At 47.5% G+C, this 60948-nt stretch overlaps 3 protein-coding genes across 4 annotated transcripts; all 3 read left to right on the top strand.

Moving 5' to 3' along the window:
• The first annotated feature begins 855 nt into the window (after nt 1-855).
• Nucleotides 856-12115, top strand: LOC144123294 (uncharacterized). Of its 2 annotated transcripts, none has more exons than XM_077656147.1 (4): nt 856-1364; nt 6060-6220; nt 9788-10121; nt 11650-12115. In XM_077656147.1, exons 1-4 carry the CDS (start codon nt 1174-1176, stop codon nt 12032-12034), a joined length of 1071 nt encoding a protein of 356 aa, XP_077512273.1. In that variant the 5' UTR covers nt 856-1173; the 3' UTR covers nt 12035-12115. The 2 variants fall into 2 exon arrangements, with proteins under 2 accessions (XP_077512273.1, XP_077512274.1); XM_077656148.1 differs by having other exon boundaries at nt 857-1364; nt 6063-6220.
• Nucleotides 12116-13852: 1737 nt separating this feature from the next.
• LOC144124111 (uncharacterized) lies at nt 13853-21348 on the top strand. Its single transcript, XM_077656773.1, has 4 exons — nt 13853-13856; nt 16064-16274; nt 18872-19094; nt 20982-21348. The coding sequence occupies exons 1-4, from the start codon at nt 13853-13855 to the stop codon at nt 21264-21266; spliced, it is 723 nt and encodes a 240-aa protein (XP_077512899.1). The 3' UTR covers nt 21267-21348.
• Nucleotides 21349-58478: 37130 nt separating this feature from the next.
• LOC144123293 (uncharacterized) lies at nt 58479-59533 on the top strand. Its single transcript, XM_077656146.1, has one exon. It carries the CDS (start codon nt 58520-58522, stop codon nt 59423-59425), a length of 906 nt encoding a protein of 301 aa, XP_077512272.1. The 5' UTR covers nt 58479-58519; the 3' UTR covers nt 59426-59533.
• The last annotated feature ends 1415 nt before the right edge of the window (nt 59534-60948 follow it).

The following is a 60948-nucleotide window of genomic DNA, read 5'->3' as shown; positions in this document are numbered from 1 at the left end:
ACGCGAGAGTGCAACACCCGCAGGAGTAGCAGGCCGTAGATGATGATGATGATGATGATGATGATGATGATGATGATGATGTCCCCAGGCTTGATGGCACATACCCGCGGCGGGGGATTGGCCAGGGTGCGTTGCTGATACAAACGCACTCCTGGGCAAGGAGTGGAGTAATTGGATAGTTTTGTGTTTTTGACGCAAAGCATGCCCCGCTTGGCAGACGTGACCGACCTCTTTCTCATTTTTTCTGTATTAGAACCCTTTTCTCGCCAAGTTTACCGTGACACATGAAGTCATCTATATGACTAACGGCAGTAACTACCCTTCCTGTTTCGTCATGTGGATATCTTTTATTATTTTATATTTTGGCTTTAACGCGGGCCGTGGAAATTTCACTGCTATTCTGTGCGCTCTCGCGATCAAGACCGACATTCCTTGAAACTGGGAGTAAGGTAAAGCAGTTCTGTTCTCAAACCAACAATGACTGCAGCTCCCTCTAGGTGGCTCCTAGCAGATGGTGGTGGTGATGATGATATCGTGGCTGTATACCCTGTGCAGCGCCCTGTGTAGCAAGCAGGAAGATAAAGAGAGCGTTAGATCAGCTTAAACGCATCTGACCATTCTCGACACAGCGGGAGATGAAGTTATTTACCAGGCGTTGGTTTGGTATAGCTTAAAGTCTTAGCAAACAGGTCCGTAAGGTCGTTTTCTGTGATACATTGTTTCTAGGTGTGTGTTTCTTGTTCCTCTTTATCATTTTTATGTGATATGAGAAAGCTGTATGCTTTTAGCTCACTTTCTTTGCCAGTGGCTTGTGAATGGTACGCTTTAAATAAGAGTGGAGGAAGACAAGGAAGAAACAGGAGGGTGAAAAGCAAAAAGCTTTGCTGCCATCGCGGGCGCCGCGCGAGCTGCCCCTTGCCGGACACGGCGCCGTAACAGACTATTTTTCGCGTCCCCTCCAAAATCGTCCGAACGGTGCTGGGGCCTTCCACCGATGCGGGCTGTCCGTAGCTACAGCCTCCTTGCACTCGTGATACCCTGAGTGATCAGGTTCGGCACGTTGTCCTCCCTGTCCCGCCCACCGGACACTTTCGCAGATACTCGGCGGCGACGTAGACTCCTGCTGTTCAGCGCCAACAAAGCGCAACGCTCTTCCCCATCTGTCCTGTCCGAATGAGCCAGTTCCAGGAGCCTGTAGACATGTTCGACTGCTGCTATCGCGGAGTGAAGGACAAGGAGTCCTCGGACAATGTCACCGCCAGGAGGACCTTCCTAATGAGGGGCACCGGCTCTCAGCCGTCTATCGGGCAGCTCACCGCAGCCAGGGTCGAGCAGGCGGCGGCGCAGGAAGAGTCCGAGGAGAAGTGAGTGGCCGCCAATTTTGATTGGCTTCGTTAATCGCGTATAGGGTACAGCTGCTGCTACTGTTCCCTGTCGACGCGTCTGCCTAAAGCAGAGCTCCGCGTCTAGTAAGCTTCAATGACAATGAGCATCTTGGCACACAAGCAGTTTTATTGTTGCCGATCAGCCTTCTTGTCAGGCAGCCACCTCTTAGCTCTCCTCCCGTGTACTCGATTGACCAGCAATATTACAAACAGCGGCTTCACTAATTGTAGTGAACCTGCAGCGCTAAGCAGCGGCGTTCAAAACGTTGTTCGTTTATAGAAACATATGCGCTATGTAGACACATTTACTACGTCGTTAGCCGACGAGGCTTCCTTTTCTTGTCAGGCTCAAAAAATTAACTCTTTACGAACATAATAGCTAAGTTACAGACACCCTTACGTATGCGATCAAGGAAATAACGAACATAATAGCGGTTGGATCGCGAAATACGAATAAAAGCTAGAGAAATCAAACTATCTACTGCACGGCCTCCACGCTGAAGAAAATGGGCTCAAAATAGAGATTTTAAGCCACAAGCTCTCAATGACACCATTCTTGGAAATACACGCGTCCCGACAGCAAATTGGTAAAAAAATCTTGGAGGCTGTCACTAGATTTTCGAATTTCATTGTAATCAGCGTAGTGGCCCTTTTAGCGTTTTCCGTGAAGGAGCTTTAAACGTTTGCTGCCTGTGTTTTTTTATTTGCCCTCTTGGTTAAGCTCGTTTGATTTCGCATTTCATGCTAGCACGCTAGTCTTCTACGAAGGCTAGCCATCCACGTTCTTCTACGTAGAACGCGGGTGGCTGTGGACAAAATTAGCGGCGTACTGCATCGCTTACTTTCTCGTCAGATGCAATGCGCGTACAGTTAGAATGTTTCTTCATCTTGGCAAAACAACCAGAAGTCCGACGATGTCCACTCCGGGCTGTAACATTAGTTAGACGGGAAAGCTGTCCTTAATATTATACAATGGCATGAAACTACCGCACCAACAGAGAAAGGGAATCACTGTTGGTAGAAACTATACCGAAGAGTATCACATCTGTGAAAAATAGCATTCTAAAACTTCATGCGAACGCAGCCTGTTTTGATGCTGTGGCACAATAAAACTGCCTGGAAGGCGTTAAACGAGAGCACTCCTCGCCTGAAGTAAGATCACAATTAAGAGGAAACATGCACGCAAAGAAGCTCCATTGCATGCGTTTCGGGAGCGCGCCACAATATGCACCGCTTCTTTTCACTTATCTTCGCAGGAGCACTGGTATGGTGTTTCATTGCGTTAGCATTAGAAATCCTACCATGAAGAAAAAATGTCCGGCGTCCGTCGGAGTAGTATTCTGCACACTTGCCCGTCTGCCTCTTGGCACATTTGGTACACGGAAGAACCACCTGGAACCTGCCATGATTGGCAGGCTCCAGGTGCAAAGTGCAGAGATAGAAATTTCCGCTCCACTTGTAGGGGAAAGAAGGAAGAGCCAGGAGGTGGGATAACTCGTACTGACCAGGAACGACTCAGCAAAGATGAAAGCGAATCAGCAAAAAGTACAGCGAAGTTGTCCAGCAGTTTTCTCGGGAAGGTTGGGCAAAGAACATTTAATGAGCAAAAAAATACATGTCAACGCAAATAAAATCTGAAGAGAAGATAAATACAAGAAAATGAATTGAAAGCAAGGCGGAGAGCTATTGCAAACGCGCTGTCATGGCATACTGGTAATTAGCCTCTCTCTCCCCCCCCCCCCCCTTCCCGCGCATTTTTTTTTGCTCGTGCTTTCCTCCTCCTTTTCGTGGCAACCATACCAGCAAAAACTAGAATGATGGTTACAAGAATCTGATGGTTTCCCAAAGAATTTTATAATGAGATATTCAGCAGTGGTGCCACATTTACGTTTTTAAGCCGCCTTGGTGGCTGAGTGGTTACGGCGCTCAGCTCCTGGCCCAAAAGACGCGGGTTCGATTCCGGCCGCGGCGGTCGAATTTCGATGGAGGCGAAATTCTAGAGGCCCGTGTACTGTACGATGTCAGTGCACGTTAAAGGACCCCAGGTGATCGAAATTCCCGGAGCCCTTCACTACGGCGTCTCCCATAGCCTGAGTCGCTTTGGGACGTTAAACCGCTATAAACTAAACTAAACATTTACGTTATTGAAGCGTGATTACCACTGAAACGAAGCACCCTGTCTCAGCAAAAAAAAAAAAGAAATGATTGCCCCTATATTTGGTTTCTTTCTTGCTTGACTGCCAGTTTTCTCCGCGGCGTGATGAAATTTACTCTAATCGTTTCATTTTCCTGCATTTCATTACCATTTCTTTTTTTTTTTGCTGAGACAGGGTGCTTCGTTTCAGTTGTAATCACGCTTCAATAACGTAAATGTGGCACCACTGCTGAATATCTCATTATAAACATTCTTTGGGAAACCATCAGATTCTTGTAACCATCATTCTAGTTTTTGCTGATATGGTTAATGTCATATCTCCCGATGTGAAAATTAGGCTTTTTGCCGATGATTGTGTCCTGTATAACGAAATAACCTGTCCACATGACCAGACTGTCCTTGAAATAGACTTAAACAGGATACTCAATTGGTGCAATGGATGGGGGATGCTTCTCAACGCTGAAAAATCAGTACGTCTTGGTGACACGCGTAAAAAAAAACACTTATTTTTTCATATACATTAGGTTCTTCTCCACTACGTGAAGCTATCAACTACAAATATTTGGGTGTTAACTTGACACCAACTTTGTCGTGGAACACACATATTAATAATACTTGTTCTTCTGCTTTCCGCAAACTGTGCTTTTTGAGGCACAGACTAAAAAACGCCCCTACTAATTTGAAATTACTCTGTTACTTTTCATTTGTTCGACCAAAGCTCGAGTATGCATGTGTTTCATGGGATCCTCACACTAAGTCAAATATCAGTCACCTTGAAAGATGATACTAAGAAAGGCAGTTAGGTTTATATTTAATAAATTCGCACGGCTTCACTCGCCCTCTAAAATTATGGCAGTCAATTGTATACCCACTCTGGAATCACATCAAAAGCAGTAAGACTTGAATTCCTTTCCCTTCTTCGTAACAACAAACTTCAAATGAATAATTCACCTTATATAACGCCTGCATTAACGCGCCTCACAAGACAACATCATCCTGACTCGCTCACACCCTATTATGCTCGAACTGATAGTTTAAATTTTCCTTACAGTATCGGACTGGAACACGGTTTGCTGACTGCAGTGTGACTAAAATTGTATAAATGTGTACTTGTTTGTTTCTGCTTTGTTCATTATTATCTGTATATATACTAATGCCCCTCTGCTTGGACCCAAGGGTCTGCAGTATGTAATAAATAAATAAATAAATAAATAGATAAATAAATAAATAAATAAATAAATAAATAAATAAATAAATAAATAAATAAATAAATAAATAAATAAATAAATTAGGAATCGCAGTACTTTCGCATCTGCTCTAGTGCTATTAGAAAGTAAAGCTTTTCTTCATTCGTATTCGCGTCAAAGAAAATTATCTGTACTATTATCCCACACCCTTAAAGCACATTGTGTTCCTTATCTCTTCTGGCTAACCAAAAAAAGAAAACAAACTCGGCGCGCATTTTACGAGGTATGCCGTTTTATATAAGTACCTTCCCTCGCGTAGACGTCGCAAGTCTATGTTTGTGGGAGCAGTTTGTGTCATTTCACGCAACACTTTTTCAGATAATACTACAGCCTTCGAGACGCACGCAGGGCTGATTTAATTGCTTTTGGCACACAGTGCGAAATTGAGTGTCGAAGCCTGCACTCTGGAACGAAGATTACTTTTTTTTATTCGTTCTGGTCTTTTTCTTTTTGTGTAACGAGAGCACATGAAACGTCAAATTATGCCGACTTTGATCATTGGACCGCGGGTACTCACCTGAGCGCATCTTCGTCATTAATTAACCTTCCTCCCCGAATATCTCGTTCTTCAATTTAAAACTACCAGAGGCTTTATTTTGTGAAGATTATTTCCGGTTATATTCTTTCCCTAATCCGCTCTTTTGTCAATTTGCCACTGGTCAGCACTGCGTTTGATATTAATTCGCTGACGTAGCTAGCTGGCGTCAGCAGCCAACAAACAGGCGAAAGTATGAATAGGGCATTGGATCGGTTACAAGATCTTGCCCGAGAGTGGGGTGAATGTGGATAGTCGCACACAAGTGGAAAACGGTAGCTTTATTTATGGTTGTTCATCACATAAACTTCGACGTAGATGTTTTTCTGGTGCCAACACAGTTATAGTTCTTATATTTAAGGTTTTTTTCATTGACAGTTATTTTCTTTTGATTATGTATTATTATAACCTAGGTAACTAGATGATTTCGGCGATAAAGGAGGCACAGAGATGCCTGAGCCAATGAAAGGGGATGGAAAATTAAATGGACGAACTATAAAACAACCCTGGCCTAGAGACTTTCCATCCTAGCCTTCAATGACTTACATGCTAACTCGGCTTTGGCCAGCGCATCAACTGCCCAATGCGCTCTACACGCGCGTGCATATGGAGATTCCTCTGTAATTATCAATTTATTGCTAATTTCGGCTCTCGACAAACATCACGCATTGTTTAGTTCTCACTTGCCGCTAGTTGTAACCGTCAAATGTCGTGCACATATCGGCTATTCCGTGAAGCAGGTTCCAGCGGCCCTACGTGATCCGGGCAATGCGGCCGGAGGAGCTGGAAGAGGCCTACAAGATTCGCCTCCAGACTAATTACGTCTTCTCCAAGAACACCATCCACACGTCATGGAAGATGCAGCCGGACAGCTTCCTGGTCGCTGTCAGTGACGACGGTAAGCATTTCAAATTGCACCCAAACGCTTTCCATCAGCTACGCCAAGGTAGTCTTCGGGCATCAGTGCGCCGCATGGCGAGTGTGGCTCTCAGCAAGTCTGTAAAACATAATCACACCTTTTCAGCACATGGATTCTGTTGCAATTCGGCCGTCCGAATCTCGATCAGTTTTGTGTTGAAACAACCAAACTTCGGAAGTATTAATGAAGAAACAAAACTTGCCAAGTGCATTCTGTCGCTAAAGTACTGCAGAAAATCATCATCATCACCGGCCTAACTACATCCACTACAAGACAAAACTTCTCCTGTATTCTTTCAATTAACCTTGTCGTATGCCAGCTGCGGCCAAATTATTCCCCAAGACTTAGTGATCTCATCCGCCCACCTGACCCTGCTACGCCCTTCTACGCTTTCCTCTCTAGGAATCCGGCCCTTTCAATTGCGCTAAAGGGCTATCGGTCATCTTGCCTTCCCGCTGCATGCAGGTCCATACCCATATATTCTTCTTGATTTGAGCTAAGATATCATTAACACACGTCTTTTTCCTGACACATTCTGCTCTCTCCCGGTCACTTATCGTTAAAACTGTAATCTTATTTCCATTAGCTCGCTACGCTGTCTCCAGTTGAAGTGCAGAACTTTTTGTTACGTTCCAAGTTTTCACCCTGTGAGTGAGTACTGGAAACATACAACTGTGTACTTTCCAATTCAGAGATATCGGCAAGCTTTTAGTCATGATCTAAGAGTAGGAAAATGCACTTCACGTAGTTATTACTCTTCTAGTGTAGAGTGTTCACTATTTGCTTGCCCTCAGTAGTTGTATTCACTTGCCATTTCGAATGCTTGGCTGCCTATCGGAAACTGCGGTACTCTTCCGATCCGAGGCTCTTGAACATGAATTTAGTTTTCATGTTAATCTTTAAGTCCACCATTATGCTTTGCTTTTTTTGGCGCTCGGTCATGTTCTGTGATTAGTCCCCTGGGTTATTTAGAAAGAAAATTTCATCAGCAAATACGAGATTACTAACGTATTGTTCATTCACTTTTATCCCCAACAGTTCTGAATTTAGTTCTCATATTACCTCCTGTAAAGGCGCGGATAATAGCAATGGAAAGATCGGGTCTCCCTTCCTGACGCCAGCCCTTGCTGGGATTGATCACTTTCCATGTGAAGACTATGGCGGCTGTGCAATTGTTCTGCAATATTCCCAGTACCTTTACATATACCTCTTCTACACCCTGTTTCCGCAATGCTTGCCTGACTGCTAAGGTTTCGACTGAGTCAAATGCTATCTCTTAGTCAACGAAGGCTATATATAAGTTCGGCGCATTTCTTTATCCCCTTCCTGATGGTGTGAATATGATCTATTGACGAGTAGCTTCTCCGAAAGCCAGCATAGCCCTTTCGTTGACTTAAGTCTAAGGTTGCTCTAAATCTTTTAACGATTGCCTTATTAAATAATTTGTGATGAACGGACAGTAAACTTATTAGTGCGTAACCTATCAAGTCCTTCCTACCGCCTTGCTTATATATTGAGAGAATGTTAGCGTTCTTATAAGATTCCAGTGCGCTCGAGGCTGTGAGGCATTGCATGTGCAGGGTGGCAAATTTTCCTAGCAGAACGTCCCCACCGTCGTTAATGAATCTGTACTTACTAAACGTCATCAGCCGCTTTTTCCTGTTGGAATTGCTTGTAAAGCTTTAATTACATCCTCTTTTGAGATCGGCGGAATGCTCAGTTCATCCACACCATTGCGTTCGTCATCAGCGTCATGATTGTCCCGGCTAATGTCTAAATCTGCGTAAAAATACTAGGCTACTTCAACTATCATATCCATACAGCTGATGGCATTGCCCTTTTTTTCACTTAGTACGTGCGGCTAATTTTTGTCCATGTATAATTTTCAGGCTGCCGCGTTTTGGCTATCTCCGTTATTCAGAGCATGCTCGATGATGTAAATATATCGTTTTCCTTAGGCTCGTTGACTAACTTTGACAGTGTTGTTAGTTTATTATATCTGAGGAATCAGAGGCTTTTATGACGTGGCGTTTCTTAATCCGATCTTTCGTCTCCCGAAGAAGCTTGTTAGTATACTGTCTAGCTACCCTCACCCCTTCTTCTGTTTTGCTCTCCGTAATGAAATTGTAAGATTATTGTTTATCGCTTGCACACCAAGGTTGCCGCACATGGTTAAAGCGGAATACTCGTTCTCGGGTAAGATTCTTAATTCCTTTACTGCCTTCTCATCGCTAACTCGTTTATGGGCTTCTTCCTTACTATTTCCCTCCGTTCTCTATTCAAATGCAGGTTAGTTCTTACACCTCAGCATTGTATGCTGCCCACCCTGCCTAGCACATCCACATCCCCCATGGTGTATGAATGAGCACACAATGTGAAGCCTATTTTAACATTATAGCATTATGGAGCTCGTGTCGCAGAAAATCCGGCGTTGGCATCATTGACCGTGGGCTAAAAATTCACGAAAAATAAGAAAAGCAACCTAGGCGGCAGGTGCGCCGCCTAGGTCTCGTAACCCTGGGGCGTCATCACAACCTGACGGTCGGATTGTGAGAAAACGGCACACCGTGGCAAGTGGCAGTTAAATTATTGATTGGTCGCTAGTGGTCGCTCGGCGAGAGCAACCTGGTTCGCATAAAACTCACCTGTGGCAGCGCCTATCACCGCAAGGCAGTAGGGCATCGCTTAACCGCTGCACTACTGCGTCAGGAGAGGTATGAGGACTCCCAGGGATCTATGAATTTTAAGTAGAGAATGGCCAATTCTGCATATATAGATATTAACTCATTAACCTATCATGTCATATTCTTAGGGCATAGTTTAAGCGTCCCCTCCCATTTTTTTTACTTTTATGCTCGCTATTTAGACTCTCCGAAATCATCCAGTTCTCCCGCTTTCGGATAAAAATATTCATCATTCATGTTCCATAATCTCCACTGTATTCATAATTTGGCATATCGGGAGTTAAAACAACGCATGCAGTAAGCTGCTGTGGTCCTCATGTTCTTAAAATCCAACAGTAAAAACGTATTCAGACTCACAAAAAAGAAGAGCAACCCTTAGTCGAATGTATACAGGGATTGTAATGACGATAAGAGAGTTCTTCTCTTAAGATCCACATTCACGTGAGAGAGGGTTTTTGATTATCGGCTTCCTCTTAAAAGTGATGATTCTCACTGTTTGCACGTGACCACCCTTTGTTGTTGAACTTGCTCTTTTGATTTTTGTACAGCAAACGAAAATACCTGAAAAGTTCAATCAGTTATGCGTACTTGAACCAGGAATGAATAGCGCGAAAGGTGTTCTCTCGAAGCGGCTGCAAACTATGTGATCCTGCATGGCTGTGCCACTCGGGTATTTTCTCGATCAGTTTGCGTGCTTCCATCACGCATGAGCCATTAATTAATGTAGCGGTGATTGGCGTTCGATCCATTGCTAAATACCGCTTATCCACTAGTAGCGATAACCTGCAGAAAGAGCGGGAGGCCCAAAGCGCTCCAAAGTGAGCGCCACCAAAATTATCAACGCATCGGGCCACCCACACAGGCCAGGTGTACGGCACCATCTCGATGGTGACGTACAGTACGGACGTGGTGTTCCTGGGCCTGCTGGTGGTTAGGGAGGAGCTGCGCAACAGGCACATCGGCACGGAGCTGCTCAGGGCGGGCCTCGAAAAAGCCGGCAAGAAGAACAAGTTCATGCGCTGCATCCTCTCGCTCGAGCCGCTCTTCAACCGCATGAACCTGTTCATGTCCCGTTCCCCCGTGCTGCTGGGACGCAACGAACCCGTCAAAGTGGACGCGCTCAAGCTTCTCGTCGGGGACGTGTCCGGAATGGTCGTCAAACCGTTCGAAGAAGCCGTTTGGGACAGGCTTCGCAAGTAAGCGAGCTTTTCGGCCAAAGCTTCATAGGGCGGGTCCGGACTGTTTTGTTTAAGTCGAGGTCCGCAGGCTACCTATTGAGTTAGTTTTCAGTTATGATCGAGTGACGTAATTCCTTGTTAAGCTTATTCTTTTACGCTTGAAGATCCCAGCAAACAAGTTTTTGCGTATTTTCTCTTTAAAGTTTGATTTCTGTGAAATTTTTCGGCGTTGGATTGAATATCGGGCGCTATATTGGAGCGCCCAGCGAAGGTAATCACCACTGTTCGAGCGCAACTCATTGTGATTTAGCTCAAGAATATCAATGTTTTAAAAACGTGGATACGTTGAGAGTTATTCCGTGCTGCGATATGGCAGTCTATCACCGTCAGAGGTCCTTCGAGCTCTAACATATAACGCTAATTAAGGTATATGTTGTTGGCTAGGCGAAAATTGATCGATTGATTATGATCAAATGAATGCAAAGAGCAGTTCACTTGATTATAGATCATAGCGCTTAAAAGAAACAGTGTAATGAGAACTGAAGCAGGTATGAAACTTAATAACGCCGGTTAGGAATGCAATGCGATGCCATGTGCGTCATTGAAAAGACAAGAGTATCCGTACAGAAGGCGTAAAAGATAAATATGCACCCAGGGCTGATGTATTGTGTAATTCATAGTTTATCAATTTTATTAAACCGGCCATAAAGATATGCTCGGTCCACTGCGTTCTTCTCACTCATGGGCCAGCAGAATATGTCATCAACGCATTCCGATCGGACTTCTTTTCTGCCATTTCACTTTATCATCCTGTTCGTACGGCATCCCATAGCTCGAAGGTATCTATCGTCTCTTGTCACATTCTTCCCAGCCAACAAATATTACAACCGCTGCTATGTTGATGGCATCACGGCAAACGCAGTCGATGTAATTGACGATGACTTTTATTTCATCGGTTTGAAGCGAGTGAAATTCCTTGTCAGTCATCATGAAGGCTACCTAGCGAGAGAAGACATGCACAAAAGAAAGAAGTTTACCAGGCATCCTGTGGGGATATCTGCCACGCATGCGCCAACTTGTCTTATATATGGAAGCGTAAACTCATAACTAAACCAGTTGTTAGTTGCGCTCGTACTGCCGTCTTGTCTTCTATGTGTAATCCTTTCGCGCAAGAAACTTTCATGGCGTTCCAAGTGTCAGACCAACCAGCCCGACAACAACTCTTTGCTGAAGGACCAAGAGACGGAACACAATGCTGTCTAGCAACAAGACGTTAGTTTTTAGCGGTGTGTCCATGCCGTATTTCTTCGTGTGCCTCATCTCGTTTAATTGTCACTGGAATGGTTATACCCGCTGCTCTGCTGAAGGTTCGACATGTACGTCGACGCGTTGGCTGGCGGTGATAAGAGAGCAGCTGCAACTGGTTGAGGGACCTGGTGTATCACGCCCTCTCGACACGATGCTGCCAGAACATCTTAACGCATTGTTAAGCGCGATGTTAAGGGGTCGCCCCTTTTTAACCCTAACCCGCACGCTGTGGGCGCAGGTACGACGCCGACATAATGACAGTTGACCGGTCGCAGCTGCTCCGGGCCTTCATCAACGAGGAAGGCACGACGACGGAGGTGGCTGTGAGAGAGGACGGCTCCGTAGCCGGCTACAGCGTAGTGCAGCTCATGACCGATGGCTCCTGGTACTTCTACGTGCTGGCAGCCGACACGCCGGACGTGGCACGTCTGTTGATCAGCAACTTCGTGCGCGGCTGCCCCACGGCGAACGACGTGGGCGTAGTGCTAGTCAGTCCTCTGTGGCCCTCCGAAGAAGAGTCCTTCGTGGTGCGCTCGCTGGGCTGGAACATCATCAAGCGCTCTGTCTGCCGTTTCAGCGACTACGAGCTCAAGTTCGACTACAGCAAGATTTACTCCATGTAGAGCCTCCAGGAAGGCCTGCGCTGCACAGAATTTGCATACATCAGAAGGGGAAGAAATAAATTCAAGGATGCTCTGCGGGTCTGACGCGTGCATACGAATCGACAGCGCTGTCAACACCTGTTCAGCGCTGCTCAGCCTTGAGGAGATCGATTTATGTCAAGACCTACGCACCGCACTTAATGCGGTACGCGATTCGCATTGCTGAAATTGGAGATGGCTACATGCTTTGTTGTAATCCTACCCGAATAATAATTCGGAATGTTCACGAAGCACCTTTCGCAGCACCATGGCTGGGAAATTGTGGCGCTTTGGTTTTGGACACGGTTACAAAAATGGCGGCATCTGTGGCTTCCTTGCAGCCCTGTCATTTATAATTTTAGTGGCTTTGCGCATAGCTTGCAGCTACTTCGAGCCTGAACAACAGTATTTTCCTTAAGGTAATCTCTCTGTGGCAAATGTGAAGCTCACCATTGGAGCGTCCTGCTCTTTAGTACTTCCCTCTTTAGCTTCCCGACTAATTGTGGACGTGTACACATTTGGTGGAAATGTTCTGCCACGACTTCCTCAGAAAACTGAACGAGCACTTGTTTTCTCAAGGCAATTTGGCTTGTACACATACGGTTACATAGCTCAGCGACAAGTTGAAGGATTGGTTTCAGTGCCATGACATCCGTAGCGACCCATGAAGTTGAATTGCTGACAGTGGTTTGTGTTCGAGAGTAACTGCATACTTTCCAGACCATACTGGGTCAGTGGAGGCCTAAGATAACATCGAACACCTCTAAGTGGCCCTTGGCACATTAGAGAAGTATCGTGCGATGCGCTCGATATTGGCTACACTGTCTCATATGATGCATGCGACGCTGTGAAAGCTAGTACACCTTTACACCTGTAGTACTCCATGGCTGCGAAGCACAGAACATCGGTTGGATCAGTACAAATTCGTGGGTGGCTTAAATTAATCCAAAGCCCTCCAGTACGAGAGACTCTTTAATGAAGAAATAGAGAATTTAGCCGGCGTTTCAATATCGCTGGCATCCTCCAGTACGACGCCCCTTGTAGCCCATGTATCGCTTTTAGGCTTTAAACCCTACCTATCAGTAACATAATTCAAATTCCAAGCAAATATCTTCGGTACACCTTACCATGTTCTCGTACTCGTACTGAACCTACGAGGATAGGAGTGAAAGACGGAGGAGTCATATGCTTTCGTCTGTAGACTTAACGCCTAACTTACACACTACGCCAAACGCGAATCTGACCATAGCGTCGTACACTCATTCGTTCAGGAATTTTAACGTGATAGCGTCAATGGCTCCGTTACCCAGAAAATCCGGCGTCGGCGTTATTTGCACTGTGAGCGAACAATCATGAGAATCACTAGCAGGTGGTGCCCAGAGAGCAATCAAGGAGGCAGGTGGGCCCCCTAGCTAGTCACGTGACCTTGCGGCCTCATCACAGCCTGCCCAATGTATAGTGAGCAAACTGCCCACCGTGGCAGGTGGCAGTTAAATTAATGATTGGTCGGTCGGGAAGAGCAACCTTGGCCGCACAAGGCCCACCGCAGGGAGCACCTGCCATCATGGGGCAATGACGCATCGCTTAAATGCTGCACCACTGTGCCAGGAGAGGAATCAGGACTCCCAGGGATCTACGAATGTAATGTAGAGAATGGCCTTCCGCATATACGGCAATTAACACATAACGTTATGGCGTCATACCCTAAGCCGGAGCTTAAGTATCTCCACCAATTTATCTATCTCTGCAAATGGCACTGTATTGATGCCAACAGCAAGATTACGCAAGAATAGCTTAGGCATGGGTCTGAGTGGCCACGCGGCACACCGGTCGCATGCTTCCCGCTGGCCCTATAGACTCCAACCTTTCTCCAGGAAGCGCCTCGTGCCGCTAATATGGTGGTTTGTTCTGCGTCCGCATTGCACCTGTTTTTCTTTGTTCGATTTTTGCCGGTTACTGTCTTGTCAGTAGCTCGACATGCTTTCTGTGCAAGCCTAGCTTTAGTACTCTAGGTCTGAGGCTGAATTTGAACTTCCCTGCTCCCAGGCGGTGGTAGAATTGTAAGTTCTCACAGCCAGCATGAAGAGGGCACTGCATTCTTCCATATTTCCTCCTCTTCACTTTCCTTATATTTCCCTTTGGAAGACAAAAGTCTGCCAGTGCGGCCTGCGTGGTGATATGTATTTGACATTCCTGTACTAAAGTGTGCAATGACAAACACGGCATAGGCTGTTATATCCATAGGGTGACACAGTTTGTTCTGCATCGTAATCGCCTGTCAGTGCCGCGCACTTGAGTTTCAGGTTCTAGCGTTATTCCCGCGTCGTCGACGACCTGTACCACCGCTATATTTGTGCTCTTTTTTTCTTAACACTGAATGCCCTCCGCTCATGCACGTCTTTTTTGCGATATTCTTCGGTCGTGCAAGCGTTATTCTCTGCTGTCAAGACTGCTTCGTCACGAGTGCCATCCTTGTGACCATCATCGATGCCTCCGCCTTCTACAGCTAGCGTTTTAACTTTCTCTGGTCAGTCGCTCCTTTAATGTGTTTTGTGACAATTTTTTTCTTGCCTAGACAATTTCACGTCAGCAGGCCTCTATGTAGACGTACGTCTGCTCCGCGATTACCGGCACGCATTAAAAAAAAGAGCAATTTGAAGCGTTCAAATAGCATCAAACCTGTCTTCCTTTTACATACGGGCAGGGAAGTGAAAGCATGGCTGATGGAACTCTGTCTATGTCAAAGCTGCACAGATTTTAATGGAAACATGTTCACAAGAAGGGATGTTGTAGCCTTGGCTACCAACCACGAAACCATGATGGTGAATTTCTTGATATCTATGCTTCTCTTAATCTACTGCAGATCCCCTTAGTCTGCATAAATTTTCTCTGTCTGCCTCTAAATGTACTTTGTCCGAAGCCACTCATAAAGTTGTTAAGAAGCATCTTATAATTTAATGAAGAACATTTGGTTTGTTGCTTTTGTTTAGAGAGTTATGTCTCGTAGAGGGGCTTTGTGCGCACGTCTTTCAGTTGTACTGAACCCTTCTAATGCACTGAGCACAGCCTGCCCACCGGATAGTGAGCAAACTGCTCATCTTCGTAGGTGGCAGTTAAATTAATGATTGGTTGCTTGGGAAGAACAACCGGGGTCGCACAAGTCCCATCGATGACAGCGACTTCCACCGCAGGGCAGTGGTGCATCTCTTAACCGCTGCACCACTGTACCAGGAGGTGTATGAGGACTCCCAGGGATCTGTGAATGTAGAGTGGTGAATGGCCTTCTGCATATACGGCAATTAACCCATTAGAAGCACCGTTTGAGGGCAGGACTGAGCATATGAAATAAATTCCAACCCTCGCTCTCTACTTTTATCCAACGTAAGGTGCATGGAGAAAAATATTTCATCGTTTCCTTTTTTCTTTTTGTGTATTTAGTTGTTTACAAAGGGAAACAAACGGCACGAATTTATTAATTAAGAGTACCACTGGCACCATTACTGCCTTTTAAGCTTTGGGTGCATGAAGGGTCATTTCCGGAGAGAAAACATTCTGATGAAAGCGTAGAAAGTAAACGCAAACTATTATAGAAGGCGCCGAGAGAAACTAAGTACAGACCAAACGCAAGTTTGGGGATCAATAAATACTGACTGCGCGCTTTCCCTTGCGTCCGCGTTAAGGGAAACAGCTGGAAAATTGGAAAGCTGTGTCGGGGAGCCTTATTCTTAGAATTACGGCATAATTATATCGGTTTTACTCAGCAACAAATTGGAGAGCATTAAATAGTTGCTCCCGCACGCTATCATATTGATGACACCTCTGCCCCGCGTCCTCTGTGTCACGTGTGAAACACTGAGCGTAACTCTCTGAACCTCCCATAAAAGATGTTTAGCAAAAGGCGTTGCTATAGACACATTGCCCATGATTCGTGCTCGGTCAGGATCAGGCCCCCACAGGTTATAACGTTTTCGTGAAAGTGGGGCTGGCATGCGTTCTCGGGACCAACTGCAGACGTGGTGCTGGGCAGTGCATCGTGGTGCCGGTTCGCCAGCGACCTGCTTCTCGTAGACCAGGTGACCGTCGACCATGACCATCACGGCATGGGCATCGGCCCCGAGCTGATGGCCGCCGTGGTCGACACGGTCACCGAGAACCTTATGGTGCGCATACCGGAGCACGCCGAGCGGGCTTTCGTTCGTGAAATGCCGCCGTTTCCGTACAGGTGAGTGAGGAGTTATATCTAATGCTACGAAAAAAGCGAGAATGCCCAAGAGCTATGCGCTTAATGACGAACGCGTCGCGTGATACAATAAAGGCCAGTACAGGAATTACCAGGGCCGGTTGGTATATGACACACAAAATTAGCAGCCCAAAAGACAGGACATAGAAGAAGAATGAAGGTGCGTATCTTTCTTCTTCATGCATGTCCTGTCTTTTTCGTTGCTAACTTTATGTAAAGGCCTGTGTGTGACGAGATATGGCAGCAGTTTCTCAAAGTAGTGAATTGTTGGTTGAAGTTGCACTTGGTTCGCACTTCTCACGTGTGTGCATGTTGATGTAATTTTTTATTATCATCGCCTCTTATTGAGCGCCGTATCTTCATCAGTAGTGCTGCAGTATGAAATTCTGGGTGCTAGTTATACGTTAACAAAAAAAATTGAGCTACGTTCGCAGTTTAAATGCAGAAGACTCTCGTCAATACAGAGGCACCACAAAACGTTGGTTTGACAGCTCACTTACGTTAATATTCGGTTGTTCGCAATGATTGCTGAAACACGCTTAAAATACGGGATGCCTCACTTGCAAGGCGTTTTATGCTTTTTAGCAGCGCAGACGTAATTAGGAGAGTGGCAAATATGCTCCACAATTCTGGACAAAAGCATAATCATGGCGGAAAATCTTCAAGCGCCGACCAATCGTTAAAAAGACGTTTCGGCCCCGGCTTACGGGGGCCTTGTTCACAATGAAGATTTTCCGCCATGAACATACCCGACCAGACGAGTTTCCGTCGAACCCTGGATTTCAAAAGCATAATCAATATATTCGAATGTCGCTCTTCGGCAGGCTTGATTTTTTTTGCTATTAACGTTTTCGCAATCGTCAAAAGCCTTCCTCATTGGTTTAATATGGCAGTCTTAACTCCTCGATGCGACAAATGGAAACTTTATAAAAAAAATGTTACTACACATAGGAAGGGTGTACCATTACATTCAATATTGTTATACCAGTACCTTACACTTTTCCAATTCCAAAAATTTTTTGTCCAAGAATGTTGGACATGCGTTGTACGATGGTGACGTATCCGCATTTACGCACAGTCGTCCACATACCTGTCTAGAGCGCTTGAGTGGTGCACCGGCAAGTACATTTGTGTCATTTACGAGTGGCCTAGGGCTCTAAAATTGACCTTGTCATGCATTCCCAACCCCGTGGATTGTGTTTGACTCCTCATGTCTGTAAAAACGGTACCAGGCACACCAGGCACAGGCCACTGTAATAAATGCAAAAGAGAGCTTGCCCTTCGAGCGCTCTAGAAAAGTGTGTGTATGACTGTAAAAATTTTGAACAGACGTCACCGCGTGAAGATGAAATAAGTTTTTCATCGTCGTTGAATCTATGCTACGCAACTATTCATCGTATTTGACAGATAAGATGTTCCATATAAGATGTCAATAGGACCGGTTATTTTTCATATGGCTCATAACTGTAATCAGAGTTTTAAAAAAGCAGCACCAGGGATGAAGGAGAGCCACCGACAAGGACAGAGAATAAGACATTGAATCGCGACACCAGACGCTGACTATAAACTGCACTAATTATTAACAACGGAAGCACTTTTCTTCCTTCCAGCAACCAAGCACAACAGTTTACTCCTTTCTTAAGAAAAAACTAGAGTGCGATACGAACAGTGTACAAAGCTCAGTCATCATGGAACCAACGCCTGAACGCCAATGAACAAACTGAAGCAACCAAAGAAATCGACTCAGCTTCGAAGCAATGACGTACTACTAAGCAAAAGTCATGACTAAAAAAAGCCAACAAAGAACAGCAGCATCAAAAATTTTAAGCATAGAAAACATGAATCATGCCGCAAAGTGTTAAATAGTTCTCTGAGTGATAACATGGGAATTCGTGCGAACTAGAAACCTGTTTTCTTCGTTCGGCTCTAGTTATCGAAAAACAGCGTTGCCGACACCGCCGTTGATCGCTGCTGTTCACAAGCCTAGCAAATAGCCTCAAAATGTCGAGAAAAAGAAAATTGGCAGTGGCTGAGCTCGGCTATGCCAGGATATACGTAGCGAAAGCTAAGGCATAGCATAGTTAGCCTTGGTTAATCTTGATTGCAAGTCCAGGTTAGTCTGGTTGTCTAGCTATGTTGTTGTCGCATTAAAGACGACACAACTGTGGTTTAGGCGCACACGAGCTCTCTTTTTCAGTCCTCCGACATGTTATCAAGCATGCGATGCAGCTGGCGAAGCGAGCGGAGGTGAGCGCAACGACGAAAAACGCGGTGTGACGTCATACCAAACGGCGGCGGCGGCAAGCCGCGCGGTGTTACGTCATGCCAGATGACGCGGCGAGCGCGCAAAGCACACTAACCGTCTCACATATCTCGGTGAACACCCGAGCCGCGCCGTAAATGAAGGGATAAAGGAGGGAGAGAAAGGGGAGAGAGAGAAATATCAGCGGCGAGGCGCGCGTTGTGACGTCATGTGCCTCCTCGGAGTGCGGCCACGGCGAAATTGCAAGTTCGCGGCCAGTAAAGCTTTCGCATTAATAATCCAAAATTAGACATGTTCCCCTCTCCGCTTCGCGCAGGCACTCGACGCTGCTTCTCAGCACCTGGCCGGCCCCCGTGTCACCCACGCTCTTGCCAGAGGACGCTGCGGGCGTAACTGTAATGCCGTTCAGGAGCGAGCATATGGAGCGCGTACTGCGGTACGACCTGGACGTGTTCCACTGCCAGAGAGAGCCTCTCGTGGAGCGCATTGTTAAAGGAGAGAAGAGCATCTCTGCCCTGGCCTTCAACGAGGAAATGGAGGTGCTCCTCTCTCACAATCTGCGGGCACGCATAAGTTATAGAAAAGCATGCCAAGATGTACAGCGTTATTCTGCCTTATAGTGGAACACCTGGGAGGGCTCTCAATGGTTGCAACGCTCATGCGAATGTGTTTAAAACGTTATACAGAGTCCTCTTCGCGAGGGCACCCTGTTAGCCCTAACTAAACACGACTGCATTTGTTTCAGCTGGGTGCACGCCTTTTTTACAAGGCGGGTGGCGCAGTGAAGATAAACACTCTTTCAGACCTTTTACGCATTGCGCCGTGCCGTGTACTGAAGCTTTAATGTCATTTGTGCATCATGTACTTGTCACCGAAGAAGGCAGAGGAGCAAAGCGCCGCGTTTGCTTTCAAGCGAGGAAAAACTCCACGTTAGATTTTCTTAGTCATTATCTCTCAGGTTCTCAAAAATATGTGCGCGTATTCGTATACATAAGTGTAGGCGGCAATTCGCCATCGCTTTTGCAATGGTCGGTCATGATAACTAGCCAAAGAAAGGGGCAGACAGCGTGGCTGTCCTATGCGTTGTCTACATATGATAGCCAACAAGCTACAGTGCTAACCGGTAACTGACTAGCCCCAACCAGGAGAACGTGCAAGTACCTTTCGTATTATTGTCCCAGCTGATGACGACAGTCGGGTAGCCAAGAAGGCAAATGATGGCTTCCAAAGAAAATGTTTACTTGGGCGAACTTGGGCTCTTGAATTAAAGAAGCTCGGCGGTGGTGATTGCGGTATGGAGGAACCAGAGATGCTTCTTTAGTTCGATTCACGCTTAGAAGGTTTATTGAACTGGTATTTGAGCATTCGTGACAGCTCAGCCTGGACATGACCTATTTCTGCAATACATCTCCACGAAAAGAGGCATGGAGATTTTTTGTTGCTTTTTTAATAAGCAATACAGAGTGAAAACTCGAACGATGAATCAACTAACTCTGGAACGAGTCGTCCGGCATTGCATTTTTTTTTCAGTAAATAAAAATATGAAGTTATGTATATCACAGCTCTGTTTATAATTTATGAGCGTGTAGATATAGCTGTAGTGTTTCAGTTTTGTGATTTTTAAAAGTTAAGTGCCCTAAATTGAATGTTTTCAACTTTATTATCTCTAGAACCTAATGCGTTTCATATTTCGTGTGCTTCTAATGCACTTCAAATTGAATACGTTTTCATCTGAAGTGTTTTGTTCTTTAAAGTGGTAATTTTGGTCAGCGAACTGATGTGAAAATATGAGCCCAGTATAATGTCGTTTCTTGCTTTGTACTAGAGCTACTCCCGAGCAGTTCATAGAGTGGGCCAGGCTTTGTTAAGCCTCAGTATGCGGCTTTTCCCGCCACCCCCTTGTCTCTTTGGGAGACAAATAGTTTGATTTACTTACCTACTTTAGAAAAAAATTAATTTGCTACTTTATGCAACTGCGCGCCCAGTGTGGTGCTATTTTAATGCACCAGTGGTTGATAATGTAAATCCTGTTAATACTGCCGATTATTACACCCGGTTTATCAAGTTCAGCGCACCCTAGTGCACGCTTTCTTGTTTCAAAAGCTTTTACACACGTAATAACGGGTTACCTAAGCATGCTCATAGCTTCGACGCTGTCTCTAGAAAAGAGCGTTGCGGCTGTTGACACATAACTGTTCACTTTTTTTGCGTATACGAGGCGCCTGTGGGAAGTGTCACCTGGGGCACAATCGCATGCAAGCAGCGTGTTTGGTGCGTTCGCAAGGTAGCGACACGACCTTGCTCATAAACTTCTGTATTTAACGTGAGAAGCCTTTTTCCTTCAGCAGATGTAGTTAGCTTGAAGATGATTAATTATTATTTTACGTGATTTCAAATGGTCGGGTGGGGTCGACCCATTCGTGCAGCTTCTTGGCTATGGGGTGATCCAGGAGATGAACAACAACACCGGGGACGTGTCTCTGCTGTTGGCCGACGACAAGGTCATCGCGGGCAACCTGCTCAGGGCTCTGGCCCAGCACAGCTCGGCGCCCAAACTGCTCACTCTCACCTCGCCGGCGCCGCCCGACGATCGTAGCAGCTGCTTTGCGACGCGCATGGGCTTCAGCGTGCGCCAGGCCTACGTGTGTCGCTTCACGCGCAGGGAGCTTTTCGTGAACTACCCGCGGGTATTCTCGTTCGGTGCGATATAGGCGGCGCTCGCACGTTAGGCTCCACCAGGCGAATTTATGCGTTTGGGAATCACGCTTAGTATACAGAGAATCACGCTTAGTATGCGGAGCATTGTAAATACTTGGATGTCAGTTTGTAATAAGTAAGAATAGTGCAAGCAACTTCTGTAGCTTTGTCCGAGATGCAATACCAAGAAATAAAAGTATGGTTGATCCGGAATGCTCAACTCACATGGTTAAAAAATACTCACAGCCGTATAAAAATAGAAAGTTCTTTGAAAGGGTTGTACCAAGGCGTACTTGGAATGAGCAATTGGACAGGAAGTCCCTCAAACAGGCCAGCGTCCTGCCGCGGATGTCTATATCTCCCAGGTCGCGTAACGTTCTGAACTTTCAGGTTGTGTCGTATGCCTTCTTTTTTCTTCTAGTTTCAATGACAAATATTTTCGGAGATAAAATAATCACACTAATAATTTCTCACAGATCGGCACAATTAAGAAAAACAGAGACATTCCCCTATGCTCCTTGTTTGCGGTGGCTGTTGGCTTCCTACATAAGGTCTTCAAATTGAAGACATCAAAGCAGTGCTGTCTGTGTATAAACGCGATTCGGATAGTATTTTTCATGCGGTCGAAATGGCCAGTTGTTGAGCATGCTTTTTAAACCCACTCTGATGTATTTAAATAAGTTCACTGAATTCGAGTACAAACATTACCCTAATATTCATAACGCTTTCAAAGGTTTAGCGAGACACCTCATCAAGGATGTGGGCGTATAGCTACTAGAGAATTTAGGCGACTTTCCAGGTTTCAGTAATCGTACAATAACGACTTTTCCTAATACCCGTATTTTGGTAAAATTTTCCGCAAGGCTTCTACAGCACGCTCATAGAGATGGGCTAGCATTTCGTAAAATATCTCGTCGAAGCCTGGTTACATCTGCTCACCGGCAGACAGTGCTGTATTTATTTCTTGGACTGCAATTAAAATATTAAAAAGCTTGTTACCACTGCTGGTTGTTGGGAGTCTTTGTTTCTTGGCTGTATTTTGCATTTTGAAAAGAATTTTGTGTATAATATGAAGAAGTATAAACTTTGACGAAACGTTCACCTAGTGTATCCTCTTGTTTCCCTATAATTGTTGCATACCATGGGCAATAATACAGGAAACTGCGAAGGGGAAATAACTAATATTAAGTTTATAAAACCTGTTCCCATACTTATTCGACGTGATGTAGCTGTTTATGAACAATTCATAACTATCCATGAAGTTTTTCCACCATTTAGAGGTATATAAGAAGCCTTAGGTCATGCTTTTTTTTAATTTATGAGGTTCTGTACTTTTGGGAATCTACAAAAGACACCCACGGCCTTGTTTTGGTGTTTTTTTTTATTTTAATGCATTCATGTGTCCCTCTACTTTGCAGTTCTGTTGCTGAACTCCGGGAGACCGAAGGGTAGCTAAATGTGCAGCAGCAAGGATTAGAGGCTGTAAACATTTCATTTAGTTCGTGTACACTAAGTTTATATAAAAATATTTTCAATAAATAGGCTTGTGTTTTAAACAGTGCCTAGCCAGCTAAATGAAGCTTGCAAAGGCGCAGTTTCTTGAGATGACTGATGGTGGAGATGACATGCTAATTATCTCACGTACGTGATTACTTCCGCATCGATTATTCAAGACATTGCCGAGAAATTCTGGACAAAAGCATTCTTCAATAAGAAAAAGTTAATGAACGCAATTTTTTTATATATTGCAGTATTTTACTATAATAATCAATATATCCGCAGGTTTACCCCCGGCAGGCTTGAATTTCTTTGCTATTAACGTTCTTGCTATCGTCAAAAATGTTCGCGAATGGTTTTCTGTGGCAGTCTCAACTGCTCGATGCAAGAGATAGAAGAACTTAAAAAAAAGATTTTTGGTACCTACCGGATGAATGGGCCATTACCTGCAGTTTTCCCACAACAGTACCTTGCAATATTCCTATAGTGAAAATTTCTGTCCAAGAATGCTGGACTTAACACCAATAAAAATCGGTAAAAACCGAGGCTGAATTAAAAGATAAGAGCTCATTTTTTTCTGATCTTGGACCGCAGTAGATTTATTTGTCTGTATTTAGCAGGAAGACGTCGTTACCCAAAATATATTCTGAAACACTGCCTCTACTTTTAGTTTGCTTAGTTCCCCAATACGAAGAGTAGGCATTGAAATCTCCAACTACCAGGTACAGCTCCTGTAGCCGTTCTGAAAGTCCTTCTAAGGAATGATCGGTCACTTTTAGTTTTGGCTCGAGATAGACGGAGCATATGGTGATCTTTTAAAATGTAAAATGGTAACTGCAGCGGACGCATATTTGATTTTAATGCGACCTCACGTGCTGCAGGGCCACATTGGATTACAACAGCGACACCTCCATAGAGTCTGCTTGCTTGTTCTCGGTCGTACCTAAAGATTTATCCCTCTTCAACAGGTTCACCTGCTCAGGTCCTAAGCTACTCTCTTGTGAAGAAAGAACTTCAGGGGGAAGTTATTTCAAAATATCCATTATATCGCTATGGTTTTTAAGGAGTTGCCGACAATCGCAATGCACGAGGAACGTCATTTGTACTAGGCTTTTGCTTTGGATATGAGACTCAGCGGAGAATCGTCCGACTGACCGAAAACGCCGCTCGTGTCCAAGGACTCCAGGCCGTCGTCTGGGCCGATGGTCTGAAGCCAATCCCGTGTCTGCAGGCAAATAAATTTACCTACTACTACTACTACTACTACTACTACTACTACTACTACTACTACTACTACTACTACTACTACTACTACTACTGCAACGACGACTTCGACGACGACAACAACAGCAGCAACAACAACAACAACGACGACGACGACGACGACGACAACAACAACAACGACGACGAAGACGACGACGACGACGACGACGACGACGACGACGACAACAACAACAACAACAACAACAACAACAACAACAACAACAACAACAACAACAACAACAACAACAACAACAACAACAACAACAACAACAACAACAACAACAACAACAACAACAACAACAACAACAACAACAACAACAACAACAACAACAACAACAACAACAACAACAACAACAACAACCTATAAGATAAACAGGAAACTAAGCTAGGTTCCGGGTCAGCAGCTGAACGCCATAACCACTGAGCCACCGCGGCGGCAAGATCGGCGAAGGAGCCGCGGGGATACGCTTTTCAGACCTCTCTTGACGTGAAGAGGTCTTTTGGGTAGCTGGCTCAAAGGCCAGCGGGACCTTTTTCCGAGATAACAGGGCAGCGTTCGCTGACCCTGTCTGAGGCGTAGGCGGCCTTGCCGGAGACCCGCCAAACGAGGTATGGGCAAAGGCTGCAAGCTGGTGTGGTGCATCGCCCCGTCTCATGACATCGGTGGAATTTGTTTTGGCTGTGAAGCAGAATGTGCTTTGTACGACTGTGAATCTCCTTCGGGCTTCTTACTCTTTTTTACGGAGTGGGCACCACCTGGAGTATGCGAGGTGGTACCCTTCATAGATTGAGCGGCGTGGCGCAGCGTCACAGTTGTCAGAAGGGTGATCCGTTGAAGCACATTTCGCTCAAATATGGTGGCCGCGCCATTTCTGTGAGCCATGACCATGTCTCTTGCATTTCAAACATGTGCGGTGGTTGAGTATACGTGGACAGACATGCATTCTCATGTATCCCACTGCTATTGAATCAGGGAGTGTGCCATAGTTGAAAGTGAGGACCAGGTATTTGGTAGGTGTTTCCTTCTAGTCTTTCCGCATCTTGAATCTTTGACTACTAATCACTGTCTTATGTAGAAAATAAACTTTAGAGGTTAGGAGATGGATTTTGTTTACGGATCTGTGAGCTGAAATGGAAACAGACAGTTCCCCAATACACGCAGTTTTCACGAGTTTCGAGTGCTGCACGTTAACGCAGAGTTCTAGTAGTAAATCACCACTGGCCATTCTGGTTTACCTGAAGCTTGTTTGCAGCCTGCAACAGACTTAGCCGTGTTCGTTAGGTTAGAAAAGAAAAAAAAACAGAAAAGAGAGGAGGGAGCAGACAGGAAAATTTTTGAGAAAGATAGGAAAGTTAGAGATAGAGAGGTAGACAGAAAAAGGCGACTGTTAACGTTCCCCCGGTCGGGTCGGCCATAAGGTGCAGCTTAAGGGAAACGGCGGCCAAAGTGGTATTTTGCCTTCACCGAGGGGCCTTAAAGGTCCATATACTCGGCGTTGTTTCAGCCACCAGGATCCCCTTTTCAATGGACACAGCCTAACTCTATGTACCGCTAGGCGATAGTATTCTGAGTCCACATGTGCTCGGAAATTCGTGGTGTCTCAGCTCACAATTATGTTACAGATGCCCCTGCGGTGAGCCGAAAGACTAACTTGCCGTCACCGTAGATTGCTCTTGAAAACGGTCGATTGTGGCGACATCTCTGTTTCGGTTTGTGTTCTTTTCTAGCCTGTAAAAGCTCAGTTTTTAGTTCAAGTAACTTGTTTGTCATTAGAACGCCATAATGTTTCAATGCAGGCCAACTTGATTCGATTTGCCCTCGGTGTACCTTTAAAGAAAGAGCAGAAAAGCTGCTACGCGTAGCAGCTACATACGGCTCTATGCTACAAAATTGCCCAATCTCACAGCTGCAATTCAAAGCGTGCAACAGCACAGCAGTGTCGCGCTGGCCGCGCACACTGCACTTCGAGGTGTGCCGCCACGCCTGCAGCTTCACCGCCTTCGGGGGCCGGCTCATCGCTTTCTTCGGCTTTCGGCGATCGGGAAGCCGGGGACCGAGGGACTTTAATAAAGCGCGGGACTTTTCGGCCGGAGATGGAGGGGCGGGGGGGGGGGGGGGGGGGGGGCTCGTTCGTTCCGACAGAGCCGCGGACTGCGCCGGCTAACGAGAGATCCCGGGGACGCAAAGGGAATGCAGGAGTGCAATATTACGGCATCAAGAGGCTCCGTTATACTTTTCATAAATTAAGAGGCGTTGGGCAACGGCCTGCTTCAAAGGGAAGCGGAGCGCTCGGCACTGCATGGCGGCAGAAGGGACGACGTCCCCACTCTCCCGCCTGGTTCGTTTTCTTATGGAGCGCCGCGACTAAGCGCATATTAGTTTTCCCTCCAAAGTTCCCTGCAAAGAGGCAGGCGAGGCGGAGGCAGGGAGCTGTCCCCTGACATCCTACCTACCTCACTGTGCCAGCTAAAGATGGGCGAGAGGCCCTAAAACATTTGCGCAATAAATGCATATACGAAGCTGCTTGGACCGCCGCACCCTCATCTGGTATAAGGGTGATGAGCTTTTTATTACGCAATGGACGAGTGCGCGTTATGCTGCAGGGAAGAAGCACGCTTAGGAGTCGCCGCCATCCTTCAGCGGGCTTTCTTATTATGCAGGGGGATTACATCGACTTATAGGCGTTAATTTGTCAGCGCTGATCACTGAGATCGTCTTGCTCCCTGTGCTTGCTTCTCTCCATTTTGCTCTTTCTGTTTTCTGTCGTTCGCCTCTTTCAAGTTTGATGAGCCTTTTGCGCAAACCGGTGGTTGCATACCGAAGGCATGTGATGGATGAACGCGTCTGTGCTTGCGTCCAAGAGCTTTAAAAGAACTTGTGACATTCCCCTTACCACGACCATGTCACGTATGTGCTCGTGGCAATTTAACGTTCCAAGCATTGCCGCAAAACCGAGAATAAGGAATTTCTGAAAAAAAAAAAACAGCTCTTGTGTACGGGATGAGGCGATTCGTGCCAGTTAAAGAAGAAAAGTATGATCGCAAATAAAACAGGAAATGGGAGGTCGTACAAGTTTGAAATGCTTTTTTGTTCTTCCCCTCACCTGAATCGCGCTGCTATTTTTCAAACAGTCCATTTTGAAAAAAAAAAGCAAAAGCCACATGACCCTTGAGCGACCTTAGGCTTCAGTGTGTGGAAAACCTTTAATTCACGGAATAGATCCAGGTTAGTTAGGTGGTCTCTCATTCCAGGAGCCCATTGGCTTTTGCCGCCACTCTTGCCTGGTCACCAGCCAAAGCTGGTCTTCCAGGTATGACATGGACAGCGGCGCCTCCCAGTCCTTAGTTGCTGGGTCATTGATTATCTCAATATCTGGATCTTTCTGGCATGCCCATGCTATGTGGTATAAGTCAGCCACTTCACCACAGAAGGCGCAATGCGGATCGTACGAATTAGGAAACACATAGCTGAATTTGACTCGGTGGATATAAGTATTTGATTGCAATTTTCTTAGGATGACTCTTTGCTTCCTGTTTGGATTTTTGTCTGGTTTGGCATATACATTCCCTGTTAATCTGAAAGGCTGGAGTAATTCCACTAAAACTTAATAAAGGTTCTGAATAGATGTTCTTGCGAATGTTGGGGGACGCGGGGTAATAGCGCGCGGACAGCGGTGTGAGCGCCTTCGTCTGCAACATCCGCTGAGTGGCCTCGGGTCCATATATCTATGGACTCAAAGTCTTTGCCTTATCTGATGTGGAGTATTCTTCTTGCGTATTTACCAATCCTCCTTCTAGTATAGTTCTGCCATACAGTCAGGGAGCCCGTAATTGCATATCAGAGTTCCGGTAAACCATCACCAATGCAACCACCGCCTCCTCCGTCGCTGTGATTCCCTGTAATCGAATTGATGCCCATTAACTAATTTACCTTCCGCATTCGTGCATGATGTGGTTGTTATCCCGTTGACCGGTCCCGCCGACTTCACGTAAATTGCCTTTTCCATCCCACCTCAGGTTCTCCTAATAGCGTTCGCCTATAGCCTTTCTTCTTTTCCTGAAATTCCGGGTGCATATTTCTCGGAATGGGCCGCAACCCAATTTTGCTACTATGCTGTTCTAAGTCCACCTTGTCCTCCGTAGACCGAATTCATGGGAACCATAGTCTGTACAGTACATACTTTCTCGTCCTGCTTCCTGATAGCCGTATCCGCTGCGAAGATGAATGGCCTTCAATAATTTCGTCTACCGTACTGTGAATAGCGGTGTTTTGTAAGTGATCCTGCTTACAATAAAAGCTTGTATTGATTTGATGGTGTGTTTTCCTCGAAGTCCATGCTTGTGACCTGATACCCTACCAATCCTTCTCGCCACATGCTCAATTGTTGCCTGCAATCTCCTAATCACTTCGCCGTTGTTGCCTTTGCTGTCGTTTAACGTAACTAAAATTTTCGCAGGTGGTACCACTTGAATTTGCGCTCCCCCTGAAAATACCACAAGAGGGTCAGAGTCTGTAATCCTCCGAAATATTAATAACTTTAAATTTTTTGGGTGCGCATTAGAGTTCACACCCAGTTGATCCTCTGGAGGCCCAAATTGTAATGTCGTCAGCATATAACGCTCGCTTGACCCCCTCTATGCTGTCCAGCATATTCAGTAGTCCTATTAGGGCAACGCTGAAGAGCAAAAGGGGACTCCACTACCTCCTGCGATGTGCCCATGCTTCTCAACCTCGTGTACTCTGATTTGTCTTCTTTGACATAGATCCTATAAGTGGTGGGGAATAATAATAATTGGTTTCTGAGGAAAGGAAATGGCGCAGTATGTGTCTCACATATCGGCCCACACCTGAACAGCGCCGTAAGAGAATAGATAAAGGAGGGAGTGAGATAAGAAAGGAAGAAAGAGGTGTCGTAGTGGAGGTCAACGGAATAGTTTCGACCACCTGGGGATCTTTAACGTGCGCTGACATCGCACAGCACACGGGCGCCTATTTGCGTTTCGCCTCCATCGAAACTCTTCCGCCGCGGTCGGGTTAGAACCCGGGTACTCCGGATCAGAAACAGAGCGCCGTAACCACTGAGCCACCGCGGCGGGTAAAAAGTGGTGGAGAGAGAGCTGAAAGTGGAGACAGCTCAGGACAGGAAGAAATGGAGGCATCTCATTGGAGACAGCAACCGCACAGAGAAAAGTTCGTGGGATAAGTTACACTAAGAAGAATGTTTTAAGACAGCACACATTATACTTTATTAGGAAGAAGAAAACACTGCAAAATAAGGACGCGAAGTCTAGGAGGTTTACCACTCGTTAAGAACGTGTTCTGCTACCCTTACAGTGCGGCTGCCGGGGCAGCGTTCCACACACCTCAATTTTTTTTTTTTCAGCCGTGGCTAGAGAATATGGCTTGCTGAGGGCTCAGAATGATTTGACAGTGTGCTAGAGCGTGGAAAATTGGGGTTCGCAAAAACAATGAAATTACTCACTACCGCAGACACCCTATTACATGCTCATCCCAACATTTTCTCCCTATTTCTCTATAAATGCATTTGTTGCCCTGCTTTCTTTTTTTAAGCAAATCGGCGGAGAACCACATGCAAATTGTGTTCTTAGTAACATTTTACTGTTTGGTTCTTTCTAGAGTGTTGAGCTTTACCTGGCATTTATTTCTGAGAAAACTGGTATTAAAAATGAAGCCGTTTTCATTTCTAGCCAATACATTCAAACTCGTGACGTCAAGACCGAAACCGACTCCGTGATCCCCGAGAGGAAGTGAATGGCGGTGTATACTAGCCCCCGGGGATTCGTGTCGAAACACCGTCTTGACGCCACTTTGCAAAAATGGCTGGTCGCTCCGATACCTGTGCTCCATTCTCTGGTCTCTTCTAGCACACGAAAGCTCAGTTTTAGTGCATTCAGTGACCATGTTACTAAAACGCGGTAATCTATCAATACGGGCCAAGTTCAATTTTTCTTCAGTGTCTCTTTAATCTCCCTATATATTGTGACTTGCATCGCATGCTAAAGTCCTACAGGCCCCGTTTAACGTCCGAAACCAGCAACACTAAAGGTGCACTAAAAAGAAATACTAAGTAAGCTGAACTTATAGGTGTGCGTCCCATTATAGCATTTGTGTCCTTTATTACTTATGACTAGCCGGAAAACTTCGCAAAAGTGAAGTGCACGAGGCAGCAACCCCGTTCCTGGTGCCAACGAATTCTTCGCCAGCCATGGTTGGTTTATTGCTGCCTCGTGCAACACTGTTTCGCCATCAATGAGCAAGACCCTCCAAAATATGTATGAGGAAAGCAGCGCAGCGAGCATAGTCAAGGTTGCTAAGAGGCATAAATTAAACAGCAGAAACCAGACGACGGACAGAAAGGCGAGGCACAAAAATTGGCAGTGGCTTAACTTGGCTAACCCTGGAATTCAGCGAAAAGCAAGCACGCTTGCTAAGCGTCTGAGGCTCGTCCATGGCAGCTCCGCTGCACGCTCGCGACAGCCGTTCTGTATTTACCCACATGACCACGTGGCTATGACGTCGTATCATATGATCTTACGACACCCCCATCGGATGTCATCACGTGGCTTCACATAACCCCATCGGATGTTCTTAAGGTCAAACGTCAACCCAAAGCTAGCTGACTCAATGTCAAAGGTTAGAGGTCGAAGGTCTACTAAAGGTCATGGTTCAAGGTCAGGGGTCAAGGGATCGACACCATAACTGTATCGCATATGGTCATACACGGCTAACGTGGTTCGGTTGAAGGTCATTCAAGGTCAGTCTCGGGCCTACGCTATAACTGCTGTACCTAGCGTAGTGAAGCTTTTCGCTTCAAAAACGAGAGCTGAGTCTTGCGTTGGAAGAGGCAAGCCCTCCATATCAGCATCTTTTAGCCCTATCTCCTTGCACTCTTTAGCTTTCTTTCAGTTCGGCATGAATATGTTCACACTGAGTTGCGCAGTGTTCCCCACTGGTAGCCTGGAAACGGTGCTAGCTTGTGACGTCCAGAAATGGCTTCAGCTGCTAAAAGCGATTACAGCCAAGTCTCATTAACACTTCCATGCAACGGTTTTCGCGCCACGGAAGAGAAAATGGAGTGCGATAATATATAGTTCCCGTCAAGTCAAATCTCGCTGTCCTGTTCTCGTTTCAACTTTCTTCTTTGCGTTTCCATAGGGTGACTTCCGGAACTCTTGAGAATCTGGTAGAATTCTCATCTTGGAGTCGTTTATGATCAACAGAACAGCAAAACCAAATTTTCTATACCGAAGCAGCGCTTTCAAGGTGGCACACCTGAATTTGACACGCAATATCGCTTAATTTTGGAAGGAAAACGAGAAACACTTTATCTGGCGACAGATTAAAGAACGTAGCAGACAAGCCGTTGGGCAGCGGCCAGCGTGGGTGGAGGTAGCCAGTTTTTTTCTTGATAGCGTTTTTATCTCCGCTTTAATGTGGAGGAACAGCCGTTTTTCGAGACTTCTTTAGCAGCATGACTGGATCGGCGCAGTTGCCTTCCAACGCCGCTATGGAGCCGTACTGTCGCAGCGCTTTGAGAACCATGCAGCTGCTGACGCTGCATTCCGGGTTGCAAAGCAAAACTGTTGTGCTGAGTTAGTTTTTTTTTTTTTTCGAAAGAGTGTTTGCGAAGGTCGGAGGCTTTGCATAGCAAATTGCGTGTGCGCTGTTGAAGAAAAAAGCCTTGGCAGCGACGAAACGCCCCTACCGGAAGGGAAATGCCACTCCAGCGTTTCTTGCAGCACAAACATTAAAATGGATATCCGCTTACTACAACGCGCTAAAAATAGCGGGTGTGTGAATTGCTTATTTACCGTACTTCTTAAGACGAATACTGACGACAGTAACGCTATCGAGCAAAAATATGTCCATTCTGGTTATATTTCGCCTGTGATAATACGTGATGCAGTTGTTTTTTTTTAGCTTCAGCAATGAAAACAGGGGAGCTGCGTGTTTTCTTCTTAAGCATAGTATGTATTACTGAGAAATAATATTACATGTATATGAACTTTTTGCCGAAGCCTAATAAAGCAGCATAAAATACATTTCAAAACAAAACATTCTCAAACAACAAAGCACTAAACGGCAGGCATGGCTTACAGTTCAACGAAGAGTTAATGCGACTCCGGTGAAAAGTTTGTCTGCTTACAGCGCGCTAGATGAACAATGTTTCCACTGAAATTAAATTTTATAAAAAAACAACAAATTAGGAACGGTGATTGTTCATGCTAGTTTTCTATAGGCTGTGTGGTCCAATAAGAAAGAACATGTCTAGGGGTCATCAATATATTGTAGAGCAGTAACCTACAGTTTAATACGAGGAGTCACATTAGTTCGTTTCTTCACTGTGTGCTGCAGGACGACTCAAAACAGTACGGCATCATAACAACTGGTGAAACAATGCTCAATTTTTCAGGAACGTCAGATAGGCGGTAATTTACGGATGCCACAAAAATGCCATTTTTCTTCGGCCTTTTATTTAAGGCTTCATTAAAACTTTTACTTAACCAATAGTAGATTGATGGTTGGTCTCCATCCTTTTAAGGCGGGGTCCTTAGTTTAGGACTCCGTTCGCTGTCGCTATCCTGCGCACCCGCTCGATCAGCCGCTGCTGGTCTTGTAGAATCAGGCTGACCAGGATGTCACCATAACAGAGTGCCGAGATTTGCTTGGCAACTTTTGAAGGCGGCACTTCACAGTAGCCATCTGCTCTGTGTGAGAGCCAGGAGCTTCACATGCTAGGTCATGAAACTTGTAAAGGCTCTTGAGCAGCAGCTCCTCGTAAGCTTTTTCATGTTATGACCTTATGCAGCCGATCTTAAGCGCAGTGTGCCGAACTTTCTGCTCAGACTACTTCCTAACCGCAAATAACCGAAAACGCGTGGATAGGCAAGATGCCAAAGCTGACCTCACTCGCTCATTAAAGTCCTCGTCGCAGATCAGCGAAGAGGACGATCAGCTGCTTGAGGTTCGCCATGTAGACCGACAAGCAATTAAGTCAGGCATCAAGGCGCCCTGGCATCGATGCGGTTGGAGAAACCTCCCTGCAGGTGGATCCCATTCTTCTTGATCTAAGTCTCAGAGATCCTCCTTCGCTCTTCAGTCTTTTGCGTCGTGTCTGGGGCCTGGTGGGGACAACGTCCTCACAATCCTGAGATGAACCAGAAATGGGCGAGAAACCGTGCTTCACGGTCACACTTGCAATATACGGCACCGCACCAGAGCTGTCGTCATGGTGCGAAATACCGGAGTGCGATTCAGGCTCCTGTATAGCGCAGTCACTCGGTGTTGTCGAGGTAGCCATTACTCCTCCGATTGTGATCTGGGGTCTAGTTCAGAGCAGCTAAGCGCGCCAGGAGCTTCCTCGGCGTCACAGTGGCTTACTTCTGTTGGTATAGCTACGCATGGTTCGGCATCTGCACACACTGGTCTCTTCGAAAAGTCTGGCTAAGTTGACGCTGTGCAGTCAGCACGGCACTGGAAACGGGGCGTTCTTCAAAAGCGACGGGCCAGTAATCACTTATCCGAGGGGCTAAGCTTCTTCAGGCTACTAGTAGCGTTAAAACCTTCGGATGCATCTAACAGATGTTCCTGCATGGTGTCCTCTTTAGTACAGAGGCCACTCGGAAGCTTGCCAGCGTAAGAAACTACGCATTCGTCCCTAGAGTGCCCGAACGGCGACAATCATCACAGCGTGTGGGGCAGTGAGGGCGTAGATGCCTCTCCCTTTGGCAAAAGCGAAACAGGGGTGGCATTCCTAGAACCCAAACTAGGTGCTTGGCCACGTCGCTGACAGTGACGCATCAGCAAGCGTCAATACAACACTGCGATTCAAAGCCCGATGTCTCCATTTATGAAACTCTCCTGTTTTCAAAGGAGATGTTAGTTACCTTGCCGCAAGCGCGAAGGGCATCCCGTTTGCAAAAATCTTTTAAATTCTCTGGGAGCCAGAGGAGCTTCAACTTGACTTTCTTCGGCATTTTTCGACGGTTTTTGAAGTGCACATCTCCGGAGTCTACCAGCTCAACCGTGGCCAAAGTTGACTTACATGTCACCAAGCTGACTTGCATGTTGGACATTTGAAATTGTCCCATGGAACTTATGTCAGTCAGGTTAATGACATCACGCCGGACATCTCGGAAGTCCTGAGCACAAACGGATGGACAAAAAGGCTTGCAAACAAAAAAGGGAGTTGTAAACCGGCTGTACCAGCCGGCTGACAGGGAAGCACGGTGCGGTAGCAATCACTGCCGGCAGACGCCGTAGCGGCACCTCATCTCAAGGCCGATTTATCCATTTCAACGGATAACATAAAAAATCTATCCTCCTAGCTTCAGTCTTCGTCTTTTTGCGCCTGATAATGCAGTGCCTTTTACGTCAACGCGAGGTGTCCCTGACTAGTCTAAGATGCAAGATTCATCGCCTAAATTTCTAACTGCATAGATCTAGGTGTTGTCACTCAGACGTCCGTTCAATCTGCAATGAACCCGAAACTCTAGATCAATTCTTCCTCTCCTGAACCGATTCGCCTCCCTCTCAAACTTTTCCTGGAAATTCTTTTCCAAAAATTCACTTTGTGTATGCCAGTTTCCACTAAAATCTCGCTTGGCGCTACACTCAGATGGAGGCGAAACGCAAAAGGCACCCGTGTGCTGTGCGATGTCAGTGCACGTTAAAGATCCCCAGGTGGTCGAAATCATTCCGGAGCCCTCCAATACGTCACCTCTTTCTTCCTTTCTTCTCTCAGCCCCTCCTTTATTCCTTACCTTGCGGCGCGGTTCAGGTGTCCGCCGATATGCGAGACAGATACTGCGCTATTTCCATCCCCCAAAAAAACAATTTTCAATTTTTCTATACTCAGCTGGGCAACAGCAACAAGACAGTTCGCTCCGGTGCTTGCCTATCAATTTCTGCCTCTGGAAGGTTTCCCTGCTAGATGCATCGATCTCGCCCCTTCCCCTGTTTTTCCTCCCGTTTTAGAATTCAGATTGAGTGTTTCTTGTTCTGTAAGGTATACTTGCGTCACCTTTTATTTTAAAATCTCCTAAGCCACCCCGGTGGCTTAGTGTGTTTATGGTGCTCGAGTGCTGGCCCGGAAGACGAAGGTTCGATCCCGTCGCGGCGGTCCAATTTCGAAGGAGGCGAGATTCTAGAGGCCCGTGTACTGTGCGTTGTCAGTGCACATTAAGGAGCCCCAGATGGTCGAAATTTCCTTAGCCCTTCACTACGGCGTCTATCATAGCCTGAGTCGCTTTCTGACGTTAAAACCCCATAAACACACTTTACAATCTTCTTTGTTTAAAGATCACGTGCAATATTTACTGCCTTTGATGCCTCCCTGTGTGGCCAATTCCCCTCTAGAGGATGTGCCATTCCACAAGGGCGCAAACACGGAACAAGCAAAAAAGAAAGGCACAAAGAAGCAAACAAACTAACAATGAAACGAATGAACAAACAATCTCGTGTATTGTTTTCGCTTGTCTAGCGTAACTGCACTTTTCCCAGTTTGCGTGATTTACCAAGCGTAAAAATTGTAGTCGTAGCTAGCCGATTGCCATCTGCGTGCTGATGCTTCTTAGTGGCATCAGGACAGGCCACCGCTATCTTAATTGAATCTTCAGTAAACAGCGGTTTTAGTATACACATATCAGAATAGCTTAATTTTATGAATATTTTTTCATCCTCTCAGAATGCATGCCATTGTTGCTTCACAGAAAGCAATCTGTCTCATAAATAATTGGCATAATGCACCATTTATATTTACTTTCGGACAGCGGTGCAGCGACGCCAGTAAGCCAATTCCGACTAAGCCTTTTATAGGCGCATACATTCTAAACTTAAACTAGTAAAAAGGGAGTGAGCTAGAGGATGGCTGTCTCCATTTTTACTTCCATTTAGGTGTATATGCGTCTTTAGAGTGTACACACTAGGACGCGTTGAACGAACGACAGCTCGGCTTGTTCGAGCTGAGAGCAACAGCAGCGATAGAAAAAGGGAGGAATTTGTGAAAACACAGGCCCCACTTCTATCTTTTCGTTCAAAGCTGCATTTGTCATCTCCAGCATGGGTCATCTCTACTGCTACGTTACTGTCATCCTCGAGCATATTGTTTATGTTGCTAACGAAAACCTAACTTTTTGGTTTCACTTAAACGTTGCAAATTGTGTGGCAATCCCGGACATGAAGGTGCTACATCAATACGTTCGCTGTGCTTAGGAAGTCCCAGCAAAGTACCTTACGGTATGTGCCCTAAACCTGACCCGGCTAAACCTGTTTAAGCTCCGTACAGGTCCGGTATCCGTGGTATGAGCACAAAACCCGACCCCGTCAACCCGTTTTGACCCGGCAATTAACAGCTTAATAATAATAATAATTGGTTTTGGGGGGAAAAGAAATGGCGCAGTATCTGTCTCATATATCGTTGGACACCTGAACCGCGCCGTAAGGGGAGGGTAAAGGAGGGAGTGAAAGAAGAAAGGAAGAGAGAGGTGCCGTAGTGGAGGGCTCGGGAATTATTTCGACCACCTAAGGATCTTTAACGTGCACTGACATCGCACAGCACACGGGCGCCTTAGCGTTTTTCCTCCATAAAAACGCAGCCGCCGCGGTCGGGTTCGAACCCGGGAACTCCGGATCAGTAGTCGAGCGCCCTAACCACTGAGCCACCGCGGCGGGGCCAATTAACAGCTTGCCATAAGCCCCACCGGTACGAAACCTGTTTGTTAATTCCTGTAAAATCCTATTTTATCGTACAAATGACTTTCTGGAGTGATCGGTGTTCCCGGCCCGAACATAAGCTGTCCATTCTGTCACTTTACATGTAAACTTTCCACAAACTTTAGTGGATACTCTCAGCTACGGTATTTTACGTGAGCTTGAATCTAAATACTATCCTTCGCGCCAAAAGTGGCTCGATGCGGCACATTCGTGCCGGAATGTTCCCGTGCTGCCATCTTTAGCACAGCAGCGAAATTTATTGATTACTGGCGGGATGGTTCAAACTCAATAGCCGTACCATTGACGTCCACCTGTGCCTTTTGTGCCAGCGTGGTAAAACACAAGTTATTACTTTCGAATCGACCATGGAAAAAGACTCAAGAAAAATAAAAGGTTAACGCAGCAGCTATCCTTGGCTGGCACTGTGGGTGTCGCAAGCAGTGTATTTCTTTTCGTTCGTTTGTACTCTGCTCTGGAGAGAACTTCAACTGCGCGGGAACGCGGACGTGCTCTGCATGGGCTCCGTGAATCGTCAGTGTTTTTGACCGGAAAACCCGAGTTTAATGCAAAGTGTTTATTGGATGTGTTCCGTGAAGTTACGAGGACCATCTGAACACCAATTTTATCTCTGTGAGTAGAATCTTTTTCCACTTACGGGACATTGAAATCTTGAGGCGGCGAGAGTCACGCTAACCCTAACGCCGACGTAGCGTCGGCCGTGGCCGAAGCAGGAGACGCATGGGCTTCGCTGGCCCTACCGGGGCTGAGCAGCCTCGACGGCGGCATGGCATCAGCATCGACTGCGGCACACATTACGGCCCCGGTTATTGAAAATAGCCCGGGTACGGACCAGCCCCAAGCCATGGAGCTTGCAAGCATCAGCAACGCCGGAGGTACGAGGGGACCGCAAGAACAACCAAGAGTCTACCCAGTCAACGAGACCCCGTGGCGAGTGATGAAGGAATTAGTGGAGCGCAGAGCCCAGAAGGATAGGAAAGCTACCGGTCAAGCAAGTACACCTTCCGAGGCAAACAAGACTCCAGTGAGTACGAGCGATCCGCAGCAGCAGAAACCTGGGACGCTGGGACCGAACGCCATGGTCCCGAACGCGCCACCGGCGTCCGCTGTAAACAAACAACTGAAGACGCTCGCTGGTAACAGGCGAGATTTCGTACAGCTCCCGAAAGGAGGATACAAAATCGTATTCCGACCGAAGAGCCACAACCTAAGAGTGGGAGATTTCAAGCCCAGCGATTACATACAAGCCCTGGTGAAGGAATGCAACCTGGTCTACATCGGCGACATGCTTGTCGCGGTGAAAGCCATCTCAAACATAATAATAGTCCGGACGCCAGATGGTGCGAAGGCAGAAGCTCTGCAAAAGACGAGGAAGTTGTGCCTCGGAGACAAAGAATTCGAGTTCAATGCCTACTGCTCCACAGCGGAGGGAACTGTCCGGGGTGTGGTGCATGGAGTGATGGCCGGCACCACGCAAGAAATCCTAATGAACCACATCCAAGTAGCAACGCCGGGAATTCGTGCAGTCTACGCCAGAATGCTCGGGAAGTCAGAGTCAGCGCTCATCGCGTTCGATGGACCGAGGTTGCCCAAGACAGTCGCAGTGATGGGAGGACTGTACAGAGTTTACCCTTACCAACCTACGAAGCAGGTGTGCTTCAGATGCCACCTGCAGGGGCACCGATCAGACGTCTGCCCGGAACCACAACCCATTCCGCAGTGTCCTAGATGCAAACGTGCCAACGTCGACGGACACGAGTGTGGGGAGCCCAGGTGTGAGTGGTGCGGCGACGCTCACGCCACGGGCGATATAGGATGCAAGAGACGCCTCAAGCAGAAAGGCCAGCAGAACAAGCAAGGCAAGAAAAAAGAAAGTAATTACCACGGTGGCCACAGGCCGCGGTGGTTCGACAGCGAGGAAGCCGAAACGAGAGGAAAGAACGGATCTTCGAGATCTGCGTCTCGGAACAGGCGCGGCGGCAGCAGAAGCCGAACGCCGTTCTTCAAAGATGGAGACTTTCCGGGGCTAGCAGACGCGAGATCCACCGACCACGGTGGCGGCAACGCCTGGGTTCCAGGGAACGCTCATGACGCTTCCGCAACCAAACAGACGACCAAGAAGTCCAAGAAGGTGAGTCAGTCTAGGAGCGAGTCTCCAGTCTATCCCACTGCTCTGGACTATTCCATACAGGCTCGATTCGAAGCTCTAGAAAAAACAAACAGGGAACTTAGAGAGGAAAACGAACGACTAAAAAGGAGGCTTTCGTTTATAGAACAGCGACAACAAAGAGAACAAACAAACCAAGGAAAAGTACACGGAGTACAATCGCCCTCGACGACAACAAGCACGCAGGGGCCAGCAGCCGTACAACCGCAAGTAACGGAAGCAATAGATGCTACTAAACCACTACACCAAATACAGGAACAACAGAAAACAGTCTTGACGACGCTGGAACAAATCATGACCAGACTGAACGCGACCGATCAGAGACTGGCAGAACTGTTCAGGAGACAAAACAAGAGAGCACCAGAACAGGTCGACCTAAACGAAAGCGCGAAGATCTTCGCGGCGCAGCAGTAGTGTCACATCATGGCTAACGCAGAAGAAAAATTTACAATATGGCAATGGAACTGTAGAGGATTTAGAAACAAAAACGATTTCAACGTACATGTAATGCAGCATAAACACCCACCTACTGTAATAGCGCTGCAAGAAACTAACACTTCGCCGAAGATAGTCGGCTACGACACCATAGTAGATGAAAGATATAAAAAAGTGGCCATTTTATGTCAGAAGGGGGTCACTACGCACAAGCACACGACGCCAGAAGAAGATATAGAACACCTTTTAATAGAGGTAATACCTAAGAAGCGCGGGGAGAAGAGCCTGTTCGTACTTAACATTTATTCCCCACCGCGCAAGAGGAGACATGACTTCAGAGAAATCATTAGAGCGGTGATCGGCCTGGTAAAACAAAACCACCTTGTGATTGTAGGAGATTTCAATGCTCCGCACAAAGAGTGGGGCTACAAGATGAATACAAAGAAAGGAAAAACCATCCTAGATGGAGTGGACACGCACGGGCTGGAAATCGTTACCGATAGCAGATACCCTACTAGGGTCGGAAACAGCGTTTCAAGAGACACTAGCCCTGATTTGACCATCATAGGAAATATCCTAGACTACGAATGGTCTAACACCGGGGAGCAGTTCGGAAGCGACCACTACGTAATTCAAACGCAAATTAAACTTACAAGGTTCAGCACAATCCAGAGGAAGACAAAAATCACAGATTGGAAAAAATTCCGACAACAGTTGGAGAATGAAGGCGGAAGAAATGCGATAACGGACATCGAAAAGTGGACCAAACGACTACGGGAGGTCCACAGAGACAATACTATGACGCTAGAGGTTACCGATGAATTTCCACGTGCGGATAAACGATTGCTACATCTTTGGGAGGCTCGTAGGGGGCTGACGAAAAGATGGAAGAAACAAAAACATAACAGAAAATTGAGACTCAGAATAGCTCAAATCAATAAGGAGATAGAAGACCACACCGCAAACTTACTTAGAGATAATTGGCACCAAATTTGCGATGAACTAAACGGCAACTTGGGTAGCGCTAAAACATGGGCGCTGCTCAGGCACCTCATAGACCCGACAAAATCGAAGAGAGAAAACAGCAAAACGATAGAACGTATCACGCACAATTTTCAGGGCACGGACGCCCAGATTACAGATTTTCTTTGGTCCAGGTACGTCGGAAGCACGCAGGTGCCACCCTGCACCATGGTATATTCAGGGACACGGAACTCGAAGCTGGATGACCCGATAAAAGAATACGAGGTATACGCGGCTGCCAGGTCATTCACGAGGAACACAACACCGGGAAAAGATCAAGTAACCAATGCAATGATCAGAAACCTCAGTGATGACCAAATGGAAAGCCTGACCGGACTAATCAACGAGCACTGGGAAAGGGGCACGGTCCCGGCGGAGTGGAAACACGCTGAGATTATCGTGATACCTAAACCAGGGAAAACACCCAGTTTAGAGAACCTTAGGCCGATATCGCTAACTTCATGCCTTGGTAAACTATACGAGAAAGTGGTCAAGACTAGACTGAGCAACTACATGGAGGACAACGGTCTGTTTCCGGATACTATGTTCGGGTTCAGAACGGGACTCTCCACGCAAGACGTGATGCTCCAGTTAAGAGACATGGTACTAAAACAAATATCGGGGACTCGAGAAGGCGTAATCTTGGCTGTAGACCTCAAGGGGGCCTTCGACAACATCAGCCACAACGCCATTCTCGCAGAACTCTCGACAACAAACTGTGGGGAGAGGATCTTCGCATACGTAAAGGCCTTCCTGTCTAACAGAACAGCAACGATCGGCATCAACAACATTAGGTCAGAAAAGAAGACGACGCCAAACAGAGGGACACCACAAGGATCCATCATCTCACCTTTGCTCTTTAACATAGCAATGATTGGATTAACTAGGAGACTGAAAAACATCAAAGATGTAGAACATTCAATTTATGCGGACGACATAACAGTGTGGACGACAAAAGGATCGACAGGACACAAGCAAGAAATACTGCAAAGAGCGGCGGATGAGATCGGTCAATTTGCTTTATTTAGCGGGATGCAGTGCTCTCCAGAAAAATCAGAATTTATTAGACTTCACAAAAACAAAGAGGACAGGGGATCGATAGAGTTAGAGATCGATGGACAACCCGTAAGAAGGACACATAAGCTTCGCATCTTGGGAATGTGGCTGCAGGAGAAAGGCAAACGAGACCATACCATCCAGCTCTTGGAACACTCCACGAAACAGATATGCAGGATGTTAAGCCGGATTACGAACAAGAGAAAAGGGGTGAAGGAGCGAGATGCGTTACGGATCACTTCTGCGCTCATCATACCGAGGATGACGTACGCGCTTCCGTACCTACAACCTAATAAAGGGGAAAAGAACAAAATGGAAACATGCATCAGAAAGGCGTATAAGCAAGCCTTAGGCGTCATGACCTGCGCCTCGACAGAAAAGTTAATGAACATGGGTGTGTACGGCACCTATGAGGAGCACAGTGAAACTATGCTCAGATTTCAACTCGAAAGACTTAAAAGAACAGCCACTGGCCGCGCACTACTGCTAAAGCTAGGATACCCGGCAGAAGGCGAGGGCGAAGACAAGACAGACATTGACAGCCAAATTAGGAGCACTTTCTTGGTTAAACCAGTGCCCAGAAACATGGACCCGAAGAACCACGAAGGAAGACGGGCGGCGAGATCATTGGAGTTGGACAGGTTCCTAAAGAAGAAACAGATGGTTCTGTATGTTGACGCGTCCAAGTACAGAACGAAGGAAAACGCTAGGGCGGTAGCAGTAGTGAACGCCAATGGGAAGATAATTACTGGTGCATCAGTGCGCACAAGGACAACACAAGCAGCGGAAGAGATCGCCATAGCTCTAGCCCTGACTGAAGCCCATCGGCAGGGACTGAGTTACTGGATAGCGACGGATTCTCAGGCTGCAGCGAGGGCATACAGAGATGGCAGGATCGGCCAAAAAGCCGCGAGGATTCTCTTCGCACAAAACCAACACAGACATGGATCAAACAACACACACATTCAACACACCATCATTTGGGTCCCTGACACTGGGGTTGAGGGAAATCTCATGGCAGACACCGTTGTCCGAGGGTTCACGAACCGGAGGGCGGGTTTGCCGGTCGAACCCTTCAGCACGCCAGAATCGTACGGGGAGGCAATGAAGGCGTTGTTGGGAGCACGCAAGAAGTACTCGGCTCCGACGGATATCCTCAACAGAGAGCAGGCCACCACGCTCAGAAGACTACAAACAGACACCTACCCAAGCAGAGCCATGTATCATAAAATGTGGCCGAACAGATATGCGAAAGAGTGCGTGTGGTGTGGGGGCTACGCCACAACGTACCACGCCACCTGGGGCTGTGAAAAAAGCCCTTTACTACCAAAGATAAATAGCCCTAGTCTAGAGCAGTGGGAGGCCCTCCTGGCTGACTCCGACCCGAGCACACAGCTTATGCTGGTGACGAGGGCCAAGGCAGCGGCGGAGGCCAACGGGATCCTGGACTAGGGAATACCGACCACTGCAGCTCCACTTCTATCTATCCCCAACACCCTACTCCCTTACTCTTCCTTCTGTGAAAATAAATGTTTTTACTACTACTCTGCTGTAAACTTAGTAAGGGTCCTCCACATGGCACTTTGAGAGCTTTCTTGCTTTCATAATAACTTTTCTTTTTTTCCAGAAAGAAGCGTGGCTACGGATGGTTTATTTCAAAGCAGGAAAATTGATGGCTTGACCTGTTTTTCGCGCGACGTACAGGTGTGGACCTGACTAAACGGAGCACACTATTCTGTTCTAAGCACAGCTGAGATGAGTTGAGTTGAGGTGTTGAATGCTACAGGTGGGGTTAGCCTTGCTTATTCTGCCGGCAATTTCTCCACCGTAGCGTCCCTTCTATTATAATAATGTCCTAAAGCCGGTCGCATCTACCCCGCTATGCGCACAGTCTATTATAATAGCACACATTCCTCTCCCGCAGTCACCATCTATGCACATAATCACTCCACACAGTCCACATCACAGTCCACTCCAGAAGTCACCACCTATCCACATATTCAGTCACAGTAGAACATAGGCCATTGTAGGGCCACAATCCATACACGCATTCACTAACAGTATAACGTAGTCCACTCCAGAAGACATCATCTACGCACACATTCAATCACAGTAGGCCATAGTCTGTTCCTGCTGTCACCATTTATAAACAAGATCCGTGTCCTGAAGAAATGTTAAAAGAAGGCGTGCAGCCTCCCTTCTGCATGTCTGGTTTCCACTCGGGTAGACAATGTCCTGAACTGTACTATGACGGGTTCCTGTCTTCTTGAAGGAAGCGAACATCACATACCTTTCCGCGTATTCGATGTAGTAGAGTCGCCTGGAATCTTATCAGTCCCTTGGACACACATGGCTTGTGGGGCGCACTCCACAGGGTACTGAAATGATCGAGCACCGTTTTTTTTTTTGCGAAATTTATTGCCGAAGGGCATCAATGATCGGTGAAGGTGTGATAAATAATGTAGTATAGATTAAATGAATGGAAAAAGGTTAGCTGTTTTGATGAAGTCCAGTAGAGAACGATGGCACCGTTCGTGCGTCCAGGCAATGTATGAAGCAGGGGTGCTTGGTGAAAGACGCGCTACCTTCAGATACCGGATCCTGGTAGGCTTGAGAGCTGGGCAGTCCCACAGTAAGTGATGTATGTCGGGGTCAATCTCCTCGTGGTTACATATCGGACACCCTGGCCGAGGAAACAATTCTCGGTACTGAGGCCACTTCCGAGTGACGGCAGGTGTGAGGGCAACCCTGGCCCGGATCCTCCTAAGCGCAACTTCCTCTGCACGGGTAAGACCGCGGGGGAGGGTTACCGCACACGGAGGGATGAGAGCACGTGTGCGGCGCCGGAGGAGTTCCTTTCTTGATGAAAGTAGGGTAAAATCCTGTAGAGACCTTTTACATCTTCAGGTACTTTTTTTTATTCATTCCTTGAGAGAGATTTATGGGCGAGATTGTCATTACCGTTGACTCCTATGTGAGAGGGCACCCATTGGAAATATAGAGTAAAGCCTCTGCTGTGCAGATTCTGCACCAAGCGCAGAGAGCTTATAGACAAGGCGTCAGTAGGGATTCCATGCTCTAACCTCTGAAGGGCATATTTTGAATCAGGATGAAAACAGGTTGAGCCGCAGAAGACCCTTACTTCCGTAAAGCTGCCTCAATATCAACACGTTCAGCCGTTGTTGAGGATACGACAGCAGTAAAGCGTATGGACCACTTACAGCCCGAAGAAGGAATGTAAAAAGCCGCTGCACTAGCTTGTTGGACCTTCTCCACAGAACCATCCGTGAAAATTCGAAGATGACAGGCATACTCTATCCAAATGTTCAAGTACGAGCGAACGCCTTGCTGCCAAAGGAGAGCTGCGCTTTGCGCTCACATGGGGAATTGTGACCTTACAGTCGAGGGTCAGAAAAGACCAGGGGGGTTTCAACCGTTTCCTTTGCCTTGGGACATTAAGGCCTAAAGAACTAAGAGTATTGAGTGCCATGTAAGCCTTCGACTCATATCTCTTGCAAAGCCGCTGGAGAAGGGATCGCCCAGCTACCGTCTCTCCTAGGCGGCCAAGATGCATGAGTAGTCTCCTAGAAGCGACAAGGCTAAGAGGTTTCGATAGAGACTCATGAAGTACTGCCTTATTCGCAGCCGCCTGAGGAACTCAAATGGCTCTTCTTAGGCCCTTTCTGTGGACAACTTCGAGACGTTCAAGCTGTGATGCCGAGGGGGAAATTAAAGGTAATTGATACATTATGCGACTGACCACCAGCGCTTCATGAAATTTGACCATTGAAGGAGGATGGTTTCCCCATTGCTCACGTGCAAATCTACGGATCACATTGAGACGCGAAGATATAGATGAAACAATCGCGTCTACAGCTTTTCGCCACTGTAGACGGGAGTCAATAATGACGCCCAGGAAACGCGCGTGGTTGAATTGACGGAAGCAAAAGTGACCGAGGTCTATCTTCAACCGCGCTTGACGTCTTCCTACACCCCGAAACAGAATAAAGCCGGATTTTTCCACTGACAGAGACAATCCCACACCTTGACGGTAAGCTTGTGCCGAAAGTAGAGCCTGCCGAGCTATCAGGGCTAATCGCTTGTGTTGGTAGCCAGTAAAACAAATACATATGTCGTCAGCATATACTGACACGCATTTGCCTGCAATTTTTTTGCAATGATTCGGGAAAGCCAGAAATTACGACGTTAAAGAGCGTGGGTGAAAGAACACTTCCTTGAGGCACACCTCGCGATAGAACCCTTTCGGGGCTTAAGGTACTCCCTAACAGTACACGAACCGCGCGATCACTTATAAACTTGTAAATGAATCTTAACATATGGCCCTGTATGCCCATGCCTTGCAAACTGAGTAGAATTGAGTTCTGAAGCACGTTGTCGTAAGCTTTCGCAACGTCAAGAAAAATGGCTAAGGTGGAAAGGCCGAATGCCCTCTGGTGTTCAATGTGACGCACCAAGTCTAAGAAGCTATCTTGGCCACTAAGACCTCGGCGGAATCCTGCAATACATGTTGGCAGTAAAAAATCACGCCTTCAGTAAGAGAAATCTACTCCACCTTGGAGGATTTCCCTAAACATTTGACAAACACAGTTGCCACTTCGAGTTACTAATCAATTCGCTATCTCTCTATTATAAGTTTGCCGTACCGGTTAGTTCAGTTGGTATAGCGACTGCTCCGGTGATGCGGTGGTCCGGGGTTCGAACCACGGACCAGGACGAACTTTTTTTTAACTGCGAAGTTTCTGCGACAGCAGTGTAGCTTTTCTTTGCAGCCTTATGGCTGCGCTTATTACAAGTGAAGAAACATTGAATGCCCATGAGAAACTGCACAACACATCGCTACTTCTATGCACTTGTCTATCTCGCCATTTCAATCACAGAACGCGTGAAAAGTGTTAGAAGGTTGCCCAAGCTGGAACTGACAGGTTTGAAGAGGCGCTTCTTTCCGGCGACGCCATAAATCGTCGCCATTGTGATCTTTCATCCGTTCGTTCTGCGCTATATATATATATATATATATATATATATATATATATATATATATATATATATATATATATATATATATATATATATATATATATATATATATATATATATATATATATATATATATATATATAATGTTGGAAATAAATCAGCACACAGGCAGTTGAGATGAGGTCATTATTAACAGGGCACACAGAGCACGCAGTGAAGGTTTACAGTCTTGAACTCAGTCCTGAGTCCTTCAAGAACTTGAAAAGCGCTTCCACAGCTGTCCTCTGCAATGAAGGTTTACTCCAAGGACCCATAATATTGGCTGCAGTAACGGGCCGAGGACCTTTTTTTTTATTCGAGATGTTTGCCATTAGGCATAATGAGAAAGGAAGAGAAAGTTAGAAGGAGGAGTGTAAACAAGCCTCGCTTAAAAAGTGGCAAAGGTTCTCTATAAAGTGATTATCAAGAGTCCACTTGCGATAGTCTTCAACGTCCCATCGCAGGCCTATTTTCCTTAGGAAGCGACGTCAAAAGAAGGCTGTAGACGGAAAAGTCCAGAGCAAGTGTTTTGTGTCACACAGTTCAGGCGCAGCACCGCAATAGGGACACTTGTAAGTCAGTTCTAAGCGTTTGTCACACTACCGTTGACGCACAGAAGGAGTCAGAGCCGCTCCTGCCCGAATCCGTCGTACGGATACCACCTCCTCCCTAGTGAGACTACGGGGGAGAGGGTACGAACCCGGAGGAATTAGAGCGCGTATTCGCTGACGCAAAGCTTGTTTTTCGGAAACATGGCACAGCAACGGATCTGGGGGAAGAAGGGATGGTGGCGGGATGTCTGATGTGTCAAGGTGTGTCATTGTATCCACATGAATATTATGCGGGCCGTGAGCATGGCCGCGAATCCAGTGAAGCAATAGGACAAGCGTATTTTTTGCAGAGTTGGTGAATGGATTGTGTAATTCGGAATGTCCTCGGGACAGCCTTAAGTTGCTTAAGGGTGGCAAGGGAGTCAGTGTAAATATGAACAATATCGAAACTGGGTACGAGTGGAAGAGAAGCAAGCACTATGTATCGCTTGAAACTCCAAGGCAAGAGGGGTGCAAGTATCCGCGCAATATGTAGCATGGGAGGGACTGTAAACAGCGGTAACTCCCTACAGTGCTGTGTGTGATGCATCGGTGTATATTATGCACCCTGGATGTACATGCGCGCGGATATCGGCGGCGAAGCAGAGGAGCGATTGTCGGTGAGTTGACAATATGACCACGGAGGAATAGTCTGTAAACGATGAAGCTGAAGCGACTTCTTACGTGCTCTGCTTGCCTCACGCTGGTCAATGATTTCACTTAATGCTTTAAGTTGAGCGTACTATTGCAGAATGGGTATGGGTGTAATACGAGGGAGATAAGTTATGGCGCGCATAGACTCCCGAACGATTGCTTCAAGGAAGACCCACTGTCGACAGGCGAGGCGATGAAATTTGGCCTGGTACACTATCCGCGGCTGGAGGATGGAGCGCAAAAGCTGACGGGCAGTATCAGAACGCGCACCGCCAGAGCGCATAGCTTTGCGTCGAATCAGACCAAGAGTAGCGTGAGTCGATTTACGGGTCGCATTTAGCCACGGGGTCCCAGTCCCAGATGTATGAAGTAGAAGACCTAGAACACGCGCAGTTTCTACTTAAGGAATTGGAGAATTATCTACCGTGAAGGTAAAAGGGGCTGCTTTCCGTAAGCCACATCTATTCCCAATGCGAATGAAACATGATCTCTTACACGATAGGGCCAGACCCAAAGGGGGTAGTCGTGATGCTAAGGTATCCAGCGCTTGCTGGAGCGCCGACTGTTGCACAGACGCATCTGAATGACAGGACCACAAGGTTATGTTGTCGGCATATGCAAGAACGCGTACAGAAGGCATTTTCTCTAGGGCTCGGACAAGAGGTATAAAAGTTACGTTAAATAATGTGGGGGCGAGGACGGAGCCCTGGGGTACACCGCGGTTGGAGGTAAAGTGACCAAAAGGCTTTCCACGGACACGTAAACTGAAGGTTCTGTTTGTTAAAAATAAGTGAACTGAGAGGGGAAACCGATGCGGGAGACCGAGATCTTGAGGGGTGCCAAGAATTGCAGAGTGAAGGACGTTGTCATATGCCTTGGTGATGTCCGTACCGATCACCGTACGAACAAGACTATGGAGATAATGGTTAAGTACGTCCGCAGCCAAAACAGCCAGACCGTCTACCGGTACATTTTGAGGGCGGAACCCAATTTGAGACTCTGGATGATCATTCGATTCCAGCCACCATGACAAGAGAGCTGCTAGAATGTGTTCATAAAGCTTTCAGATAGTAGGCGTAAGTGAAACAGGGCGCAGGGCCGAAAAAGAAACTGGCGGCTGACCTAATTTGGGCATTGGTACAACGATAGAATATTTCCACTCTGCTTGAATAACTCCAGAATGCCACACCTCATTGAATGTATCAAAGAGGAACTGTAAAGCAGGTACTTCCAAATTCCGAAACAACGAGTTACGTACGCCGTCGTGTCCGGGAGCAGTGCTTGTGTTGAGGCGATCTATGGAGGACAGCAATTCTTCCATGGTAAAATCAGTGGTAACCACATCAGGGGGCTCAGAAATCGATAATATGGGAGAAAGGGTAGGACGCAGTCATGATGTGGGAAAAACTGACTGGCTGCCTGTTGTGCGAATGAAGCTTCATCAACATTCAGAGCCAAGCGAATGCTTTCGGTGTTCTCAGCTACTTGAGAAGAGCGTTCCATGGCGTGAAATGCACGCCAAAGATGTCGATTACCCTGTGTAGAGGAGAGGCGGGCAAACCATGCAGCCCAGCGTTGTCTGCTCAGTCGCTTTGAGTAGTGCCGCGCACTTGAAGTAGCCCGATGAAAAGCTGGAATAGCTGAAGGGCCATCGGGATTACGAGAAGCATAATGACCCGCCTGCCGACGAAGGGCCCAGAGATTAAGAATGTGCTTGTCCGGGTTCGGATCATCCTCATTTACAGTAGCGGAGAATGTGTGAGTCAACAAAAGAGCCAAGTGTGTAGACAGAACAGTAGAAGGGTTCAATGTATACAACCGATTATCTGCGCGTACGGAATCCCATGATGTACAGCGCACGCTGCGGCGTATTTTCCGGAGACGCGAAGGTGTGATTGAGATTAAGATAGGACTGTGATCACTACCCCAAGTATCTGGTTCAACAGTCCAACGAGGGTTCCCAGGGCCTAACCACTAAGGCAAGTCAGGTGAATACAAACCACTCCGTGGGCGCATGAAGTTTGCGGTTGATTGAGTAGTTGAAATGAATGATCTAGAAAGGTGCCATGAATGTGAGCACCCCGGGAGGAATCCAAAGGGTAGCCTCATGAAGTGTGAGTGCCTTTAAGTCTCCGCGAACTAGAATAGGGGTGCCCGAGTAGTTATTGCGGAGGAAACGAATCAACCTAGGTTGGGAGATGTTGTTCCCGGACGACCATAGAAAGATACAAGTATCAGTGGTGTATGTGCAGGTTTTACGAGAAGGCCCACGACCTCTTGGCGAGCGTTGCACCACCGTGAAAGATGGATTGGTGTATGGGGAACAGAACGATGAACATAAATTGCAGATTTACGTGGATGGAGGGACGGAAAGAGAATGGTACGCGCAGAAACCAGAGAGGCGAGGAAGGGAACTGTGCTCTTGAAGAAGGAAGGCCCAGGCCTTGAGTTTTCCACGTCGCGCAGGCGGATGTTTACTTCACATTACTTATTAGCAAAGCCTTTGCAGTTCCATTGCACCACCAGAGATTATGCATCATCCATGGCGAGGTCAAAGAGCTTCAACGATCAGGGTGGTCAACTGCTTCATGAGCGCCATTATTTTGTCGACTGCCGGGGAGTGCACATTTAATGGGACGTCGGCGCCGGTATGTTGCTCAGTACTGTTTGGAGATGCTTCGTGAATAGGCAGCTCGTTTGTTATGTTTCTCCGACATGGCTGTGAGCGCCTCTGTTCCCGGCGCTTAGTTATTTCCTCTAAATGGCGACGAGCCTCTGCGATGGAATTCTCGAGAGCGGTGTCATCTGTGCTGCCCGTGGCTTTACGTGTTGATACGGCCTTTCTTCCTCGACGGTGAGCAGCTTGTGCGTAAGAAAGTTGCTGAGCAGGCACGTTGAGAGTTGGGGAGTCAGTTGTAGGATGTTCGGGGAAGTCGTCTTCAACACACGCTAGAGCAGCGAGCGATTGCTTGTGGTGATATACCAGCGCTTCCAGACGGCTTATGTAACTTCTTTGCCTTCTTCTTCGGACAAGCAGGAGAACGAATGTCGTGACCTGGTAATTTGCAAAGAGCACAAAGGTCTGCTGCCTCGTCCATATCGGCCCCTGCGGCAGGATTGGGGCAGGTATTCTGCATATGCCCTTCGTTATGACAATAACAGAAGATACGGCGAGGACGAAAGCGCTGTGGCTTGACAATCGTGCCGTAGTAGGTCATGTAGTCTGGCAAATTGGATGGGCCTTGAAGAATGAGTACGTACGTGCCCCGGCGCCCCATACGCCGGGCTTGGAGTACTGCGTGTGTTGAGCAGCGGATATTTGCTCTCACTTTCTCAGGAGGGCTAGTGTTGTCCACGTGGTAAACGATGCATGGGAGGGTGTCAAGCCCGGATGCGTAATATAGTTGTACGGGGACATGCTTACTTGAGTCCAGGGGGTCTGCGTAAGAGTGCGCAATTTCTCAGTGGCTGCTAAGGATGGTAGGTTCAACGTGATAGTGTTGAAAGGGCGATGAACGACAAATCCACAGTAGCTAGACGAGCCCAGAACGTGATCAATAGTGGCTTGAACATAACGGGGAGGGATTGCAGTTATGTCAAAGCGCAATGTAGGCTTGTAGGCAATGTAGGTGAGAACGCTCCGAACTTGGAAGTCGTCCTAAAGCAGTTCGACAGCTACTTCATACCGCGGCACAACGTCATTTTTGAACGGGCAGGCTTCAACACGAGGGTCCAAAACGACGGCGAATCCGTGGAGGACTTCGCAACTGTGCTTCACACGCTTTCCAACCATTCTGAGTACGGCACCCTCCGAGAGGAACTGGTTCGAGACAGACTAGTCGTCGGCATTCAAGACCAGAAATTGTCAGCGAGACTGCAACTTAACGCCGACCTTACTCTTCAGAAGGCGCTTGAGAGTATCAGGCAGGTCGAAAGCGTTCGTCGGCAGCAAGCGGAGCTTCACCCCGAAACGCTGACCGTCAACAAAGTTGCATCAGGCAGACAGCAAGGCAGGCACCCCACGAACACTTCTCACGTCAACGACGGCCGAGAGCACTTTGAATCAAGGCCACATCCGCGTCCAGCTGACAGCGTTCCGACATCGTGTCGTTGGTGTTTAGAAAAGAGCGACACCCGCGTTCACTGTTCCCAACGCGGACGCAGGTATGCAGGGGCTGCCACAAAAAGGGCCACTACGCGTCTGTCTGCATGTCACGCCGGGTTGACATCGTTGAAGCATCAGGACCCCGCAGTGAAGGTGGATTTCTCGGAACCGTCTCGTCCATCGAGTTTCCTTCAAGACCATGGGAGAGAGTTGCAATGGACCTGTTCTTCAACAGCCACTGGTGGTTAATCGTGACTGATTATTACTCCAGATATCCAGAACTGGCTTGTCTAGAGAAGCTATCATCTAGTACCGTGATCAATCACTGCAAATCAATTTTCGCCCGGCACGGCATTCCAGAGGTAGTGGTCTCCGATAATGGCCCGAAGTTCTCGTCCTCTGACCTCGTTAAGTTTGCTCAAGAATACGGGTTCAAACACGTCACATCAAGCCCACAATACCCTCAGAGCAACGGACTCGCTGAAGCTGCGGTGAAAATTATCAAAACTTCAATGAAGAAGACCCAAGACCCGTACCTGACCCTCATGTCCTATACAGGTAAACTCCATTGAAAAATGGCTACAGCCCTTCTGAACTATTGGTAGGGAGGCGGTTGCGGACAAAGATTCCTCTGACTCCCGGCAGGATTGTTCCCCGCTTGCAAGACGCCACTAAACTTCGGAATTGTGAAACCCAATACCGCGAACAGCAGCGAAGAGATTACGATAGACAAAGTGGCGTACGGCAACTTCCGACCCTTCTGGAAGGAAATGAAGTCTGGGTTACAGACTTAAAGCGAAAAGGGAACTTCGTGTCACCCGCAAGCGAGCCTAGGTCATATATAGTTGACACTGGGAACAGCACTATACGGCGAAATCGAACCCATTTTATCCCTTTTCACAAGCCTGCGAACCGCGGCGGTTGCGTTTTTATGGAGGAAAAACGCTAAGGCGCCCGTGGGCTGTGCGATGTCAGTGCACGTTAAAGATCCCCAGGTGGTCGAAATTATTCCGGAGCCCTCCACTACGGCACCTCTTCCTTCCTTTCTGCTTTCACTCCCTCCTTTATCCCTTCCCTTACGGCGCGGTTCAGGTGTCCAACGATATATGAGACAGATACTGCGCCATTTCCTTTCCCACAAAAACCAATTATTATTATTATTATTAAAGAGGAGAGAGACCACCAAGACCTCGTATACGACGAATCTCTCCCTGGGATTTCAGTTTCTCAAGAAGATTCACAAACAACCTGCGCTGACGCCTCCCACCGGCACACCAGGTGTGGACGTTGCGTCATTCCTCCCAAGAGGTTGCTTTTCTGTCAGCGGAGATGTAGACAGTAGCCACATGCAGTGGCTAGGCCGTCTGCGTGGCTTGGCTGCGCGGCTGAACGCCCGCGTGAGGCTCGCGGCGGCTGGCACGCGTCTCGTGCTCGTGCCGGCATTCGCCTGACTGGAATAAAGCTGTCCTGTTGGCGTCTCAACGGCCTCGCTTTCCTCCACTCAACAGGCAGAAGTGCACTTGGGCCGCTACTCACTGGGGGTTTCTGTTGAGGTGGCAGGGGCTCAGTCGCTTCAGTCGGTACGAGTAGCCTTAGTAGGAAAGACACAGATGGTTTCACAGGCGTATTTCCTTGAGGCATCTGATGAGGTGTCAGGGGCTCAGGCAGGGCTGTTGGCCTTGGAAGGGGAGACGCAACTGGAGCCAAGGGCACAGTTTCTTGATGCAATGCGAGAGGAACGTAGGCGGTGGAGCAGTCCATGTCACAAGTCGCAGAGTCGGACGACGCTAAAGCGGGAAAGTCCGTAGCCGCCGAAGCTTGAATCGACCTGGAGGCAGCAGACGGCCGCGTGGCTGCCACCAAAGAAGCCGAATCCATGCCACAGGCGCGTTGCGCGTCGGAGTGTTGCAGCCAGAAGGGCATGCTCACGTTCAAATACGCGAGCTATAAAAATGCCAGTGGCGGATGCAGTTCATGTCCCCGTAATAAGCATACTAGGCGGCGCTGTTTGCAACTCGCACTTAACCGCACTAGGGCGCCCGTGCAGCTGAACCTCGAGGCTAGCTGTGCGTAGTGTTCCTGGATGCCTTCCGCACTGGTGAGTGGTTGTATCTAGGTTATCTTTCCATGTTCCGAGTGAAACACAAAACCGCCTAATTAGCACACGACACTCGGAAACAAACTGTGTTGAGCGTGCAGTTTGAGAGGCTTGGTAAATATGCATTCACTGGCAAGTTTAAGATCTTTCTGTGAAAGTCACTTGTTTATTTCCAACTTCCTAATTATGCCTCCGATAGAGACAGCGAGTTTTGAACTTTGAGAAAAAAAAACTGCAAGTAGTTTCTGGGCACAATAAAAAATGAACATAAAGAAACTGAACATTGGTTTTTGCGGAAAGGAAATGACGCAGTAGCTGTCCCACATATCTCGGTAGACACCTGAACCGCGCCGTAAGCGGAGGGATAAAGGAGGGAATTAGAGAAGAAAGGAAGAAAGAGATGCTGTATTGAAGGTCTCTTGGGTTAATTTTGGCCACCTGGGGATCTTTAACGTGCACTGACATCGCACAGCACACGGGCGCCTTAGCGTTTTTCCTCCATAAAAACGCAGCCGCAGCAGTTGGGTTTCAGACCGGGTAATCCGGCTCAGCACACGAGCGCCCTAACCACTGATCCACCACGGCACATCTGCCTCTTCTTTCTTTTGTATTCGCTGTAGACAAGAAGAAAACGATTGGCCCCTAAAAACGTCATGGCCTTTACGGTTGACGTTCCTCCGGGCTCACATCATTTGGGGCCCGAAAATTAAGACTCCTCTCTGAGAGACACTTTTGTTACATTTTCACTACATGGCATTACTACAAATGTATTATGAAAGATGGTTTACTCAGGTCGCGAGGAATGGCTCGTAAACTTCGGCTTTTATTGCACGAGAAGCTCGCGCCGGAAATACGATTTCATCCGCTGCTCCTATTTCAAGCTTCTCCATCGGGAAACGACCGCGACTACTAAGACTTTCGTCCTCTACATTACGTTTGTAATCGTCAATGTCTCGGAACGCAGGCGAGACATCTTAACTCCCTGCTTGCGCAAGACCGCTCCAGGAGTCTAAGCTTCCTGTAGGCCTAGATTCTAACGGGGTACAGGTGTCCCGTGCACCAGCGCCCCTGGGCTGGGCACGCTGGAAATAGGCAGTGGTGTTCAATATGACACGGAGAGCAATGTAGGCGGAAGTCTAGGTTGTTTAGAGGTTCCGCACTATTGGTTGTTGAGAGACGCGCGCTGCGGATGTTCATTGCATCTGTGTGAAATACTACGTCGCAGTCCCGTCAGATTCAAGTTCAGGTTTTAATGTCCTTTTTTCGATGAGTTCATTGCCGACGTATCTGCGCTCATACGGAGTATACTGCAGTGACTATCGTCCAGTGGGAACGCAGCGGTACGTTGTAAGTAGAAACTCGTCACTGCGCGTTGTAAAAAAAATTGCAGATGGCTTAGCATTGCTAGGCACGAAATATTGCGCGAAAGCATGTTTGCGAAACGCAAAGGCGCCCCTGTGCTGTGCGATGTCAGTGCACGATAAAGATCCCCAGGGGGTCGAAATTATTCCGGGGCCCTCCGCTACGGCACCTCTTTCTCTTTTTTTTTCTCCCGCCTTTAACCCTTCCCTTAAGGCGTGGTTGGGGTGTTCAACGATATGTGATACAATTACTGCGATACTTCTTTTCCTAAAAAACAAATTTTCCGGAACGTACTCAACGCAAACGCAAGCAGCCGACATCTCTCTGTCACTACCGCCACGCAGCACGATGCGCGATTGAGGTGTCCACTGACCCACGGAGCCATTAGTGCGCGTTTTCTTTCCTTTCGTGACTTTTGCGCAAAGATGGCTGTTGTTATTATTGCGGCTGAAGAAAGAATGAAAAGGAAAGTGCACGGGCCTGCCCACTGGCTAAAGCTGAGCCACAATCGGTGCCACGTGCAGACAGTAGGAGAGTTGAAAGAGATGTGAAGGGAAAGATTGAAAGGACGCGCGTCGCAACTATGTCATCTCAAGCGACGACGACGGTTTAGCAAGATACCCCCCTGACAAGGAGCCCTACTACTCGCAGTGCACAGCGTTAGTGCGACTGGTAGTGATCGGCCGCGGCGATAGCATTTTGCTCTCACGCAAGCGAAGCTGATCTGTCCGCGACACCGCAGATTCGAAGCCTAGTTGCAGTAATATTTTATTTCTGCAGGTATCTGAGATACTTCGACACACTTCGCCTTTTTCAGGATTGCTAGTGAAATGGTGTTTTCGCAGTAAAAATTATCACAGAAACTAGACCAAGGTTTATCTATAAAATTCGTCGCGAGGCGTCACTGGTCGTAAATATGACGCGGTGGTGGTGGTGAAAAGCATTTATTCGGCTATATATACAGAGCGGTGCTCGGGGAGAGGCCCCTAGTGGGCATCGCCCCTTACAATAGAAGGCGGAGTCCCTCATTCCGGGACCCCGTTGGTCGTGACCGCTGCGCAGGTCCGTCGAACCAGGGCCTGTTGGGCCGATAGTTCCTTGCAGCCGAGCAGAGCCGCCTCCCAGTCCTCTCGGGTAGGGGAAGGGGTGATGGGGGCAGAGAAGGATTTTGCGTGCATGCCCAAACCATGTGAAAGGTGTCTGCCACCTCCCCACAGAATGAGCAGCGGCCGTCAAAAGAAGAGTCAAAGTGCTTGAGAACCGCCGGGCACAGCAGGGTGTTTGTAAAGAGCCTAAGGAGAGTTCGTTCGCCAGCTTTACCCATATGACGCGGAGAGGGCGGCTCCTTCGTGCTGGTGCCTCCTACATCTTCACAGCCGCACACCCTTCTATTGCACGAACCTCGTCTGAGATGGCAATCCAAGGTCCGCTCCTTTCGGTGAAGCTTGTGGTCTGCCTGCATGCGTGCGCGTGTGCTAGTGTGTGGGCGTGCGTGTATGTTTACTTTCACACAAAGTGTGTGTGCGTGAGAGAGAGAGATGGCACCCGTCCAAGTGGGCCAGCTGGAGTAGAGTGGATGTGGTTAGCTGGGTGGCGGGTGGTAGCGCTTGTGGGAATTGGCGGTGGACGAACAGCACACCGAGGCGCCTTTAGGGGATCACAGTGGATCAGGACAACTTCAGAGCACCCTTCAGAGCACCTCTAGGAGTACTCTCCGATGGGTACACCGCCGAGCACTTACCAAATTCTACAGACCATGGTTACACGAATCCTCAGGGTGGTTTCGTGAATGTAGCACGCCTTTTAGAGCGAAAGCTCTACTCCTCCCATACAAAGCTGGTCATCTTGCTATAAAACCTGGCTATAAAATTTTTACCTTCCAACCAGGAGGAGCGGAGACTTGGCTCTGACGCCATGCCACGTGACTCACCACACCTCGCCAGAGGTGCGCGGATTGAGCCGATGGCGCTCGCTTCCCTCACACTATCAAATCACGTGACTCGCTGCGCCTCGCGACAGCTGCATGTGCGGAGCCGACGTCATTCTTGCAACTGCCGGAAACCGCATGACGTGCCGCTCGCAATATAAAAGCGTGTGGCGTGTACTTATCTTCACACGAAGGGATGGGGAGGTGGCTTCCTGGCTTTACGGGGCTGCACATGTGGTGAGGGTCTCGTCCCCGGGGGTGTCTGTTGCTAGACCGTCGTCGTCGCTTCAGATGACGCGGTTGTTGCAGCGCACGTCCTTTCTTTCAATCTCTCCTCCCACATATCGTTCAACTCTCCTACTGCCTGCACGTGGCCGCGATTGTGGCTCAGCTTGAGCCAGTGGGCAGGCCCCTTGCACTTACCTTTTCATTCTTCCTGCAGTCGCAACAACAACTTATCTTCACACAAAGCCACGGACGGGCAACGCACCGGAACTAGTGCTTCGACGATGTATCGCCGCCGTCAAGTGGAATCTGATGATCTTTACGATATAGAAAGGCGTCAGATTGGATAACCATACCTGACAGAACTTTCGCTCTTTTTACACGGTTCAGCCCTGTTGAACCACAGCTAATTTTTTGGCTTTCTCACAGCTAGAGGGGGGGGGGGGGGCAGAGCTGAGATATATGACCAAGTATTTCATTTTTCTCACTGTTCAAGAGAACTATTTAGTCTATTGACGACGAAGAAATATATGCTACGCATGCGTCAAACAAATTTACCTGTACAGCTAAACTGAATCGGTTTTTTTCCAACAGGTGATGGGCGCCTGTGCTTATTGCAACGCGATGGCCATTCGCCAGCGCCCCACTGCCACCACCAGCCATGATAGACACCACAACGAAGAGCAACATGAGTATCAACAACGCCAGGAGCTAGGGCCGCCACACAGACACGATCAGAAAGACCAAGAAGATGGCCATGATGAAACCGAGGATGGATCTGATTCTGATATCGACTCATGGCCCGACACACTTCCGCCCTTCTGTTCATCACCGGATCCAAACGCCTTCCCGGAAGTAATGCTGTCGTTCGGCGTGTACAATTCCTTCGATGAGGGCGAAGCCGGGGATCCGAGCGGGGCTGAATATCTCGACAGATGAGAGTTCGAGCTGCACGAAGAAACCCTCCGCTATGGCCTTGACTTCGACGACCTACAGCAGCAGTGGGGGGAACACGCCCCTTCTCTGGAGCCTTCAGCGCCGCTACTGGAGTACGCCCATGTTCTGCAGTCCTCGATGCTCCAGGGATTGGACGCATATGACCGAGAGGAAGAAGAGAGCTTAACTGGGGAGCCATGCCTGTGCGCCGACCTAGAAGAGGAACCGGGTGTGTTGAGCTTGGAGGGCTGCGGCAACGCGCGACCGGGGCGTGCGGCCATCGACCTGGACCCGTGGCAAGGCCTGCTGCACTCTTACTACGGACCCGTGGTGTCGAGTTGCGCCACAGTTTCCGTGTTCCTGAAGTACGGTGTACGCGTCGATATCTCGTTAGAACGGGCCGTGCGTGTCGTCAACTACAAGATGAACTGCACAGCAGCCATCAGCAGCTCAGGTGAGAGAAGCTGCGCGTGCCACCCGTGCGGTCGCGTGCTCCACGAAGGCGCCTACGTACACATGGGTACGGGCGCGCGACTGGCCAAGATCTCCAGCCGCGGTGTAGCTTTCACTTCTTTCAACCGCGGTCTGGTGTACCTGGTGGACGCCTCTGGAACCAAGTCGACAGGTGAGAGGTTTCAGAACCTCACCTACGATCTAGCGCTCAGTGTGTTCAACATCGACCCAGAGCCAGATGTTGAATCCTTCAACGAGTGCTTCCAGATCGTCGCCCGGGCGAGGCATCGAACCACACAAAACGGGGAAGCCATCTGGACAGTCGCCGGAGTGCGCATGAAGCAGACACCGCGGGGAGACGTCCAGATGTCTCGCTGTTCAGGAAGGCGAACAATTTCGACGTCGCCTGCTACCGGAACCATATCTGTGTCCACTCCGCTGGTGAAGATAGCCCTTAGCTGCGACGCTAGGAAGTATTTTTTTGTCAAGACGGGCATGAAGAGGCTTAGCTCGAACGCAGAGCGGTTCTTTGTCAGAAACGGCCGTCAGAGCGCGGGGTTTGACTCTTGCGGCCGGCTGACACTTCCTTGACCCTGCACATAGCAAAGAACCATCGCACAGTGTGTCGTCATGCTTGCGGTAACACGCTGCTTCTCATCGGCAAGACGAAATAAAGTTTGTGACCGCCTGTCCACGGCAAGATAACACTCAATGGAGGACGCTCAGCTTGCCACGAAAAGCTCCTACGAATTGCCTAGTTTCGAATTTGTGTTGTTTGCCTTCGACGTTTTTTTCTGAGTAGCATGAAGGTGCGTGAAAGCTCCCCCAGCATAACAGTGCCACATGGCTGCGAGCATAACGAAGCTTTTAAATAGCTAGTGTGAAATAGTAAAAATTCACTCCAAGACGATGGCTGCTTTGGAAGACAAAGTAACTTTTTGTGGAGTGCTCCAGAACCATCGTAACATCGTGCAAGAAAAACTCTAGTTTGGGCTAGTTGGTTCATGATTCACAAAGAAAGCGGCGCGAAAAACGGGGACAAAAGAGAAACAAACACGTGTTTGCTTATCTTTTGTCCCCGTTTTTCGCACCGTTTTCTTTGTAAATCGTGCAAGACTTTCACGCGATGCAGCTCGAGTGAATGCTCGCGAATCAAAGTTGTCAGGCCATCGCGTTGAGATTGAAAGGACACCAATAAACCACACAGTATGGCCTGTGCTGCTGCGCAAAGAAAGAACGGCATAGAGTGTGGCTCTTTGTGTTTCAAGGAATGCTGTAGGTTCATTCGCCAAGATGCGATGGAAGGTGAGGTCATTGTTCCGTCAACTATATGTTCGCTATTTATTGAGCACGATTTGCTGTAGTTCCCTAAACCGTAATGTTCAGTGCAAACTTGTGCTGGGCAGAATTATCCTTTATTGCACGAGTGCTTTTCGCAGATAGAAATGATGCGAAAGGTGTCTATTGTGGATTATAATTATCTGTTGCAGATTATGCTTTCTCGCAGCCGCTCTGATGACAAATCTGACTGATGCACTGTGATATTTTTATGTAGAATATAAGACCACCTGAGGGAATTTTGTATGCCTTCTTCGTACGTGAAGTAAATAAAATGTATGTTCATTCATTCTGCTTTAGTTGGGAGCACGCAACAGTGTTGTATGCCCTGCTGAATGTGCTACCTTCAGGCTAGTGTGGTTTTTATGGTAGGCTTTGAGGTGAAATCACGATGTCAGGATATCAATTTTAAGCCTTCGAAATATTGTTTGCATTTTTCTTTACTGAGCTTAACCCTTCTGCCATGATAATTACTGAAAAAAAATTGGCAGTCATGTCCTGTACCTCCTGGCCGATACCAGTGTAGTAATGCATTGTATGCAACTGTTTACCTCTGCTAACGCAGTGTATCCAGCACTTAAGGCCATTTAGCTGACGCCGACGCCTCCAAAACAGGTGCTCCTTGACCTTGGCTGTTTTGGTGCTATTTCTGGCGTTTCTGGCTACCACTGACCCAAATTAGGGCCTACTGACAAGTAGGCCCTAATCCTTTCACCGGTCGCATTCTTATAAATACATTATAAAAGAACTCTTATACATACCTCATTTATACCAAC

This window comes from Amblyomma americanum, chromosome 3 (genome assembly GCF_052857255.1).
Source record: "Amblyomma americanum isolate KBUSLIRL-KWMA chromosome 3, ASM5285725v1, whole genome shotgun sequence".
NCBI lineage: Eukaryota > Metazoa > Arthropoda > Arachnida > Ixodida > Ixodidae > Amblyomma > Amblyomma americanum.
This window is presented reverse-complemented; position numbering and strand designations above follow the sequence as displayed.

Coding starts and splice junctions, on each gene's coding strand:
- LOC144123293 (XM_077656146.1), top strand. CDS start 58,520: ATGCTCCAGGGATTGGACGCATATGACCGAGAGGAAGAAGAGAGCTTA.
- LOC144123294 (XM_077656147.1), top strand. CDS start 1,174: ATGAGCCAGTTCCAGGAGCCTGTAGACATGTTCGACTGCTGCTATCGC. Junction 1,365..6,059: donor CAGGAAGAGTCCGAGGAGAA/GTGAGTGGCCGC, acceptor TATTCCGTGAAG/CAGGTTCCAGCGGCCCTACG. Junction 10,122..11,649: donor GTTTGGGACAGGCTTCGCAA/GTAAGCGAGCTT, acceptor CTGTGGGCGCAG/GTACGACGCCGACATAATGA.
- LOC144124111 (XM_077656773.1), top strand. Junction 16,275..18,871: donor ATGCCGCCGTTTCCGTACAG/GTGAGTGAGGAG, acceptor CGCTTCGCGCAG/GCACTCGACGCTGCTTCTCA. Junction 19,095..20,981: donor CCTTCAACGAGGAAATGGAG/GTGCTCCTCTCT, acceptor CCATTCGTGCAG/CTTCTTGGCTATGGGGTGAT.